Here is a 72,089-nt window from a genome sequence, read left to right as displayed (position 1 = left end):
TGTAGCTTGTGTCGTACTCAACTGCTGACAGATTACATTGAATACCGTTGTTGTCAAGAGGTTGGGCCTACTTTACATAAACTGGTATTTGATGGTAGCATTTAAAAAATTAGCTGTGTTACTCTTCACGAAGAGTACACGATTATGACACATGCTACAGTCTTGAAGAATGTTGGCTCACTCCTAAGAGACCAAGATGAAAGGTCATACAAGCGTCGTAGAATACATGAAAATGAGTTAGTACATTTTTGATTTCTAATTTTGTTTTGTAACAAATGATTATTATCTTGCCATGTATCTCTACTTTTTACCTTTATGTGGTTCATTATTATGCTGTGATGCTTCACAATTTTGTTGTGTGAAGTCATAATAAATAATCAAATAGAAATTACTATTTTGAATTTCTCATAGATACTTGAGAGCAGTTGCATACCGTTGGGTCATTCGATGGCTGTGTGGATGCCTTGGTTGGGAAAATTCTAGACCATTACCTGCATGTATCTACACAGACATCCGAAAACGATTTCCATTACAAAATCCCCTAGGCCAAGAACATGCTGGCTACAAGTCAGCACAGGAAAGAAACTGATACAAGTAGGAAACATTTTTTGTAGCATAGTATATTATTTTATAACTAACTTTAAAGTTGGCCTGCTAAGAATATTTGTCAAGTAATTCTTGTGGACAATGACTTTTTGGATGTCCTTTCATTGGCTGTCCACAATTTTTGCATAAGTGCGTTTTTTTGGATCTGAAGGACCTGTTGAAGCAGCTTGTTTTTCTTTGTCGAAATCTTTTGCTTGCAGTACATCTTGCTGTTGATCTATAAATAACAATTTAATGTGTTTACTTTTAGAATGCACTGGCCATACCTATTATACATGGTAGCATGAACAACTTACATGTGGCAAACAATGGTGTTGAAGAAAGTTGTTTCCTATCCAAATGCCGTTGGATTGCCTCAGTTTTGGAAATTCGATCCGAGAAAGTTTTGTTTAATGCTTCTAAGACTTTTCCTTATACTTCTTAAATATGTTGTCCATGGATTCCTCACAACTAAGAACCATGACATTTTTGATTTCATTAACATAGTCTGGAAAAATGACAAGTGGTTAGATGTGTAAGTCAAGAGTACCAATGCATACATGCTAAACTTACAATATGATGTTGCTGAAGGAACAGTTCTTACTACTTCATCCCCTGATTTAAATTTTGGGTATGTCACAGAATAATATGGTGTTCCATTTTTTGTTTTTTCTGGCTGTCTGTGAAGGTTTTCATTGAAATGAAGTACTGCCAGTACGTGCCTAAACAGAACAAACCATTTACTATGTAATTTTTTTTCTTGACAAGTAAAAAAGCCTTGGCAGCTAGAGAACAGTGATTACAAGTTACCTGCAATATGTACCAAGCCAAGAAAAGTGGGTCATCTTTGGATGCCAACCATTTAATGTTGAATGAAAACCTTCGAGACAACTAGTTTGTGCTTTTGAAGATAGTTTTTTTACATCTTTGAGAACAGATTTTTTCTACAGAATTGAGGAAAGTCGCTGATATGATTTAGTTTCTTAAAAAAAATACAATCCCATCTTAAAAGTGGTAAATAACATTTTAGACATTTTAACAATGTCAATTCTGTCTTGCTGCCTAAATGTGTGCATGCTCATACCAACTTGAAGGCATAGACGTTCATCTAGCTCTCCATGAGCACATTTAGGAAACAACTCATCTGGATGGTTTTCATGCTTGTTTGTAATGTGCCTAGCTATGGATTTCCATTTCGCCACAATCATATCTCCATATCCCATCTTAGTAGACATAGCCGACCAATATAAGTGGTTGCGGATACCTTTAATCCAAAACACCAGCAACTCACAGCCTTTTTCTTTACTAGCCTTTAACATTGTTTTGGAAAGTCCTTTGCAAACATGCCACAAATTATTGAAGTGCTGGGTTTCCTTGTCAGATGTTCGAATCCACTTTGCGATCCCTTTGTGACGATCGCTAATAAATATTGAAATTTGTAGTCCACTATCTTGAAGAAACTTGAAGCATCTTTGAGCTCCATCTAACTCCATGGCATTGCTACTACCACACTGATTTGACTATACGAAAGGTAATGAAGTTTATGTAAAAACTATAATATTATTTTTGAGGTCTTATTCAAGTAAAATGAACTGATTATCTTAAATGTACATGAAAAATTTTGTTTATTAGTTGAAAAAAATTTTATGACTACATGTCTGATGTCAAAATGAACTATTTTGGAAATACTGTTACAAAACATGGAGTAAGAACAGTACTTAGCACTGTGGCCCATCGAATCAAATCTGCCATCACCAGACCAAGTAGCATTTTCTATATTTTTCACATTTTCAATCAGGGCTTTTTGATACTTCTCCCAGTGCAATAACACTGAGGGGACCAGGAACTTGTTTTGATGTAAATAATATGCTCTGCTGGTGATTGAACAAAGGCCCAAATGCTTGAATAGTAAAAACACTTTACTTATGCTGACACCTGACATCAGAATGGCAAAACTTGTCATGAGATTTCCAGCCCCGTGCCTTCCCAATACATATGGCTGATTGTTCCATTGAAAATTTTTAGTTGGTCCACAAATAGAACAACATTGAGTTACAACAGCCATTGAACCTTTCTTTTTGAATTCCACCTGAGGATTTGGACTTTTGCAATTGAAGCAAAACAGGCTGAACAGTGATATAAGCATGCCATAAAAGACAATGAATTTGGGCTCGTCACATTACAGGGTACCAGGTTCCATGCTAAACAGAATTAAACACACATTCATACAAGTTGAACTTCGTTTTCTACGACATTTACGCTGTAACTCACCTAACAGTGTTTTTCGACTGGGAATCTTCAGCTTCATCTTGTGATGAAAACGGTTTGTCTTCATATTTCCAATCCATATCTGTAATGTCAGGATCACCAATAATATCCTGGACATCGCGTAAATTTCCAATGGTCGACGACAGACGTTGTATAAAATGTATTTACACCAACGGGTCAAGTTCTGACTATTTCGTAAAGAACCTGTTATTTCAAAAAAAAATAATTTTTTATACAAAGCACCTTATTCTCAATACATTTATTTACCACCTATTTCAAGAAGTAAATACGTACCATGATTAAACTGTCGCTCAGCCTTTTTTTAATTTTTTTAACCAACTGAGTTTCTTTTGTAGTTTTGTAACTTTTTTGGCAAGTATGTCGCATCCACTGCACATTTCAACTTGCTCTTGTTTAGGCAGCGGTTCTGGTGAATCCTCTCTAACTGGTTCACTATCAACGCTTTCTGTCGTGTTACACTCGTCAGATTTCCCTTCATCATCAGTATGTTTAACAGCGGGTTCAACATCTTTTACACTTCGTGTTACTTCACGCAACACCTGTTGAAGATAATAAGACACATTTACATGCATTTCCAGGTTGTGCATACAAACTTGTGTAATTTAACTTGTATAATTTTGTACTTACAACTCTGCGGTCGCGATTGCTCTTATCACCTTGGATTGAAATGCCTTTACAGAGTCTATGGTTGGAACAGCATCAGAGCGCAATTGTCGTCTCATGTTTAGCGATTTTGCAACTGTTGCGTTCACGGTGAATGCAGAATCTGCGAAATGCATTGAACATAGCACAGAGTACTGCTGAGGAACGAATTTTGGCCTATGTCTCCTAACAAATTTTGTCCATTTACTCAGCCTCTCCTTGTCATTCATGGGGAAACGATGTACTGAGACACCCTCTGTGTGTTGACTGTTTGTACAACTTTTTCCGTTGGGCCAACCAGCAACACAATATTGTCCTCCTCGACTATTTTTTGCAGAATTTTGCCTACTCGAAATATTTTAACTTACGGTGTATCGTTACGTTTGACTAACTTAATAAAAATTTATTCTCCTTATATTATGTGCGTTGTGATAATATTGCATGGGTTTTAAAACCACAGACTACGTCAAGGATGCGACACCCATATGATAAGAATGATAAGTCTAATCCAGAAGTTTATAAAATTAGTATACATTGGATGATTGGAAATAAGCGCGTTACAGTTAGTTTCTGATAACATTGCGTGTGTGTTAAAACCGCAGACTTCGTCAAGGATGCGGCACCTAGTTTATTGAGAAATATAAGTTAATTCAAGAAGTTTATAAAACTGTAATCGATTGTAAATGTTGCTTACCTATGCGTGTTGCTCATTTGTCACTAAATATACGCAATTTTTGCGAAGAGAAGTTATAAAATATGTAAAATTCCAGTTGGAAATATGCTTGTTTGTCTATTATTTTTATATACTAAGAGCTTTAAAATTGAACTTCCGTCCTTTAAATGACGTCACGCAATCAAAGTCAAATTCGCATCAAAACAAGCAAATATGCCATGTTTGAACGCAAAGTTCGATGCGTTCCCCTCGACTAAATTCAGTGGGCGATAGCTAAAAATGATCAGTAAAATACAGAGAAAACATTTGTATCGAAAAACTTAATATGAAAACTTCACTTCAGTAGCACTTAAAAAGAAACTTCTATGAAAAGAAATAATCAAATATTCTTTTATTCGGTTATTCTGTGTTAATAATGTGATGACACGAATTTAAGCCATCATTCACATCAATTTTCATAGCTGTTAGAAAAATCGCTCTGTTCATTTGTGATTTAAAATTTTAGCTGTCTACATCTATGAACTGTCTCTTGTAGTACTAAATTTTTAACTTAACTCATTACATAGAGGTTTGAATTATGGACTCTAGGAGGGTCTATGCCTGACATCTTTATAGAAATTTTTAAAGACAATATCTTTTTCCTAATAGCATTATTGTAAAATAAATTTTATGTTTCTCGACATGCCAATGAGCCATATATTTGTCATGTTAATGAGCCTAAATATTTGGCAAAACATTCAAGTATTTTTCACTTCAGTTTTTTTTTTGAAAAAAACGTAAGGAAAATGGTTGTATTTACGCAAAACGTTGCCCACAAAGTACATTTTGTATTGCTGTAAAACGCTGAAAATGGCATTTTTAAGGCTCTGACATTCAAAATTTCACAGGGAGATTGCTTCGGACCCCGAAGTGCGGAGCGCCTCTGAAAGTTTATGACTGATGTTTAGAAAATCCTAGATCCGCCCTTGGAAAGTCTTGTGGTGTTAGCCGTTGCAGTCATCCCACTAATTTAATTGTGCGATGTAAGTTTCAGACGTTAGCATTATTCCTTATCTAATTTTTCTTAATATAAAAATTAGAGCCAAACAGATTATTTTCAAAAATTCATCATTGGTTTAATTATAATATATTTAATTAATGTGACGCTTTGTTTTGACTCGACACATTTGCAGACTAGTTACAGATAACCAGTTACAAGAAAGAATATGCAAAACGATATTAGGATATTTACATAAAGGTATAAGATTACTGTGGATGTGCAAGTGCTAGAAATGGAGTTTATGTCGATCATATGGGTCGAATGACTGACACCAGAAGAGAGAAAAACAGCAAAGTCCAAAAATACATTTCTTGAAGCCAGTCACCTGATAGTGAGAGACTTGCCTGGCGGGAAACGGACTCGTGTTAAAAAAAAGAACTGTCCAACATTTAAGTCTAATTATAGCCAATTTGTAGGAAATTATTATTTATTAACAGTGACGATTTGTCTCTACGCTCAAGATATCATCAAATTATAACTAGAATTTTATCTTTGGCAATTGTTTTTGATACGAATCCGACGAGATCCCACTATCAACTACTATATTGGAAGTATGGTGGCTAGCATAAACAACAAATTAATTCACTCAACTCTCATTGTAAGAGTTTTATTTTCTAAGGGGAAAACAAAAACAGGTAGTTTTTCTTTAAAACAAGTAATTATGCACATATTAAACAATCAAAGCCAAGTCATATGTAATCAAAATACTGTAAACTGTATGTGTTCTTTGTATACTAAATGATATTCACGAGATACCAAAAACAAACGCACAAACCAACGATGATTGATTGTCGTTGTTTTTATGCATCGTAACAGGGGCTGATCTAGAATTTTTCAAACATCAGTCATAAAACGTCGGAGGCACTCCGCACCTGGGGAGGGGTCTGAGGCATTCTCCCCTGAGAAATTTTTAATTTCAGAGCCTTAAAAATGCCATTTTCAGCGTTTTAGAGCAATACAAAATGTATTTTGTGGGTATCGTTTTTGCGTAAAAACAACACATTTTGCTTAGGTGTTTTTCAAAAAAAAAATGAAGTGAACAATACTTGAATGTTTTGCCAAATATTTAGGCTCATTATCATGCCAAATATATGGGTCATTAGCATGTCTAGGAACATAAAATTTATTTTACAATAATGCTATTCAAAAACAGATATAGTCTATAAAAATTTCTACCAAGTTATCAGGCATAGATCCCCCTAGAGACCCCCATTCAAACCTCTATGTAATGAGTTAAGTTAGAAATTCGGTAATACAAGTGACAATTCATAGATATACAAAAGCTCAGACTTCAAATCATGTAAGTTTATTGTAACCTTTCACCCATCTCCACATCAGTGCCAGCAAATTCACCTTATGAGAAAAAACTCAAAATTTTTTCTGCCAAAGATTAAGCAAAAATTATCTTAGTGAAAATTAACAGTTAAGGACAGCTTAATGCCAAAAAAGTTTATTAGGCATTTCACTAGACTATTATCTTCTGCAAAGTGTGCTATATAGCAATCACTAGTAGCATTGTATTTGCAAATACAAACAGAATGTAACCAACAAGTCTTTAATTATACAATTACATGAATGTTAAAAATTGGTTCATGTGTTATGCTTACTGGTTATGATAAATATCTTTTCATATAATCAAAGCTTGTTTAAATGTAAATCTGAAATAATTTAATTTAGAAATTATAATGATAATCAGAAAAATTACCTAGTGATCATAAAAAATACTTTGCTGTTTTGCCAAATTTCAAGCTTTATCTGCATACATAGAAAGACATTTTTACTTTATAGAAAATGCTTTTCATACATCAATAGCCCTTTGGAATTTATGGCAAACAATCTGGTATGAGCTCTAGATTAACACACCTTTACATCTCTACATGTGGTGTTCAGTTAGAAAAGGGGACAATATGTGACATGGGGCAACATTTCATGTATGTGAAATACTCAGGTTTACTACCATTCCAGTCAAATTGTCAAAATAAAAAGCTTCATGGATCAGAAGACTCAAAATCACAGGTTATAGTAAACAGCTTCTCATGTAATCAATGTTAGTTTTCTCAAATTTTAAACAATATGTAGTATAACTGTCCAATGATTGAATGATCAATGATCATAAACTGAAAAGCCCCAAACATTTGTTTATGATAAAGTAAATAATAGTATGGTGCCTTATGGCTACAGATTTTTTGTCCATTGAAATATATTTGCAGGAATGTAAGATTTCGCTGCCATATAACGGCCACGATTCCCCAAGCACTAAAGAAATCATAGCTAAAAGTCATTCGGCAGCAACAATTTTAGAAACATGAATCTGCTTACCATACGCCATATTGACATAAATCACATCACACACTCGCATAAATTGACTTTGATATATTACATTCATGCATACACTTCACTTATCCTTTACTTACGACTTTGGATGTGAATTTCTGCTGATAAAACTCAAAACAATGTTGGCTTTCTTTTGAACATCAATGACTGAAATGTCGCTCGCGAGATCGTCTTTTCCAAGCTTTTACAATTTATCCATAAATTTTTCACCCTCTTGAAAAAATTCACGGTTTGGACAGCAGCATTCATGTCAACATATGAATTGGTAAAAGACTTCCATAAATTCCATCTAATTATAGTTTAGTTTCTATCATGCTTATAAAAATTACTATGAAACGATCCAACATTCAACTAAGACAGTGAGCTTGACTTTGTTAGTTCAGTTGGCTATCAGTCAAAATCCGTCAAACCAATCACAATAAAACAAAAATTCAAATAAACCAATTGTAAGATAACAATTGGACTCCCTTATACGTCCGGCCACCCCTATTATCAGTCGAGACCATTCCAGACTGTCCACTGATCTGGCCATTGACCAATAAAATAAGCGTTTTTGGCGTTCATAGACTCCTTTATCCGTCGAACCAGTCAAGCCAACCCACTTATCAGTCGGTTATTCCAGGGTCAATTAAAATTAAACTGATTGTGAACTCAATCATGTAATATTGCATGCATTATATCATCTACTTGGGATGTCGTATGTTGACTTATTTTACATAGCTCAAAAAATAACGGAGAAAAACTAAGGATAATAAAGTCAGCATGTATTCTCGCTGGCTAACAAATGACCTGATAAAAAGACGCTTTATATAATCACTGACCCCCTTAGTCGACTCTACAAATCTTCTAGACTTCTTAAACAAGGATAGAAAGTCAATAATTCAACGGTCAAAAAGTATCTCTTATAGCGAATTAAAAAAAGTTCATTTCCGGTCTTGGTACTTCCACTTTACCTAATTGGGTTTGTGACTTGTGTGTCTGACTTAACATTTTGTTTCTCAACTAAAAAAATTCAATGATGGTTGTAGGTGGCTATTGTTGATAAATTTATTTGAAATAAATTTAAAATACTTTTATAATATCATATACGTACACTGTTAAAATAAAATATTAAAACAACCAATTTTTCTCTCAGCTACCAATTTCATTAAGTTAATTTATCCTATATTTTATTGATCAAACGGAATTGGTCGAATCGACTCATTCTTCTTACGTTAGAACAACGTCATTTTTATTGGTAAACAGTTTGAACAAATTGTTGAATGGTTATACTGTTTGCCTTTGTCATTGCAATGTGTAATGACCAATTTGTAATTGGTGAAGTTATAATTCAAAATGGCGGATTTGAAAGAGTTATAGCCCTACTCAGTGTTTTGAGCATTTATTCATTTCATTGTTTGTTGCAAAACTGGCATGGAACATAAAAAGTATTTAATTATTGCATACAATGTTTTGTAGACAAAAATTTGCTTACGTTTTTACGTAAACAGTGCAATTAAAAAAAACAAACGTAGGTATTATTCTCGCGCAAAACATAAATCCAAAAACTTTTGTCAAAAATTTGTTTCAAACACCTATTAAACGATTCCGTTGAAACTCTAGATTTCTTAGTTACGCTTGCACGCTTGCTGTTTACAACCAGGATGGAATGGCCTGTTTTGACACACCTACAAATGTCACAGTAACATGACAACTGGCAGGCCAAGTCAGAAGGACTTAAATAGACAAATTAGCTCATATTCAATTTATGGGTTACATGTGATATGGCGCACTTGCTACTGTATCTTTAAGAAAGATGGCCAAAAACTGTACTTGCATACGTAGACATATATACTCATCATGAGACACAGTGAATATACCATACTTTGTGAGGTCGTTAATAATTATCAATGCTTGGGGAGCCAGAAATAACAAAGTAATTACATTGTCAATATCACATACATGATGAGAGAATGTTTATGCTTGATTTTGACCAAAATCCAAACACTGCTCTTTCTAATTTGTTTATACCATCCTCAATCAGCAAAATCTCCAGAGGCAAAAAAAAATAAAACTTGATAGGTCGCACCTGGGATTGTCTGTATGTAATTTAAAGAAAATTTTATTGATCCATGTACAATGCTGTTGCGGTTGTCAAAATATTTATATTTTTCTCTTCTTTTTCATTTTTTAAAGTAAGTTGGCGAAGAGTGGGTCTGTAAGGTGAATTGGTCTTTTCCTGTTTGCAAATTTGCTTTCTATGGGTTTTTATTACTCTAGTATTTAAACTTCTCTTTAATGTTGTCAATTTTTTATAGAAATGGCGTAAAGAAACAGAAACTCACAGAGAAGAGAGAACGAAAGGCAGAGAAGACTAAGAATAAGTTTGCAAAAACAAAAAAAAATACAAATGAGTTTGTCTTACCTTTATTTGTTGTTTAGGAAAAGCTCATAAATCTAATGCCCGTATTCTTAAAGCACATTCTCATGCTCGTTATGGGCGACTTAAAAATTGCGCTTTCTTTAATCAATGGCTAAATTTCCCTAATTGCAGGAAAGATTAGTACCTCTCTTGAAACTAACCCTACAACACCTGCACAGACACCAAAGGTTATCTGTAATGGGCTGTCCGCATCTATTGTGCTTCTTTCTTTAGTTAATCATAATTTGAACATGGGCAGCAGAGACTTGTTCAAAGTTGACCTTGATGATTATTACAAGGCAATCTGTAGTAACAAAAAACCTGTTGCTGCAGAACTGTTTGGTGATGATTTAAAGGAACGCCTGAAAACAGTAAAAGAAAGCAAAAAGGCTGCACAGCAACTGACAAGCCAAAAACGGAAACGCATCGATCATTGGGAGACCAGCTCATATAATTCCAGTGTGCCTTTTTTTTCAACGTCGGGACGGTCATTTGCAAAGCCGACCCCAACGACGCAACTATTATTAAACCAAGCCAAAAGGAAAGTCAAGACAGGGGAAAAACACTAAGAAAGCAGTGACTCCTACTCTTGACCGTGTAAGTTTTAGTAAACGTGAGTGTAGTACTTCTATCGTGTCTTTAGGATTTGTGTTAAATTCAATAGATATCACTATCTCTATAATCATAGAGAAACACAACAAATTATGCAAGGTTTCCAGTGGGGCTAAATTCTCTCCCAGCGTACGGGAAGTGGCCAAGTTAATTGGTATGATGATAGCTTGTTTTCCTTGCGTTGAATATGGGCCACTGTTTTATCGTGATCGTGATAGAGACAAAACAACAGCTCTTAAGTCTAACAAGGGTAACTTTGATGTGACATTGAAACTCTCCTCTTCGGCGCTGGAGGATTAATCTTGGTGGATAGATAATGCATATGAGTCCAAAAAACATCTGAATCACGGCAAAATTGACCACGTACAGTATACGGACGCCTTTGCCAAGAGATGGGGCGCAAATATTAACAAACAGCTAAGCGCCGAAAAACACTCGCACTATAATTGTCTTGAACTCAAAGCAATACTATTTGGGCTACGATCTCCCTGTAAAGATTTAGTCCACATCCATATTAAAGTAATGACTGACAATACCACGGCCCTTGCATATATTAACCACATGGGATCTGCCACTCACCATTGCGATAAAAGTGCAAGGAAAATATGGGCGTGGTGAAGAATCAGGGACATATGGCTAGCTGTCAGCTATATCCCTGAGAAACTTAATGTGTTGGCTGACAAAGTTTCCAGAACATTTGATGATTCCAAAGAATGGAAGCTTGATGATGAATTATTTCTTGAAATAACAGCATATTTTGGGACCACAAAATTTGACATGTTTGCTTCAAGACTAAACTATCAACGTAAACCTTATGTCTCGTGGCACCCAGATCCAAGGCGTGAATTGACTGGAGTAAATTTTTTCTATATGCTTTTCCACCTTTTAGTTTTATATCACTAATTTTACAAAAATTAGAAATGGCCCTGGCACGGACAATTCTCATTGGGCCGAATTAGCCAACTCAATCCTGGTATTCGATGCTGGCAAGATTAATGAATCATCGAGCCATTCTTCAACCAAAAGACAAAAGCAACCTGAGCTTACCAACCTGAGCTTACCTGAGCTTGTCTCTTATCCGGAGATCACTCTCAAGTAAGGGCATTTCATCACAAGCTAAAGGAACAATACTTAATTCCTGGCAGCTAGGAACATAAAACCAATATCAGGTGTACCTTAACAAATGGCAACTCTATGTTAATAAATGGAACGCAGATACCCTTCATCTAACTTTTCAGGTAATTCTACACTTTCTACAGCACCTATTTGATCAGGCGATGAGTTACATTTGCATAAACACTCCTCGAAGTATGTTCTTCATTCGTTATTACTGAAGAGAATTCGACGATTTGTACACATTATATGGTTCAGAGATTTATTAAGGGAGTGTTCCAATCCAAGCCAGCACTACCAAGATGACCTGGGACAACTCCATTGTTTTAAAGTACTTAAAGACATATCCCGCAGTAGAAGACTTAACCCTACAGCAGCTTATTCATAAGTTGGCATTGCTCTGTACATTAGTCACAGGGCAGCGTGCCCAATCACTCCACCTTATGAACCTCGCAACTGTAAAGAAGGAGAGGGACTCATACACCTTCTACATTGACCAACTTGTCAAACAGTCTGGACCAACACGAATTCAACCTACTTTAGTGATACCAAAGTTCCCTGCCGATCACCAACTATGTGTTGCCTCAGTCATGAAAGAATATATTAAACGCACTGCTCCCATTTGGGGTCTGGAAAGTCAAATATTTCTTAGCACAATTCGACACTTTTATAAAGTATCAAAGTCATCCATATCTCGCTGGATAAAGTTTGTCGTGTAAACTGCAGGAATTGATATAGAAACGTTCAAACCACATAGTACACAAGCCGCAACCACCAGTAAAGCGAAGCAATGTGATTTTTCGATAAACTCTATACTGAAAGCTGCAAGTTGGACGACTGATTGCGTTTTTCATCGGTTTTGCAATAAGAACGTTGTGTCTCCACGTAGCGATGCAGAGTTTGGGAATGCCATTCTTTTAACGTCCCAATAAGAAAGATATTGGATGAGAATTCTCTTTAGTTGAACTTGGCAGCGAGTTCAGAACGCATATACTTGCATGTATAGTGCAAGAGAAGAAAATACTTTAAATTCATATGTGTTACTATTTCTGGGTATGTTTGATACATCTCTAATTAAAATATGTTTATAACTTAACGTCGTATTTGCGTGTAGGCATGAATTGTGTACACATGACTTTGAAATCTCGTGGGATCTTTGCGGTAGATGTTAATAGAATTAGGAAATTGAACAAGACTTACCTGTAGTTGAAGTTCCATTGGGATTCTATTAGCATCTACAGAGCAAAGACTACACGCCCACCCATCATGTTACTGCCTTCCTGCATATCGCTCATATGAACATTTAGGCGGTTCATGTGGCCAATATCTTTGAAATATGACCAATGTGCGCATGCGTAGTATCTCGTGTAATCTCTGCTCTGTAGATGTTAATAGAATCCCAATCGAACTTCAACTACAGGTAAGTCTTGTTCAATTTTTTAATTTTTTATATACTTGGTCAATGAAAAGAGACGCTATTCCATAAAACAGTATTTGTCATTGTATTTTTAGTGTATCTTTCATGGAAACTTGAAGCTTGTATGCTAACAATAGCCAGCAAATATTTCTTGGGTAAAGTCAAACTTAAAATTCGATTATGTTGTACGTTTTAATATTCAAAATTCTCATTAAAATGAGTTATTGCATTTTAAATCTTGACTTAAATCAGTCAACTAGGTGCAAGTAATCAAATACTGTCTTGGTCAATTTTTGCGAGTAGATGTAGAGAGTAGTAAATATGCTCTCCCATGATCATAGTTATTTAAACTAATGTGAAATAACTCTACTGTATACTACAAATACAAAATAATTTTAAATTCTGGTAGTCATAAATTGTTTAGTCAGAGAAATTAACAACTCATAGATACTGAAACCAGAAAACAGACTCTGCACAAAGGTGGGAACAACTCATTGAAATTACTTTACAATAAAGGCATCCTAGTGACAATGGTCCAAATAATCTCAGCTTTTTAAACACAATGTTAACTACACAAGATGCTGTTGTCAAATGGTCATTGGGAGGCTCTCAGCCTAGACCTCCAAAACATTAATCTTGCAAAAAACCATTTGATAAAAATATTAAGTATTTGTATACACTAAAGCATCAAAATTTCAGACTGTTTATTACTGGATATTTAATAAGTGTTAATAATATGATAAATAGGAAATGCATGGCATCAACATGGAACAAGAGAATTAATCTGCTCATGTATAATCTCATGCCAACAAAAGGCAATTACATATCATACACTGTTTTCATCATTAATAAAAACTACAGCTCATTCAATGTTGAATGCCACATCAGGGCAGAGAGTTATCATCCTGTGAATAAAAGTGACAGGTCTTCCAAAAGTACGACAAAGTTAATTTGGTGGTAAAACTTGTCGAATAATGGTGTACTTCTATCTCAATGTCACAAAAATTATTCAATTGTGTATCCTAACTGTACCTATATTTTTTGTCTTCACCACATCAACACAACCAGGTTGAAATTTTTCTTCTGTCAGCAAGAGCCATACATTATTTAGCAAAAGTTTCTCAACCCAAAAGTGCACAAGATCTTCTTATTTGTCAAACTTCACTCACAAAGCAAACTGCCCTTAGCACATTAAAGCCAGGTTCGTTGGACTGTGATAATTTTCGGCAAGTTTTCATCAATAAAATTGCATGCAACATACACATTTTACCTCTAGCCTCGTCCATCTTGACATAGTTCAAAAACACAACAGTTAATTTGCTAACCGTTTTTGCGATTGCATTTAATGATTACAACAGACGATTCTCTTCTTTCCCGGCCCAGAGAATTACCAACTCCAGAGTGTAAATTTCACTTTTCGAGAACATCCTGCGTTACGGTTTAAATCTTGGCAATGATCGTTGGCATTCGCAAGTCGCCACTTTTCTTAAAATACGTTTGGATGAAAAAATCTCCGTTTCTTTGTCGTATTTCCTTATGATTTCGTGCATTTGACAAAAGAAAAGGTCCTTTTGCTCAGACTCTGTCGTTTGAATGGTTTAAAACCATGCTATGACGCAATAGATTTAGGAAAAACTTGGTCGATATAATAGTAAATTGTATTACTGCACCACTCTTCACTTTTCTATAATCTGCGCTCAAAACACTAAAAAATGGGCAACAGTTGGTCAGACGCTATCTTCAAGAGCTGCGGGGGCATGCGTTTTCCATATTTATAGTGCAATCGCTTATCTGCTGGTTGACACAGATTTTCACTAACAAATAACTATAGTTTTTTTGGGGAAAACTGCATTTTTTATAAGAAAACTATAGTGTTTAGGAGAAAACTATAGTTTTTTAAGAAAACTACAGTGTTTAGGAGAAAGCAATAGTTTATGAGAGGAATAAACTATTGTGCTTAGGAGAAAAGTATAGTTTATCAAGGGAAACTATAGTTTATCTGGGAAAACTATAGTGTTAGAAGACAACTATAGTTATTGTGAGAAAACTGCGGCGTTTTCAATTTTGAGACAACTATAGTTTATATATAGAACAACTACTGTGTATAGTAGAAAACTTTAGTTTATGTGGGAAAACTACAGTGTTTAAGAGACAACTATAGTTTTATAAGAAAACTGCAGCGTTTAGGAGACAACTACAGTTTTTATAAAAAACTATGGTGTTTAAGAGACAACTATTGTTTATATGTGTAGAGGAGAACGATATAGTTCATCTGAAACAAACGGTGAGAAAACTTTAGTGTATGTATGACAAAACTACACTGTCGTGTTTAAAAGAAAACTCTAGTTTTCAAACAGTATTAATATAGTTTGTTCACAAAATTAAAGTTTTTGAAAAATACAGTGGACATTTTTTGCATTTGCAAGAAAGTGATAGTTATTGTGAAAAAGCTATCGTGTATAGAAAAACGAGAGAATTCAACGATATTAATACAGTTTGTTTACAAAGACATATAGCTAATATAAAAAATTACGGTTACATCGTTTGCATTAAACTGTACTCAAATGTTCTTATTTTGTTAAAACTATGTTTTAAACACCATTGCCAAGGTTTGTTCACGCAAAACAACATGTTCCAAAAACACTATAGTATAATGATTCTCTAATATGTAACTTAAAGGCCCTATATTATGAAAATACATTATATTTGGATAGGTTTCGTTCCTCGAAGCACTCCATATTAACAAAACTAACCCTGACCTCAATGTTCAAGTTTTTAAATTCAATACAATATTTAGTTTATAATACGCTCGGACGCTCCTCATTATATTATCTTATTTCCTTTTTATTGTTCAAATTTATGTATCATATTACTTTTATATAAACCCTGTATCACCTATTATTTCATTCATACTGAAGATGGCATCATGAGATGTCGAAACATGTTTATTTTCAAAAAAGTTGTCGTGTATATTAAATGTGTATTTGGATAGGAATATTGCAAGAAATACGGTATTAACATGGCTTATCTAATACTTACAAAGTTTACGTGCTGTTTATGGCACCATAGACCTTGTGCACAATTAATAAACATAACCGACCGACAGGAATAAAACTACTCCTATTCAAGAATTTTAGGCATACTAAACAGATAAATCTATTTTTATGAGCAACTTTGATACATTTGGAAACGATTTCATTTAAGATCAATATAACTACCTCTGGTGACTCTATCATCTCTGATATAAAATCAGACGTAATGTTCAAAACAGTACACCTATACATTTGATTTCTTACAACGTTAAAAAGGGTGCATGCAGTTACGTTCAATTTAGGACAAACACATTCTTCGTGATGCTGTATGTGACAGATGCATCTTTTCAAAGAAACCAATTTAATTATTTTATAAAAAATGTTGTACCTTGACGTTTTACTTTAACGTAGCAGTTTTTCCGCTTTATAGATCTGTTGTATTAATCGCTTTCGTAAAGTTTTCCATTAACAATGATTCGTACACAACGCTGTTGACCACTACACCAGCAGCCACTGTCAATGGTACTCTTCCTTCTACGGTGACAGCACGAATTTTTGCTTTACTCAACGCTTTAAGATTTTGCGACAGTTCCTCTGCTTTTTTTGTCAAAGACTTTCCATGTACCAGTTTTTCAAAAAGTTCAGAGACCAGTTCGTTTCCTTGCACACATTGTTTCATGAACAACGGTAACGTTTTCATAAACAGCGTACTTTTGGCAAATCTGACCAGAAACACACTGTGTTCCTTGAATCATATTATTCAGAGTAGCATTGTTGCTCTCAAACAAAAATTTTGATACAGCCCATAGTGGTCCACACATCTCAGTACTCTTAGCCAGGTGAGACAGTTGGTGAACATTAAATAAACAAATCACATACAGCTGTTCCATCTTCACAATAAACAGATCAAGTGCAGCTTTAACTTTTGTCAAGTCATTTTTTGAAATAAAAGTACCAAGCCAGTGCTACCACTCTGTGTATGCACATTTCACCTACGGAAATTTTATTTCCCCCCTACCTCCCCCTACGATGATTTTCCTTGTTTTCCTCTACTTTTCTCCTACACAGCAGCTTATCCCATATTATATACCTACGTCGGGTCAAACCATTGAATTTTTTAGTCTGTTTTAAAACAATTCGTACAAAAAAAGTTTCATTGAAAACGAAGAACATCGAAGAACAAAGTTAGTAATTTGGCGTAGGAAGTAATGACATGCAGGTGGCGCAAATGACAAACTGAGTTGCTGATTTTTTATTGCCATATAAGGTCACAAATTGTGCCAAAAGAAAGATTCTGTTACAATCACTTGCTAAATGGTGAGAACATAAGAAGAAAAGAGTATTTTTGCCAAAAATGAGGCTCATTTTTGAACAATTTTCTTTTTTCCCTACAATCCCCCTACAATTTACAGTTTTCCCGTATGTTTCTCCTACCACCTACAAAGCACTAAATCCCCATACTGTAGGGGATTTCCACTACGAGTGGCAGCACTGTACCAAGCAGCTTGTGAAGACCCCACACTAACAGGAAAAATTGGTTGAGGTACGATGCTGGAAGAACTCCTTGCATGTTTATAAGTGAGTAAGACAAAACAAACGTTTGTATTTATTACTTTTCCAGTGTTCGCGTGTAGTTAAAGATCTTGGAAGCCGTCGTACTTCTTTTGGAACAACGATGTTCTTGATTAGACTGTCATAAATTGTTTGTTTGAAAGGCTGTCCAATGTACCATGGGCTTTCGTTGTTACTGCTGTCAAATCAAAGAGATAGAAGTTGATGCGCATCTCCAAGTGGAGCACAATGTAAAACGTCAGGAACAAAACTATAAACCATGGCAAAGTGACTAATCTTTAAAAGCATACTTGGCCCTTTCACACCAATTATTGCAGTTTTCTTTTACAAAGCTTCTAATGCCCACAATTCCATTTCATGATGGGTGCGTTGTTTTCGAGCCTCGTCAAATGGATAAACTCGCGTGCTCACTCTACCACGCACTACTTGTAATCCTAAAGCGCGAAACGTATCCAAATAATATGAATACAAAGCATAGCACAATCTTGCTTGCAAGTTGTTTATTATATCACAAGAAGTCATATAGCCTTAACTCTAGTTTTGAATCAACGACTGACGCAGAAATGTCAGACATTTGAGCCTGTGCACATTGCACAATTTTATTCATTCTCGCAATGGCAAAACGAGATGAAAAGGGCTTGATATGTATGAAAGTTCTAAAAGAAACAAGTTAAGCCGTATCTGCATTTGGCAAATTTCATAGAATAAATGTTACTTAAATAGTTTTCTTCGATAAATTTCCTTGCCGTCTCCAAATGACGAACATTTCTGGGTCTTTACAGGGAAGATTATGCGAGAAATGTCGTCGAGAGTAAACTTGCAGATTTGGTTACAATCAAATGTCACAGTTCTCTATTGGTCATAGATCTTTATAAGATGACCCATAAAATAAGCAATAAAATTTTTACACAAAAATAGCAAGTGGTCTTTATGAGATAATAAAATAGTTTATTATAGCTAGCACATTTTGAATTCATAAAACAGTTATTAGAAATTTCTCATCAAAGACAATTTAAACATATCTGAATGTAGCTAAGCAGGTCAAGTACTTAAATTTATTCATACACTATAAATGGTTTGTACATTTTACATAAATTGCAAATGCTCAAATCACTAGCTTCGAATATCACTACATTATGAAGTTTGGATTATTCTTTTCCTTCATACAACAGATGCATTATGTAATCAAATGCACAGCAGAAGAGCCATGCAAATTAAACAAAGACAGCTACCTACCGAAATACAGGAATACCATCAGCATTCCACAACAGAGAAATATCATTTGGTCCATAACCATGGACTTCCTTAAGTTTTTTGTACACATGTCTGTGATTGAATTTCTTGTAAAAGAGGTACTTGGTTTCAGGCACAACATTTGGTAAATGCAAGCTCATAATTTACAGAAAGTCACTTAATGCTTCATCTGTCAGTTTGTGTTTCATGACAAATTACATCAAAAGAACAAGGGGCTGATTGTGGGTCAAAACTGCATCTTTCTATATATGATGGTTTCTGCCAGTAACAAAACTATAACTTTGCTCTTCACCACACCTTGTACTACCAAGAGATTCATCCACGTCATCACTAAAATCATCTACAAGTTCAGTAGTTTCTTCAAAATGATCAGCACTTTCTTCCAAAACATCATCCGACATGTCAGTGTCAGAGGAATGCTCATTATTGAAAACATCAGCCAGGTCATTAGGCTCACAAGGGTCATCAAAACCATCCGACAATTTATTATCAGATTCAGTGGAAGATTGCTCAAAGCCCCCTCTCTTTGATTAAATGAAATTGTCTGTAGATAATGCATTGTTAGTGTAAGGTTCTCTTTCTACTTTATTTTCACAAGACTGTTCACTTCTCCATACGGTAGTTCTTGGAACTACAACTCTGTCATCCCACAAATATTCTTTATACCTTTTTCTTGACATTTTTTAGTCAATCAGCTACATATAAATAAACAGTGACAGAATAAAGACTTGATGTCTGAGATTATAAAAAATTAAATGCAAAGAACTAGAAAATGGGCTAATCAGTAATTATATTATAAAGTCCGGCATGTCTTGATAAAGCAGAACTTTTCATATATAAACATATTAAAAATGCAGTACATTCTTTTTCTAGCTTGGTTGCTGTTAGAGCATGTTTCTCAGTTTCTGATTTTTTAATGTCCTACTACAGCATATTCTGAACCTGTCAAAAGTCGCATGTCCATGTTTTAAAAGTTAGTGACAAAAATTCGATCACATTTACAATCACATGAATGTTAGCTAATTATAAACAGCATAGTTGATATGTGGCTCAATATAACGGTATAATTGTACAACAGTACTTACAAGTTAAATGAGGATATGATCTTCGCACTTTGCTGGACAATTTAAGCAATCGTGTCAGGACCTGAAAAAATCAGGTGACTCAACGGGATTCGAACCCATGACCTCTGCGGTGCCGGTGCAGTGCTCTGACCACTGAGCTATGAAGTCACACAGTGGTGAGCAGGTCAATATTGTTGGGCTCATGTTTTCTCGTGAAAGGAATGTCGAATGAATGTTTTATGAAGTGCGGTATTTGAAATTAAATGAGGATATGATCTTCGCACTTTGCTGGACAATTTAAGCAATCGTGTCAGGACCTGAAAAAATCAGGTGACTCAACGGGATTCGAACCCATGACCTCTGCGGTGCCGGTATGTTTTCTCGTGAAAGGAATGTCGAATGAATGTTTTATGAAGTGCGGTATTTGAAATTAAATGAGGATATGATCTTCGCACTTTGCTGGACAATTTAAGCAATCGTCTCAGGACCTAAAAAAATCAGGTGATTCAACGGGTTTCGAACCCATGACCTCTGCGGTGCCGGTGCAGTGCTCTGACCTACTGATCTATGTAGTCACACAGTGGTGAGCAGGTCAATATTGTTGGGCTCATGTTTTCTAGTGAAAGGAATGTCGAATGAATGTTTTAGACGCTTCGTTGCAACACAAAATAAACAACAATTAAACCCAATTTACGTATCTTTTTGAAACGAAAAGACTAAAGGAACGTATATATCCTGATACAGTTCACCGAATGCAGTGGTGTTTGTAACTTTAGAGTTGAGGTGGACATTACTCCTCTATCTTTTTCTAAAGGATGCAACGAGTGTGAAGTATTCAAATATGCCACGCCAAGTCATAGAAGAAAATGTTGTAAAAGCTATAAAGTTCAAACTTAATAACGAGAAACAAGCTTGGAAAAAACAATACGAATCCTGTAAAGTGTAACATTAGCTGTCTATAGTATATTTTTCTATTAATTCTATCCATACAACTTAACGATATTTTCTATAAAGGGAAAAAATTTGTGAATATTTTTATCTGGTTAAAATACAATGTATAATTGAAATATCGTGGATTCATAGTCTTATTGAAATCTGTATAAAATAGTGTGTACTACTAGAACCTGTACAGGGAATTTGCTAAATTCTGTGTTTGTAACCCTTAGTTGATGAACTACTTTATAACATAGATTCACTGGAAAACTGTAGTTCACGGAAAACTATAGTTTTGCAAACTGTAGTGTTTGGGAACAAAACTATCAATTGTAAAGCTATAGTTTGTATCTTTAATACAAACTTTAATGAAAAGAAATAATCAAGTAACCTTTTATTCAGTTATTCTGTGTTAATAACATGATGACACGAATTTAAGCCATCATTCACATCGATTTACATTGCTGTTAGAAAAATTGCTGTCTTAATTCGTGATTTAAAATTTTACCTTTATCTACTGTATCTGAACTTCATTGATATCTTCTGTTATAATGATAGCAGGGTTTAAAAATTTATACTGTGAAATTTGTAACAGAGATTTCAATTTAATATGGTTGGCATCTGTATTGTGGTATAAACATGCTTAAATGATATTTTCAAATTTCACAATATTTTGAGTTATACACATATAAAACAAACTTCTCCAAATGCTTTATTTTTGCAATCGTCGCTAAATAGCTTATACTTACTTGTAATAACAAGATCATCATGCCAGAACTGATCTTTTAGTCATGTGTCTCTAACAAATGGCCATGTCAATGTCCTGTTGTTCGATGAAACATAAATTTTTTAGATGTTTATAATACAATTGAGATGCATGGAAAAAAGTGGCTTTTCGTATCTTTAAGAATTTTCTTTATAGTCTACATTGGCAAGGTGTGTTCTGACTACATTCTAATGTGTCTTTGAGTTTAAACATAGATAGTATAGGCACAAAATATAGAATATACAGAAAAGTCACTCTTGTCGGAATATCTGATGTCCTTGCGCATGTTATGCCTCGCATATTAGCTGCTAAAATCCTGCAGGATATTTAGTGGTTTTCACTTGTGCCCAACCACTAAAATGACCCAACGTCATTTCTTATATTAAAATATCTTTGATTTCATTACGAAGATATGATGACACGTTATTGCAGCGGTTGGAAACAAGTGAAAAACTCAAAGTATCTTGCTGGAAAATTGGCGGCCGTGAAGAAGCGGTGCACACTTGAGTAACCCTTTGTGTATATAATTGTTCTTCTGTAGTTTAGGCGTAACATTGGACATTTGTAAAAGTAAATCAAAAGCTAATTCTTGGTCTAGTGATTTATATAATCGGCTTTAAGGGTGTATGGGAGGTCTTGTGCCTAATGTAGACAGAGAATTTGTTTGAAGAAAGGATCACTTAAATGACTACCTAGATATCGTTTATATGTGTGGCATATTGGCTCATCCTTAATAAACTTTCTTTGCCAATGGGTTCGATTTAATGTTGGTTGAGACCAATTGTTTTTCGCACTCAGTTTTTCTCTTTTAACACCACAATGATAATATTAACAGGTCGTTTTCTTTTACCAAGGATCTAATTATGTGTGCTAAGTTTAGTACACCAAGTTTCTCGCCTGCTAAGAAATGTTATTATTTCATATATCCGTTCAAAATTTACGAGTGATTGAACTGATATTCACGAAGTTATTCTCCTTATGGAATTCTGTATATATTTGATTGAACTCTTCTAATTGCATATAAAGAAATTAGCTTTGTGAAATGTCCATTTAATTCTAGACACATTATTGGTTTTATCTTTTGTTATTTGTACATTCTACAGCATGTAAAAAAAGTAACCAATTAAGAAAACATCCCTAACTTCATCAGCCTAGAAGAATTTTTAAATGTTTTTGGTGGAATAGATAGTTGGACTTTCAAAGGTTTCTCTGACTGGAAAAATTATTCGGAACAAAAAAACTTTTAGACTGAGCATTATGTAACCAACAAACAACTATACAACTGCTTGGGCATGCAAAACTGGCGGACAAATATGAAAAGCAACAAATTGGATGAAAATTTATCTCATGCTGTTCAAGCTAAGAAAGTTTCAGAAAATTTCACCAATGCTTGATGAATGCTTGACATCCAAATTGCAGATTTTTTGTGTTTTAATTTTTTAAATGTCATTTTTTAAAAACCATTATCAATTATTCATTTTACCATTAATTTACGCTCAAGTTTATGTATATGAGATTAAGCAGTTTAGTGTTACGTTATAAGATTAAGTTTTATTGTTCTATTTGATACACTGATGAACAACGAAATTTTCTTGCTTCAAAACTTCATTTAGGCAATCAGCACTAGAAAAATAGGAAAGTCTTTTGGTGTTAACCATGGCAATCATCCCACTAATTTATTCGTGTTATGTAAGTTTCAGACATTAGCATTATTCATTTTCTAATGTTCTTAATATAAAAATAAGAGCCAAACAGATCATTTTCGAAAATTCACCAGTGGCTTATATATAAAGTATTTATTTAAGTAAAAAAGTGACGTTTCGTCTTGACTCAAGACATTTGCAGACTAATTACAGATAACCAGTTACAAGAAAGAATATGCAAAACGATAGTAGGATATTTACATAAAGGTATGAGATTGCTGTGGATGTGCAAGTGCTAGAGATGAGGAGGTTTATGTCGATCATATGATCGAATGACTGACACCAGAGGAGATAAGAACAGCAAAGTCCAAAAATACATTTCTTAAAGCCAGTCACCTGATAGCGAGAGACTTGCCAGGCGGTCAATGGACTCGTGTTAAGAAAACAACTGCCCAACATAAAGTTCTAATTACATGTTTGTTAATGTAGATCGTCCAGGTTGGTATAGTCCTGAGAAGGACTGTTTTTGTTGTTGTTGACTGACGTTTTGACAACCTTAGCGGTAGTCAACAACAACATAAAATTCCTTCCCAGGACTATACCAACCTGGACGATCTACATTTACAAACATGTAACGATACGCCCGGGGTCGAACCATTCTACTTATAGCCAATTTGTAAGGAATTATGATTTATTAACAATAACGTTTCGTCTCTACATTCAAGATATCATCACACTATAGCTAGAATTTTATCTTAGGCAATTGTTTTTGATACGAATCCGACAAGATCCTACTATCAACTACTATATTAGAAGTATGGTGGCTAGCATAAACAACAAATTAATTCACTCAAGTCTCCTTGTAAGATTTTTAATTTGTTAGGGAAAAACAAAAACAGGTAGTTTTCCTTCAAAGCCAGTGATTATGCACATATTAAGCAATCAAAGCCAAGTCACATGTAATCAAAATACTGTAATACATATTATGAGGTAAAAAGGAGGTTTAGTCATGTGGCTTTCATTCCAGATCCTTGTTCCATTTCCGCTCCAGACCCTGTTTCCGGTTCCTATTGCCAATTCCTATTTGCATTTTCATATTCCAGATTTTTATAAATTCATATATTTAAGTTCTTATATTATTGCGCATGCTTATTAAAAATAGTTACGGGATTCTAATCTGTCAAATTGGGACGTATTTTTCGCGTTTTTCTCTAATGTGTCAAATTGGAACTTGTTTACAATTGTTTCAATCTACGAAATTGATTTTATTCAAATATCTTTAGGAAATAGTAAATAGCACTGTTTAAAACTATATGACTGTTGACAAAATTCTCTGACAGCGCTACGTTTTAATCGAGCTCTGTACAATCGTTTATCTTTAAATATTTTAACTTGGGCCTGCCAATCCCAATTGGAAAACTTTATTCTTAACAAGACATCGCGTTTAGCTAACTTCAATTTGTCTGGACCAAAATCCTTTCCGTCAAAGTAATCTGCGCCCGTCGGCTTACGAGGCTTACATTGAATATTACGATCGTGACTAAAACGCCACACGAGTACATACGAGTACATACGAGTACATACGAGTACATACGAGTAACATACGAGTACATACGAGTGACATACGAGTACATACGGCTGACATACGAGTACATACGAGTGACATACGACTATATACTGGTCAACAAATGAGAAACAACACAATTTCTTCAATAAATTGATATTTGCGTTTACTTTTCCTTGTATTTGTGTGGACTTTGGGGCAACCTTTTGATGGATTTAAATGCTGAAAAGGTGTTTTACTTTCATACATCATTCATTTGTATGTTTCAATTGAATTTGTCATAGATATTTTGTCGATGAAATTTGCCAGTATTTGAGCTCTTTTTGAAACATTTTCACCTAGGAAATACATATTTATGAAAGCGATTAAATATACAACGTATAAATAATGCCTTGAAAACGTGCTATATGAAGTCATCTTCAGAGTCAAAATGAATATATAATCGCTTTGATAAACATGTATTTCCTAGGTGAAAGTGTGTCAAAAAGCGCTTAAATACTGGCAAATCGCATCGACAAAATATCTATAACAAATACAACTGAAACATACCAATGAATGTAGTATGAAAGTAAAATACCTTTTCAGCATTTAAATCCATCAAAAAGTTGCCCCAAAGTTCACACAAATACAAGGAAAAGTAAACGCAAGTATCAATGTATTGAAGAAATTGTGTTGTTTCTCATTTGTTGACCAGTATTATAGAATAGAGAATATATAGTAGGGCAACTCGCGTCGGTAACCTTTGATGTAAGCGTGGCGCGCAGTTTGCTTTGCGAATACCGGAAATGTGACGGCCACCATTACTCTGGCCAGTAAAGTGTACAACATTTACTATGAAAATATATGAAGTGGAAGCCGTAAAGGGGGTTAAAATGCAGATTTTTTGAGCTGCTTGCTGTTTTTGGCATCTTTTTGAAAGAAATTGAAATAAAAAGGCAAGTATTTTGTATATATCATGTAACAAATGCATTTATTTAATATATTTATAGCGAAATTCAGTCGGAAAGCGTGAACAGGTTCTGAAGTTCACAAGTCCTGAGGACTTAAATGAACTTGGGTGTATTACATATTAAATATATTATTGTGATATAAATAGCTTTTGTTTTCAATTTACTTTTATAAAGGACAAAAATTATATGCACAAAGCCCTCAAAAGTGTGTAACTTTAATGTAATTTCTGTCTTTCTTTTTAGTTGTTGCGAATGTGGTTCGCAAATTTTATGGCGTAATAAATGCGCATTTTTTTAAAACTTGGCCATATTGTAGATATTCTTATTGTCTATAACATATCCAAAATCTGGAGGTGGCACAAAAAAATAAGTTGTAGAAAATTTTCGACACATTCGGATGACACGAATGCGCGTAATATGATCTTATATAATTAGGTTAAGAATTTCAAGTCATTGCTAAACAAAGGCCTGTAAATAAAAAACTACACGGTAGAATTTATTTAAACTTGGCCATATTGTAGATATTCTTAATTTCTATAGCATATCCAAAATCTGGAGAGTGCACAAAAATATAAATTGTAGAAAATCATCGACAAATTCGGATGACACGAATGCGCGTAATATGATCTTATATAATCATTACATATTATGGACCTCTGTAACCATACATCAACGATGATTTTCGATAATGTTATAGACAGATTTTGGATATGTTATAGACAATAAGAATATCTACAAAAATGGCCAAGTTTAAAACAATTCTACATTGTAGTTTTTTATTTAAGGAGCCTTTGTTTAGTAATGATTTGGAATATTCAATTTAATTATATTAGATAACATTAAGCGTGTTCGTGTCACCTAAATTTGATTTTCTACAAATTATTTTTTTTTGCCACCTCCAGATTTTGGATATGTTATAGATAATAAGAATATCTATAATATGGCCAAGTTTAAAAAAATTCTACCGCGTAGTTTTTTTATATATAGGCCTTTGTTTGAAAAATTACATGGATCTAGGAAGTTAATTATATAAGAATATATTACGCGTATTCGTGTCATCCGAATTTGTCGATGATTTTCTGCAACTTATATTTTTGTGCCATCTCCATATTGTGGAGATATTTTAGACAATATAATTATCTATATCCTGGCAGAGTTTAAGAAAATTCTACCATGTAGTTTTTAAATTATAGGCTAATTAAGAGAAATGGAATGTACACTGTAATATAAATCTTAGTGTTTTCTTCAATTTCTTGACTTTTATACATTTTTGTGATGGTTAAGGACAATAAAATATTAATAAACAGTTAAGAATTGTTTTTTACTGTTGTATTTGATGGAAAACGTGCTTTGAAGAAGATTTTTCGATTTATCATTTTGAATGATAAATTTTGGTTGAATGTGGTGATGACTGTTGTGATGAAAGCTGTGTTGAGTGTGGTGTCCAATGTGGTGCCAATTTCACGGTAGTTTTATCTTTGAGCTTCAAAACCAACAATATTAATGAGAAGCATGGCATCTTTCACTGATCGAGTCGAAGATGCTTTTACGAGGAAAGATGAGACTTTTATGGCTTAACTCTACGGAGAGATGTTGGATTGCCTGTAAGTTAACAGCATTGTTACAAAGGGGGTAGATAAAAAGCGGACCCGGACGACGGACGCAAAACGCGCAAATAAAATGCTTTTAGTCCGTTCGTAAAATACTCTTATTCTATGTCGAAAATAAACATTGGAAAAACTAAAATAAAAACGAAACTAAATGATGCTTTAAGAGACATAGGTATAGGCAAACAGTGGAAACAGTTTCGTGCAGCTCTGTTTTTAATGATTGTACGAACGCCTGTTTGTACGAGCTTTATCTTTCAGGATATACTTTTTGACCTCATTATTTAAAGCAATTAAAGATAAATATTTTAATTTTCAGTCATTCATATAGAGTGTAACGCAATGAAATCTTATTGTATTTTTTTCGTGTTTTGTCAATGGCATTTCACCCATGTTGGCCTTACGCGGGTGAGCCTGTTCATATTTACTGCACTGATAATGATTTCCGTCAATTTGTCATTCCGCAAAGCAGTACGTCTATTGCAGTTTTCAACTTGAACTTCCTTTTAAAAGCTGAGGTTAGAAGCAGTTGCAAGTTAGTTAGTGCGTCAAAGGGGCGGATCCAGCTTCTGAGCTGACCGTGGCCCTGTGACGTAGCGAGCGACTTCGGCTCGAGCCAAAGCTAGGGGGATCTGGGGGCATGCTCCCCCAGAAAATTTTGAAATCTAGACTCTCGGAAAAGCAAATTCCTGCATTTTTAATGTAGAATATAACAATATTTTAGTTATAATCTCATCTAAAAAAAATTCGAATATCGCCATATTTTTAATTCTGTTCGGATAAAAATTTTACTTATCTTGTGGTGTCTGATGTAAAATCAAAGCAGTTTCCGTACCTTTCTGTAATCACAGGATTGTTGCCACAGGAGTGAGAGAAAGATGAAGCATGTTATTTTTCAGTGAATAACCAAAAGACAGTTCACTACAAAAAAATAATTCCCCATCTTTGTTGCCCCATCAAATGGTCTTTTTCGAAAAGCAGCGAGGATGCCTTTTGTAACAGCCATAAAGATGGCAAGACTAATAAAAGCAATGCTCAAAGGTGGTCTTCTTCCAAAAACAGAAAAGATGTTTATCCAACAATCGTAAAGATTGCAAGATTAATAAAAGCAATGTTCAAAAGTGATCATCTTCCAACAACAGCAAAGATGTTTATCCAATAATCGTAAAGTTTGCAAGATTAATAACAACAACTTTCAAAGGTGATCTTCTTCCAACAGCAGCAAAGATGTTTATCCAACAATGGTAAAGATGGTAAGATTAAAAAAAGCAATGTTCAAAGGTGGTCCTCCAAAAACAAAGTAACAAAATGATTTTTGGTGGATGGGATTTTTTGATCTACCAAATAAGAAGGTGGCATCGCAGCACAACGAAAGATATGGACATAGTCAATTGCACTCCCATCAACAAAATCTCTTGGATATATTGTACAATTGAACATTTTAGCCAACGAATCCCAATTTCCTTTCACTTCAGCATCATTAGTAATTGGGTAGTATGACTGAATAGCACACTGGATTACTGTGGACAAAGCAAACATACTCATCAAGGATAAAAAGGTGTAATTATTTGCTGTTTCCACTGCTTCTTGTAAAACTGCTGCAATTTTATTCGCATTTTCTAAAGAGGTTAGAGCTGCATCGCATATACATATGGCAAAGGCATTTTCAAGTGAAGTGAACGCAGCATTTTTATGCTGGGACTCGATGACAGGATGGGTAGAATACTATTTTGCATTTTCAAACATTTCAACACTAGTTAGGAATCTCAAGTAAATAGAGAGAGTCTCATTCCCAACTAATGCAATAGAACATGCATTGAACAGACAATTCCCATTGGCTAAAGTACTAAAAGAAAAATTAGTATTTAAGTATCAATGGCTGCTTTGTTATTCCAAGCTATACCTGGAAAAAAATCTGCTAGACTGACTCTGACATTAGAATAAATAAGGGTAACCAATACTGTTAAAAATAGACTAATAATATTGAAATTGAGGAAGTTATTTTGTCTTTGTGTTAATTTGGTAACATCATTATAAAGTCAAAGTCACTGGCAGGTAGTCTAAAATTTGGAACTAGTCTACGCATGTCGAACAGGATTCAGACGACTTATTGATTCCATCTACTATAGCATCAATATTCTATATACCCCGTGAAAGAAAGTAACAGTTATTCAAAATGATATGTTAGTTTCTTTAACCATGGGATAACATAAAATGCCAGGAATACAAGGATAATACATTATTGATTTTGGTAAATTTTAAAAAGGACTAGCTTTGACTAATATTGAAGTAAAACATTTTTTTTTAACAGACAGTAACAATTAAAATTATTTAGGCCGTACATTAGACAGACTGAGTATGCAAAATAATGACAGCTTTAGACATATATTTTACATGATACACTAAATATGAATAGCTGAAAATTAACGGATTGATCATATATTTCAGGCCAAGATGTCAAACGTAAATTAAAATATATATTAATACCTCAATACATGTAAATTCTTACCTAACAGAGACATTGGGTCCTGATCTTTCAATTTGGCTTTCAGGGAACAGCAGTTTTGAAAATGAACAAGTTCGTAGCATAATGTCGCCAATAGAATTTATACGACGAAGCCTTTCCTCGTTGGTTATTTTAACACAGTGTTGTCTCAAGTTAGACAATTCACCAGAAATAATTTCGCAAGCGTTCTCTTACTTAAAGGTTTGGACGAGCTTTTCAAGAACATCGATCTTTTTAGAAGTTTCCTTTGATCTTAATCGCTGAGTAGAACTAGAAGTAGCGTTTTTCAAGTCGACGAGAATCGAGCTATTGCATATGACTTGTATTTATTGCGCAATCAAAATACATTCACCGTGGCTCACCGTGGCGCACATGACCAAAACGTTCCTGTGATTGGCTTGCAACGCTGCACCGTGGCTAAAGGTTACTATATTTAGCAACTATTGCAAAATTTTTTGAACGCTGACCGTGGCTCTTCATTCTGAGATTGCAGGCTCGAATTTACGAACATATTCCGAGCATATTCATGGCGTATTCGGCAAGATTCGAGACGCTTTCGGTGATTTTACAGTTCAGAGTTTAACTGGATGATAATACTACTTTAACAAGACGTTTAATTTGAAGTTTTTGTTCTGTTAACACAAATTTTTTAAAGAAAATTACAAAATTCATTCAATTTTCGCTTTTGATCAAATTTTGCTGTATTTGAGCAAAATTTTTAATCATAAAAAAGTCAACTCTGGAAAAACTTAAGTGGCAGAATTCTGACCGTGGCTCAAGCCACTTTCGCCATGGCCTAGATCCGCCCCTGCGTCAGTTACAGCTTGAAAGTATACTTTAATCACATCGATTTTACATCATGTCCAAATATTTGTACTTGGACATTGTAAAAATTGGTTATAAATCGACTGATTCCAGCGAAGATGAAATAGGATGTCGTGCACATGTACCAAAATTTAATATAGGAGCAACGATATTTAGTAAGAAAATACATTAAAAGGTTTTTATTTGTATTTTTTTTTCATTTTAAAGAACAAACCTTGTAAAAGCAATGTGTCAGACAAACAAAGTCCATCTATGATAAAAGATTTGAACATTTCCAGCCAAAGCGATGTATGTTCAGTGAGAGCATTTAATAGACTAATTCATTTACTTTTGAAAAAAATATTTCGAAATTTTATTAGGCAGAGTAATAAAAAGAATTAGTAATAATAACATATTATACTAGAACAGCAACAATGCTACCACAGATGAAGACAGAAAGCAGCTAAAGTCAAGCAATCTTTCTTGCAGCCCTAGAAAAAGTCTTCGCTACCTTAAAAAGGTCATTGAAGCGATTTCGTTTATTTTCATACGAGCGTTACTTCTGTAATAATGCATTGGCAATAGTGCTTTTACGAAATTCTGTCATAATGATGTGTTTTTCATGGTTACTGTAGCTACTTAACAATTTTTGATAAATATCAACCAAACGCATTCAAAATGCCTTTATGATTTTTTCCGTCGTAATTTCCGTATAACTTAGAGTCAAATTTAAAATTCTGTTTCACTACATTCTTTTAGTCATAGCAATAGAAATATTGTCGCTAGGTTAGTTTTCCGTTAATATTTTTTTAAGAGCTATATACAAGTACTTTGTTTATTTCATTGAATCTTACTTTTTGCAATATGTGAGAAACTATAACGCTAGTGATTCATCGTTAAAAGAAGGATTGACTCATGTTTTGCAGTATAACTACCGCTCGTATCAAAGGATGCAAGTAATTATTTCTAGCACATAGAATTACCTCAGTGAATGAAAGTTAAAACGAATTGTGTTAAAGAAATGTGGACCAGCAGAGAAGTGTGACCTCAACAAATATTCGTATCTTATCTTTAAAAAGGAAATTACATGTAGGACACTCTTTGCATAAGTGCATGCAAAGCTTTTACTTAATTATGGTTTCAATTAATACACATTCTCTTTATTGTATGATATGAGTAATATAAGATTGACTTTTTTTAAAATTGGAAAAGCACAATTTTTTAACTACCTACATGGTACCGTTTGAGAAGAAAAATTGTCCTTTCCTGACCCATGATCGTGTCTTTTCATATATTGTTGCCTTTTATGACTCGTAGCTGTACAAACTGAAATTTGATATTTTTTACATTTTAAACAGAACGTTTCCGAAGAGGCTGTCGTTTATGTCCATGACAGAGATTTCAGTGAAAGAAGTTCAATGAGCGAAAGTGATGAAGGGTGTGAATGAATCTTCTTAAACACTTACGTTTCTCAATGCTCTTACGCATTTTTTCTACTATTTGTATAGAGTTTTTGATGGATACTACAAGGAAAATTTATCACTTCCGCAATTTAAGAGTGGTAAAGAAGTCCTCTCGCCAGAAGAGAGAGTCAAAGTTTTACTTGTACCCCATCCTCCTGAGCGAGTAGGTAAGATTACACCCACCAATGTATCAAATAACTTTACATTCTTGATTGACGACTCTGAATTTAAAGAATGGGATGATTGGAAATGTGACGATTTGGGTGCTTGGAAAAACAATGGGGTGAAAAAGACTCGATTTTGTATTTCTGAGGGAAGGGTAAGCGAAGTAAGTCAATGTAAAATCAAGAAAAATGAAGATTTCTATACATTGGTGAGAATGTATTACAAAAGCAAGACATCTCCTGATTTTAAGAAGTACGTGGCATATCTAGAAGGTACAGGCATTTTTAAACATTTTGGACACAATCATTTTACTGGCATTGATTTTTGACCATGACCGATTTAATTCTTCATTGAAGACAGAACTTAGATTGTAATTTTTTTTTTATGTTGCTTGTAATTGCTCACTTCCTTTGTTGCAACCCACATCTAGAAATTAAAGCATTATTAATGGTTCAGTATATATTCGATGGAGAAGAACACGAAATTATGCCCAGTCCTCATGGTAACTCACCGCAGAAACAAGCAGGTGGTTATATTCGCACAAAACCAAGCATATTAAAAAGAGTAAAAGCAGTTGCTGAAACATCTGGACCTAGAGGAACCTTTCATTGTGTGAGCGAAGAAAGTGGTGGTTACTTAGGTGCCAGTGCAACAAGTGACCTTCCCAGAAACAGAACGCAAGCCTAAAATTGCCGAGCAGAAACAAAGCAAATCACGTGTATTAAAAAAGTTGACTCTCTTGCTGTTCTTCTCCAGGAGTGCAAGAGGCAGCAAATAAGCCAAGGGAAAGATCCCTTTATTCGTGACGTATCAGCTGCTCCTGAGGTCAGATGTGTCTGTGTTACGATTGGCAACTTAATGAGATCGAGCAATTCTGCACTAATCCTCAAAACTTTGTGATATTTTCTGCACATCCCACATTCAATCTAGGAAACTTCAATTTAACTGTTACGACGTATCGCAATTTGAAAGTTGTAACAAGAAGAGAAGGTCATCATCTTATAATAATAAGACCTCTTCTAATTAGCCAAACCAAAACAACCGAATCGTGTGATTACTTCTTTGGGAAATTGACTTCCCTTAATAAAAACATAAAAAACGTTCTTGCCATTGGGACAGATGGGGAAGAGGCTTTGATCAGCGCCATGAAGAACAATATGTGCTATGAAATTCACTTCCGATGCTTTGAGCACTTCCGCAAAAACTGTAAATTACAACTGAGAAAATCAAATGTGTCGGATACAGCACAAAGTACTTTTCTTGATGACGTATTTGGAAAAAAATTAGGGGAAATTTGTGAAAAGGTATGCTTGCAAAAATCTATTAGTGAACAACCATTTGTCATAACATTGCGCATTTAACGTTATCTTTTAGGCTTACCAGACTCCATCGATGAAAGGGAATTTCTCTCCAATCCCAATGCGCTGAAAGAGATATGGGATAAAAAAGAACCTTAATTCTTGGGTGCAAATCAAGAGCCATCTTTCTTCAAATTTATGTATGAAAAGGTAGCTGTATCCTAAAAATCATAATTTTGTACAATATATTCCATAAGTTTCCTTCTCAAGAAACCTTTGTGTCTACAGTGATTGAACTGTTTATTCTTGTTAAATTTACATTTCAACCAAAGGTGTCTAAATAAATTTTCTAATAGACGCATATGATCGCAGAAAGTATGCTGACAGAAGTTCAAAAGAATTGTGGAATGAGAGACCCACCCCCACCATTCTACACAAATGTACCCGAATCTGGCAATGCTATCATAAAGAGAGCAGTGAACTTTCAAGAAAATGAGATGTCAACATTTGCGATGAAAATCGGACAACTAATCAAGCAACAACGTGAAGATGTAAGAGGTGCTTTACTTAATAGCGGTCCCTACAGGCTAATCGAGAAGTATTCTCATCTTCAACTCACAAAACAACAATGGTTTGCTAAGAGCGCTGCCCAACGTAAAGCTCACGAAAGAAAACTAGACCAGACCTTTTGCGTAGAGGATGAGCAAAGTAAAGAAGACGAACCTCTTTCTTTCTCCTTATCACTAACATTTGAGGACGCTAACCTATCGAGTGTACCAGTCCAAACTGTGGAAAGAGTTTTCAGAAAAGCTCAGAAACTGTTAATGCAGGATGGAGCTATAGTTTCTGCCCCAGGAGGAAACAGTAAATCTTTTCTCGTTTTAAGCGAAACATCGCGAAGACCTCACTATGTATTCATTGAAAATAGTGGGAAAGTTACGTGTGAAAACTGCCCTGGATGGGACTCTGCACACTTTTGCAAACATGCCGTGGCAATAGCAGTAAAAACAAACACTCTAAAAGAATATGTTGCATGGCTGGAACGTACATTAAATCCCATTAACATTACAACTCTTGTCACCTTCGACTACAGTAAAGGTGTTGGAAAAAAGGGAAATAAGCCAGCTACCAAGCGAAGAAAGGGAGGTAGAAAAAAGAAAGACAATGATTCGATAATGATTGTGGATCGAATAAATCAGAGTAATTTGCAATCACAGCAAAATCAGGTTCTACTTCATAAGCCACAAACTATAGGGCAATATTATTTTTAACAGCAGCAAACACAAATCGAGCAGCGAAAACAGCAAGTACAACAAAAAATTCGCAGAACTTACAACATCTCCATCTCCATCATCAAAATTTGCAAGAACATGCACAACAAATATGCAATCCACAAGAATCCACACCATACAGGCATTACGATCGGCTCAACATAACAGGTCAATTAGTACGTGAAAACACACATCCTCTCATGTCGCAACCCTCCCAACTTATTAACCCTTTTCCATTATCTGAAGATATCTGCATTTCTCCTGGATATCCTAACCCAATATATGGGTCGTATCTACTGTATTTACTGCAGTATTGTCCACCTCAAGTCAAAACATGCTATGGATGCAGCCTGCAACTTAAACCAGGTGGTTTCATAAGAAATCCTCCTTATGATTTAGTAATTGTATCGAACACATTGAGAGGATATTATGATAACGAAGGTACGCTAAAACAACTTCCAGGAAACGTCTATTACCATGTTTACACAGGCTGCATAAGAAGTAAACAATCCCATTTTGCGGCAACACTTGTGCATGTGCCTTATCGTATTGAACCTAGATTGAAGAATGAGCATGAGATATTCCTTCGGGAATTCGGCATAATTTTCTAGACAAGAGAATCTATTTTGGTGTTGTCATATAGTTTAGGTATTAACAAAAATTAGTTATTAATCTGCTGATCTCTTTTAAGTTTGACTTAAAGGCAGTGCAAGCAAAAAGGTCACCTCAAAATTAAGTTTCAAGTAAATTATGTCGAAGAAGATGAACGTATAACATTAAATATACAATTTCAAACTCTTCACATATTTTGGGTTCATTTCCTATTCATTTCTGCATAATTAAGTCTTTCAAAATTTAGCTGTAAATATCATCGTACAATCATTAAAAACAGAGCTGCACTAAGCTGTTTCCACTGTTTGCCTATACCTATGTCTCTTAATAGCATCATTTAGTTTCGTATTTATTTTAGCTTTTTCAATGTTTATTTTTCGACGTAGAATAAGAGTATTTTACGAACGGACTAAAGCATTTTATTTGCGCGTTTTGCGTCCGCCGTCCGCGTCCGCTTTTTATCTACACCCTTGTTACCAACGATAGTTTGTTAGATCGTCTCCGGTGTTGATATTTAACGAAATATCAATGCCAAATTCTACTTACCGTAGAGTGCCAAGACAAAGAACACAAATTTGGTTGCCTTAAGGTTAGAAAACTTATGACATGTTATGCATGTTTGGTTACACAAAAATAATATAAGCAAATATAAATTGATTTGATGTGATGCCCGATGGATTTGTCATTTGTGGTTTATTTATGTAATTCAAAACCAAACAAATTTTCAAATTTCGATCATATTTAAAACGTTTCTATTGATTTATTCCTTAATGTGTTCAATAGTATACTTAAGATAAGATATGCAAAAATGAACTGAAGCATGATATATGAAATTTACATAACATTATTTTAGATCTGCTACAAATGGCAACTGCCTCTATAGTTCATGGTCAATTCTGCTTGTTGGTGACAACTCTGTGGTGACTATTTGAGGCTAATGACCTCTATAGAATTACTCTTATATGCTGATTAATATGCAAAACATCCATGTTTTTCATATCTTTTTGAAACTCAGCATAACAAACACTTTGATTCTATCTCAAGTATTTGTGGCCATGTCAGTCTATTTTGAAGCTATTGATAATGCTGGAAGTGGTTGTTCTGTTGCTGAACTGGTCAGGGCGTAAGCTGTGTTAAATGCAAAAGATATGGCATGGACTGGGTTTGTTTGTTTGTTGGCACTCTCTACAGTTACATCCTGTAGCATTTTTTCTTACTATCCTGACATACACTCTTGTGCTTATAAGGGGGAATTTATTATTTAACCAAAAAATTGAATCTTGAATTCTGTCTAGGGCTTGTGCTTCCACTAGTAATTATTTGCGAGTTTTGTTTTGCTTTGAAGGTTTAGCTCCTCAAGCAGCTGCATTCAAACACAATAATTATGTGCCTTTGATACTTAGTGGGAAGGGAACTAAAAGAAAGGGAAATAGTCACTTGTCACGGGCTAAAAAGCCCAGTATACAAACAAAGTTGAGGTTTACACCTTCTGGTCCTAATGAGACAAACATGACAACTAAGGCTTATCCAAATTCTATATCGCACAGTAGCACTTTGGGTCCTTGTGATGCTTCTTCTTTTATTTCATCTTCTACCTTGCAATTACTTCTTAAATGTTTGCCCCTGAAGATAACAATCATCAATATGTGCTAACAAAATGTGTCCACTTGAGTGCAAAACATGTAAATTGATAAATTTCTTTACGCCATGAAAAACGTAAAAATTTTTGAATCGATGCCTTTATCTGTATAGAGTAGTACGTATCTTTTAAGTCCAGTGATGCCATAAAGCAATTTTTTTAACTAGCTTAATGACATTGTGAATAAAGTCCATCTTAAAATTATGATAGACCACTGACTCGTTAAAAGCTTTCAAATTCAGAATTAGTCGGTGTGACCCATCTAATTTAGGTCGTAAAAGTATACTCGAGAGGATTTGTCCCACTTTCCATTGAGGTTTTTACCCTCTGTGCGGGTTCCTATGCTGGATTTACCATAAAAAAATTTTGTTGCTAGAAGAATGTCCCTGTTTGTAAGAAGGCATTGGTTTTTTGGCAGTAAAGTACGTTCTGTGATTTCCACTTATCATAGAGGAGCTGATGTGACTCGCCTCTTCAGCCTCTTTTAGATTTTTGGCCAATTCATTTGCGAACAGTAATTTGCTGTCTGCTTGGTCCTTGAGTGCACATATTGCTGAATATTCCTGTTTAATTGCAGGTTTCATCTGCTCTTTCTGCGCCAATGATATATTATTGTGTGCATGGGCCATCAACGCTATGGCATCAACTAAGTTGGAAAATACCTGAGAGTTTTCTCTGCTACAGCCTGTAACGACCAACGAGTGTGTTGCTTGTAAAATTGCCAACGTGGCTTTGAGTACTGTTTGTTGTATGTTGAACATTTGTATATCTGCCTTCTTTTTCTTTGAATTTAAAAATTGCCATATCTCTGGGTTAATCTTCTTACACCACATTCCTGGCAGTTTTCAGGACGTGTGTATTTCTCTAGGTTTAGCTTTAACTTTTCGGGGTTCATTTGTTTGCCCCATCGTTTTAGCACTATATCGGCTAACTTTTTTTTTAAATTAGGGCCTGTGCTTTCCTCGTCTGACAAACCTTTAGCGAGGTCGTCTAAGAAGTAATGCTCTTGGGCGTTGCGTTCATTTCCACTCGTTTTTGTTATTTCACCGTCGGTACTCTTGCCAGCAGTGCCCACAAGTTTTGCTAACTCGTCCTCGCTATCGCCAACAACAATGCTTATAGCATAAATAGACTTTTTGCGACGTTGTCGCTTGCCTCTACTCCTCCCAGAGGATGTTTCTGGCTCTTGCTCGCTATCAGAGTCATTGTCATGCTCTGTTAATTGTCGTTTTCCACTGCCCGTTGGGCTTTCACATTTTAAAGGCTTTTTAGCTAGTATATGTTCAAATAATTGGGCCATGTTGCCCATCGTAACTTCAATGTTGGCTATAGACTTATGAATGTATGTCGTAGCCTCTTTAGCTCCGCCTCTAGGCTGTCTCCATCTAAATGTATGTATTGGATTTAAAAGGATTTTCTTTTCCATTAACTCATCCGTTGTAACGTTTCAGCAAACTGCTTACACTGATCAGCAAATGCACATGCGCATCTCATGGGACTACTTCGTGACAGGGACTGATGACAACATAGAACTGGACTTATACAGCAACGATACCTTAAATCAATCATACAAAATACGTGTCGCACAAATTAGCTACAAAGAAACAAGACAAAACTAATCACATTGCTGAACATCGCCGAGTGATAAAGCACAACATTGAGTGGGACACAGCAAAATGCATTACTTACATCACTAACAATGGCTTAAATTAGATAGTTGGTACACCAACTTGGAACGAACCCCCCTGAAGAGATCACTGAATTTACCGGCACTTTACATACGACTTATTCGCAATAGAAATACACGAGCAACTAAAAACATCACACTTCACACTAATACACAAATGACACTCACATATTTCCTGTGCGCACAATACAATGACGTAAGAACGAGACAAAAAATACGGCTAACCTGACGTTTACTCCTCATTTGACTCTGAAGATGACTTCCGTTAAGGTTGTCGAAACGTCAGTCACTTATCATTTTTAAGTAAAGAATGGATCATGTACACTGTTATTTTTGAGGTGTTGAACTAGCACTTTCTCTAGTGCTAAACTGACACCCACCGGTGGTGTTAAATAAAAGGTGTTATTATAACACCAATATTGGTGTTGATTTAACAACATATGACCTTAAACATATTGTAGCGTGTCAAATTTACACCTCAACACTTTAACACCTAATTAATAGTGCTGAAATAGCACCTTGTTCTGCCACAAAGGTGCTAAAGTAACAATGTTTTTTGATGTTAAGTGGTTGGTGTTAAATTAACACCATTAGCAAGAGTTACAATAATTTATAAAGGGCGTTAATTCTGCACCACTCTCCTTGTAAAATCATGGGTGTCAAAATAACACTTATTTTAACTGTTTTTTTAACTTATTTTTATACTTATATCAAACTGCAGCTGTTTTCGTTCTGACACGGATAACAGAACAGTTGACTTAGGCGTTCATTTAAACAGTTTAAAAACTTCGTAAAAAATAGCGGCAATACATATGTTATATTAACCAAAGCTGGATTAAGCATGGATTTTATAGGGGGAACCTTGGCTTTGTGAGTTCTTTAAAACCTAAAAGTAATAAGAAATACCGTTTTGGCACACCTAAATGTAACCGTGTTGACCAGAACATAGATGGGTGAGCACCCCTGCACCTGCTCCCTATAAATCATTCACTGATAATAAGTACACAGGTTAAACAGTAAATAGAATAATTTATACCAAAGATAATCAGCTTTTTTGAAAGGCCATAATATATACATTACGATAATGCATGAATATGCTGTGTTCAGGAAAGTAAAATTTATTCTACATCTATTTCATATCTATGGCAAATGTATTTTGTGTTACACCCAAATGGCTTTATCAAGTTAAATGGCAAATTTGAGGTTAACTCTTTAAAATATTTAATTTTAATTTCCTTCTGTTTTGACTGAGCAACTTCATAAGCCTGATAATGTTCAGAAAACCTGACAGTCTGTTTTCTTGAAACAACAAACATGGCAGTTGCAACATTTTGGTTAATGATATAAATACCAATAACTTCCCAAAACTGGGGAAATTCAACATAATCATAACCAATGTGGACAGTAGCTCCTACTTTATATTTTGTTCCATTGATAGTAATCCATTTGGTACTAAAATTATAATAGGAAAAATATTAATATTATTTAGTTCAAAGCAATTAATTGTGTACATAAACTTTACTGAAAAGCAAGTAAATAAAGAGCAATTTCAAGCAATTTCATCATTCACAATGAAGATATTTCAGTCACTCGACTAATTACATCAATCTGACTTACCTATACAATGGTGTTTGTCTGTTCACTTCAGGAGATTCTGTTCGAATGAGCCCACTCTCTTCAACATCACCAACATATAATGTTTTACCTTCAAAAAGACGAACATAAGTTTCTCTAATTACTGTAGCTGTAGCTTACATAAAAAATAAAACCAACTCAGGATAATGGATGCACCATTGAGCTATAACTATATATTGTTCTGAATGAAAGAAATCATTAAGAAATGCACCTGGCCCAATTTCAGTGCCTTTGCAAATAAACGTGCTATTTCCACCTTCAGCAGACTGTAGGCGATAACAAACTCCTTCTTGGTGCCTCTTTGCCAACGAGTATGGTAGCTTTATAAAATTACCAATCACTATTGCCAACCTCTTAAAGTAATGGTGTTTTGCTTCGTAGCGCATGCACAAACTTCGCACAAGAGGCCCAAATCTGTTAATTGATACAGAATACAGGAAAGAATTGTAAATTATTTTTGAAAACTGCTGGTTTTTGAAGCCACATGGTTTGTAATTGTAAATCAGAATTCTAAACTTACTGAAGTATTGCTCTTGGCATATGAACCATGTAGTGCATCTTTGGAATGATACTGCATTCTGGAAACAATTCTTTAAAATTTTGTAATAACTTTTGAATGAGTATTTGAAGATATGAAACTTGCTCTCTGCTCACAATTGGAGTAAAACTTATACGAACAATTTGAAGTAAGGTACAGAGTAACCCCCAGTGCTGATCATCTACTTCTATAAGGTCACCAATAAGAAATGGCAAATGTAGGCCAAGACACCACATCTGATTTGCTAATAGGACGGAAAAGCGTCACAAATTATCTTCCTGAGGGAACGTGTGCTAATTACTTCATTTTTAGGGATCCCCTGACCTTAGAATACCTTATGGTATCAAATAGTTACATACTGTATATAGATCTATATAGAATTTAAGGATTTTTAAAATAGTGGAAAGGACATTACTGTACCGTGCTGCTTTAAACTATTGTCTGATGAAAAAAGTCTTTCGGTTTGAATTGGAGCAGGTTTATTGGTATCATTATGATAACCAAAATCAAATGCCTGCATCCTTTTATTAAGGTCGTCTAGTTTGAAGTATCTCTTTTCAAAGATGAATTCTTTTAATAATTCTTTAACAATGTATTGTAGCACACCTTCCAGTATATCATGCATAGCATCTGGGGGGAGTCCTCCAATGACATGATAGTACTTTGAGTTGTTAAGTAAAGAAAACTGATTCAGGCCATAAGTTTTTTTGAAATGCTCTCCTTGGTCCAGTTTTTGACACTGCTCATTGTAACCTTGCACTGTTCGCAAAACAAAGTCATCCTCATGAAACTAAACAAATAAGTTAAATTAAGTCACCCTAAACACAAACAGTATCTAGCACTGAAACCATTTAAATTAATTAAACCAACACATTGTCTGAAGTAAAGCACTTTTATATGAACTAAGTACTTTTTATTTTTCAAAGTTTACATACTATGGAGAAAGCATAAACCATGCAATAGGTGCAGTGGCAAGTGTCAAGCATTACTGTAGCTACATTATATATACCATTTCAGTTATTTCTGTAGCATTTCCCATACAGACTCTGCATTTTCTGTAAGACTGTGATCCTTGCTTAAACCCACCAAGATATTGTGAACCAAGATTATCTCCAGATATAAATGCAATTGTTCCTGCAAAGCATCTTCGCTGATTATTTATTATAAACTCATAGCCACCAACCTAAAAAGTTAATTTATTCCTTAATTTATTAGAGTTCTTAAAAGAACAAAACATGAAAAACATGCATCAACACTAGTCCAATACCTGTTCTAATTTTTGAAGGTCTCTAAGAAATGCTCTTAGCACAGGTTCCACATCATATATCTTGAGATGCTTACTAGACACTAGTCCAAGTAGTTGAATGGAATTGAGGTGAGACCGGTGTTCTGGGCGTATATTGCCCAATGTATAATAAAAAGCGGCGTGGAAAAATTCATGATGTGTGGCGTGGAAATTGATGATGTGTGGCGTGGAATTCATGGTAGATGTGTGGCGTGGAAAAATTCATGGACCGGTCAACCCCCCTGGCGGGGATTAATACTGGCCGGTATATAAATGTTGTTTGTGTTTGTGTGTTTTGTGTATAATAAAAAGCGGCTATATGAAATGCAAAAGGTAACTGGAAAATTTAATGAAATAGACATTTTTAAACCTACAGTATGGGAATTACGAGCACATTAAATTAAATTATGGTACTAACCTAATTTATGTTTGTTAGCTCTTGATCCTAATGGGTTACAAACTTCTACTTCATCAAAATAAATAAGAAGTTGCAATGCCAAGGGATCTTTACTGAATAGTGGGTGCTCTTTAAAGCCTTCACCATCACAATAATCAGACAAAAAATCACTGTTGCAAAAATGAGGATTTTCCACCTACACAAAATTGGATCGGATACTGTCATGTGCAGAACAAAGCTAAGGCAATGGTAATATTAAAATTTTCTATATTCAGCATTGTGTTCAATGGACAATTATATACATACATCACATGCACATGTAATCAACACAAACCTCGTTAAGAATTGACTCATCATTAAGAAGCTGTTGCAGACTTTCCAACAAGGGAATATAGTATGCATCATCTGTTTTTTCGACATCGCTCAATCTATTTCCTCTTCTTTTCTTTGTGTGGTATTTTCCAAGAACAATCTTTTGTGGTTCCTAAAAAGTGAAATATTGATTGTAAAATTTTGATTACTTTTTTTATAAATTTCTAAACCAATTTTACAACTTACCACAAGATTAAACTCCTTCTTGTAGTATTCATATTGGAGATACTCTTGGTCAATACCAGCAAAAGGATTTGAGATTGGGTTGTCTTCATCAAATAACTCATTCACCTCTGGTAGGTTGTTTAAGTCAATCCCAGCGTTTTTAAGGCAGCTAGTTATACCAGAATTTAAAAGGTTAATGCTTGTTTGAGTAACCTTCGTAGCATTCTCAACGAAGGAATCAACAATAGATAAGACTTAGTCTATTTCACGAAATGAGGATCTTGTAAAATATATATTGAGAGACAAAATACAAAGGTCATTCGTTTACGAATGACAAACAACAATAACGGTTGGGTCCAGGCCCCTTATTACTCAACGATTATCCCATTATGCTCTATCCCCCCCTAAGTCTTTACTAGTATAGGAAAGCGTAATATAAAGTTGTTCTATGATATTTGTTCATCCTCTCAATTTTCTAACAGCCCTTTCTTGTTGAAATCGAGTAATCTGCGTAGAGCTAGTGGTGCTTTCTTGCTTGGCTTTGTGGTCGCTGGTGTAGGTTCACTGGCATCTTCAGGTATTTTGGTTGCGTTTGGTGAAGTTCCATCTGCGGTATCTGTGCTCGGTAGTGGTGCTGGCTCCGGGGTGTCAGTCTGTGTCGCCGGTCTTAGACATGGTAATGACGGTGTTTGTTTTCTGCTGGCTGTCATTTTGTTGGGAGTAAGGTTCTCCGTTGAGACTTTTGGTATCAGCAGCAGGTCCGTATCAATAGTATTTTGGGTAACTGCTCTTGTACAGGTGTGAATTGCCGCAGAAATTTTCTGTTTCTTAGTGTAATTCTGTTGGACCCGTCGACTTTGACGCGGTATTGATCGTGTTGAAGGACTTCGATGACTGTTCCAGTCTTGTCCCATTTCGTAGGGTACGGTCCTGTTTGGTTCTGTATTCTTACGTGATGTCCAATGGACAGAGGTGGTAATCTTCTTGTGTGTTCTGACCAACGTTCCGCCGCTCTCATGTGCCGGTTTCGTAAAGCCTCCTCGCGAGCATTGAGTGTTTCCCTCCAGGTGACGTGTGGCCTATAACGGCCGGGGAAAATTGGTATGAAATCCTTAATGGGTCTACCGAAGACGCATTGGGCCGGTGATAATTTCGTGTCGGTATCAGGCGTGTTACGATATTGTAGAACAGCAATTTGTAAGGCGTTTGTGTTGAGGCTACCAGTGGGGCCGGTATTGTTCGTGATGAGGCGTTTCACAGTTTTAACGGCAACCTCCGCGCGGCAATTTGAGTGCGGGAATGCAACGGAGGCGAGGCGGTGGTGTACTCCCCATTGTTTGAGGAACTGCCGTGTTTTGACGGCGGTGAATTCTGGTCCGCCGTCAGTAGCGCATTCGTCTGGGATCCCAAAGGTGGTGAAGACGCGACGTAGGCAATTGATTAGTCCGTCGCAACCGTCTTTGGCTCGTTCGATAATAGGCCAGTTAGAGTAACGGTCTACGATTACGAGATAGTTGGATCCTTTGTAGTGGAAATAATCCGCACAGATGCACTGAAAGGGTAGGCTGGTGAGATGGTTGGTGTGGGTGGTGCGCTGGGTTGGGATGGTGCCATCCGGTTGCAGTGGTTGCATTGCGTACGCATTGCTGCAATATCTGAGGTGATTCCCGGCCAGAAGACTGAGTCCTCTGCGCGGGATGTCATAGATGATATGCCCTGGTGTGCCGAGTGTAGGACTTCCAGGATATTTTTGCGTAACAGTGGTGGGATAACCACACGATCTCTGTACATGATGACGCCGTCCACTGTGTAGAGGCTGTGGCGGAACTGGTAGTATTCTTGTAATGGTGTTGGCAGGTCATTACGTGAAGCTGGAAAGCCAGATTCAATGACATTCATGAGATCGTGCATAGTGGTGTCGCTTGCAGTTGCCATGCGCACCCTGTCCCAGGTTGTGGCGACGTTTGTAAGTGCTAGGGAAGCGAGTGAAGCGATGGTTTCGTCAAAGCCGGTGTGTATGGTAGTGTCCTTCAACTCTGCTATGTCGTCCTGGAGGTAAAGCATGGTGGGGTTCTCTGGACCTGTGGGGTGGCGGGAGATCGCATCGGCGGCTTTGTGACGGATACCAGGGATATGGATCATTTTGAATCTGTACCTCAGTGTCTTCTCCTTGAGATTACGTAGGCGGGGGTTTGGGATGTTTTCCAATGTCCGATCACCGAATAGTTTGAGCAGGGGTTTGTGGTCTACGGCGATTGTGAGGTTGGTGCAACCGAGCACGAAGAACCTGGCTTTGTCAAGGGCGTCTGCGACTGCCAGTGCCTCCCCTTCTATTGGTGCATATCGGGATTCAGCAGCATGTGTGAAGCGGCTGCCGACCAGGCTGATCTTCCACCCGGTGTGGCAGCATAGTGGTCCAGTCGACTGGCATTCACAGTGTTTTTGCAGTAGCCAGAAGCCGATGCCGTGTTTTGACCAATCAGTGGCAAGACAAGTGGGACGTGTCTTGTCAAAGATGCGAACGCCCTCGTGGATTTCATTTATGATAACGGATTTGGATTCCTCAAAGAGTGTGTTAAGTTCCTCGTCCCAATAAAACTTCGTGCCGGGTTTTAGCAGTTTTCTAAACGGTAGCATGCGTTCAGTGGCTCCAAATGCGTATGAGACTTGATTGATCAGGCCAAACCAAGAGCGGATGTCAGTGATACTGCGCGGCTTTGGGAAATGGCGAATAGCATCGATGAATTTCCTGCTTGGGCGAACAGAGTTTGATGTGATTTCAAACCCTGCAAACTCGACTGTATCTGAGCCGAAGACAAATTTGTCTGGGTTGAGGATAATGCCGTTTCGACCGCAGATATCTAACCATTCGACAGCCTGATGAAAACTTTGGGTGAGGTTATCTGCCCAAAGTAGGGTATCGTCTATGCATTTGGTTTTGTTTGGAATGTGTGATACAATCTCATCGAACCGGCGTGAGTAACCGTCCCCCGAGGCAATGTACCCTTGTGGCGCTGACTTATACCGATAGCGACCCCAGGGAGTGATAAAGGTGGTGAGGTGTCTGTCGTCTGGGTGAAGGGGAACGCTGTGATAACCGTTCCAGCAGTCGAACACTGACTTCTTTTTGCCACTGGGAACAGAGCGTGCCTGGTGAAAAGGGCTCTGGGTGTGGTGGGTCTCCCTAGTGGCGTTTGCATTTAGTGCCTGTAGGTCAACGGTTCGTCGTGGTTTACCGTTCTTTTTCGCACAGATGACCATCCTGTGGCACCAGGTGACAGGCTCGCCGATTGGGACGGGTTCAATCACGCCGAGGGCCACGTCTTGGTCAAGGCCAGCTTTCACCTCGTCCTGCCAGTGTAAAGGGACTGGGATTGGTGTATGGTGTGCTTTAGGTTTCGCATTTGGGTCAATCATGAGACGCATTGGTGGACCTTCCATGCGTGGCAGTTGTTGTTGCTCGCAAGTGTTAAACGTGCTGGACTTGTAGTGATGGAGCAGCCAGTCCTCTATTTTTTTCCGGTTATCTTCGATTGCAGGGAAGGGCAGTACTGTGGGTTTAGGTGGCGGCAGTTGGCGACGTTGGCAGTCACATGTGCGCTTTGATGGGTGTTCTGCTACAACGTGAATAGACTGGTTAGTATGTATGTCTACTGACATTGTGTCTCCCACGGTGGGGAAGCTGTTTGGGATGATTCCCAGGGCGGCGCATGTCTCACGACTGAGGAAGAGTTTATTTGAGTCACGAGTGACATATACAATTTGACGGCTCTCCAACACTCGTCCGTCTTTGGATTGACCAGAGAATCTCACGATGGCTGCACCGATGATATCGATGCCATTGTTGTTCGCAGCATGCATGCGCATAGTGACTGGAAGCAGGTCTTTCTGGCGTAGTCCTAGTCGTTTCATTATATGCATGCTAGCAAGGCAGCTCTGGCATCCAGTGTCCGCCATAGCATTCAATGTGACTGAGCGATGTCTTGTAGAATGCAGGGTGTACCCGAGGGCTGTGTAGTCCTCTGGGTGACACTTCGCATTTATATGGAGGAACGGTTGGGATTGTGACGGTTTTTTCACCCAACGGTCATTCATGTCATTGTAAGTATGGTGGTCTAGCAGGATTCCGTTGTTGCAATGCTGATGGCTTTTTGTCATGCATAGGTTGTCAAACACTGCGTCCTCTTGGTCTCGGTTTGCGTTGTGTTTTGCGTCCCGACGCTTAGTTTTGTTTTTGCTTCTGCACATGGAGGCGTTGTGGTTAGGGCGTCCGCAGCTATCGCATGTTTTGCCGTAGGCTGGGCATTCCTGTCGTCGGACATTGGGTGGGGCGTTTCTACCATGGCCATGTTTGCCACAGTAGGAACATGGCCCAGTTTTATTGGTTTGCACGCCCTGGGTCATATTGTCTTGTTTGCCGCGGCGATATTGGCTTCTGGTAGCATCGATGCTTTGGCTATTGAGTAGGTGGGTGGCCGAACGTCTGCCGGCTTCTTTGGCTTCTATGAACAGAAATGCCTCCTCCAGTGTCATATTTTGATTTTTATCGCTGAGCAAGTCTAGTTGGATGTCGCTGTCGGCGATTCCAACGGTTAATGCGTCGCGTAGGATATTGTCTGTGTAGTTGATTTCTGTTGCGCAGTTGGGACAGTTAATCGTAAACTTGCATACGCTGGCTTGTCCACGAAGACGTGCACCGAAGCTGCGGATAGTTTCGTCACGGTCCTGGCGCATGTTGTGTAGTTTGATGCGGGCCACCATCGTGTTTTCCTCTCGTACAGCGAGTTTGCGGATTGCAGCCATGACTTCGTCGATGGGTTTGTTTGTGAGGGTGCCGCCAGCGTTTCTGGTGAGGTCCTTACGAAGCGTTTCGTCACAGCATTCGAGTAATTGGATTACTTTGTCTTTGCCGGTTATTTTGTGGCTTCGACATAATCCTGCCAGCGCGTTTGGAAGTATGTCCATTCCTCACTGGACCCAGCAGCGGATATAGTTGGCCGTCTGACCTTTTCAATCTTCGCCGTGGCGTTGATGCCCGTGCGTGTGTTCGTTGCTTGGCTGTTATTGTGAACGCCGGTCGAGTGGATTTGCAACAATACCGCTGCGAGTTGGTCCTCAGCTTCCTCTGTCTCGTAATCGCAGTCTGGATAGGGGCATTTGTACTTCGGCATTTTTGTGCACACGTAAGGTTATGACCTGCCTCTGGTGGATGGGAAGTACTCGGAGTAATTCAACGCCGCCGGAAAAATGGCGCCAAATATCAGCGATCGATAAGATGGTGGTGTTTACTGCAATTTTTTCTTTATCTCGGGGTCAGAAGGGAGTGTTATTAACGCCTTTACCGGTGCTGCTCGTTACTTTGGTTGTATGGCTGCCTTCGGGTTAATAAATTTCGTAGATATTCTCCTGCCCCTTGGCCAAATAGGTTCCGTGTTGTTGCTGATGGCGTGTCGCGTTCCAAACTACTTATAGTGTTGGATTGTCCGATCTTTTCGTCTGTATTTCGCCCGTCTGCCGTTATAGGTCGTTTTAATTGTTGTTTGTCATAGATAAGACTTAGTCTATTTCACGAAATGAGGATCTTGTAAAATATATATTGAGAGACAAAATACAAAGGTCATTCGTTTACGAATGACAAACAACAATAACGGTTGGGTCCAGGCCCCTTATTACTCAACGATTATCCCATTATGCTCTAAACAACAGTTTGAGGTACACGTCCTCTGTCTTTGAAATTTAACAAACATAAAGCATTCGCTCTAGATAAATTGTCCTGGTCAGCCATAATGTCAAACTCCCTGTTCAGGGTCTGTATTATCAATCTCATGATTTTGATTAGCATCGTCGTTTCCCCTATCAGTATTCAACTCTGCGCTGTTCCTCGTATTGCGCACGATGTTATGTTTTCGAATAAGGTGATTTCTCAATGATAAAATTTCTTAAACGTCCTGGCACAACCATCGATGCCACAAACAACATAAAATTTGGTTCATCACGATGAATACGGCCAATATGTGTTATTAGTAATTGAAGAGAATCTGAAACGAATTCTAGGCAAATATTACATCGATATAGACGCTCCATGACATAATTCACTTCAAGAATACAATTCACTTCTGAAGAGAGTGCCGGCTCAACTCTGTTACCATATATGGTGTGAAATGTGATATTAGCGACTATATGCAAAAACGCGGTAAAATGCTTATAGCCAACTGTCACTGTCAAACTGTTTCATATTTCATTTCATGCTTTTCATCGTAATTTCACCTGTTTGTGCAGCGTTGTCAAATTATATTTTATTGTGAACTAAACGTAAAAGTCAATATTACCAAGCTAACAGAGCCATTGGATTTAAGTTATTTGCTTTCGACGTTCTCCCTTCTTTTAAAAAGGTAAATACAAAGCTTTTTTGAATGTATTTTCTTATGAAATTTCGTGTGACACATACTTCTCCTCGTGCTTATATTTCATGTAGAAATTTTTGTATTTGTGTTGTACAAATTTTTATACGTTTAAGGTCGGATGGATTCCACGTTGCTTGATAATCTTAAGAAGGCAGGGGTAAAGGACACTGTAATTTCTATTCTTGAAGATGAAGAGGTATGTGTATAAAATTAAATTTAGCATGAGTGCATGAATTTTTGCGTGTTGACGTTGTGACTAGACGACTTTTTGTTGCTTTTGTTAACACTGCTTGGTAAATATGGACTCCATACCGAAAAAACAATACTTGAATTTAGTGGGGAAAATTATTGAGGGAAATATAATGTAAAGATAAAAATGACTAAGTAATCTAAGACGTCAAGCATTATGAGTGAAAGTTCAACTGCTGTGGCTCCAAACTACATTAGACTATGAAGTAAAAATACCAAATCTTTATTGCAGCATGCTAAGTTGATGTTCGAATAAATTACTTCATTTTTTTTACTCCGGTCCGCGGAATCCTGGCAAATGTTAAAGCCAATAAATTAAGCTGTTTTAGTAATTTAAAAAAGTTATTTGGAAAACGTTTTTAACAATGGCTTTGAATGATAGTTCTCACTCGGAAAGCGAGTTTTACTATGCCGACGAGCTTGGAAATATCGTGGAAAATGTTAGCGAAAATATAGCAGAAAACGTAAACATGGATGAAAGGGACGAAAGTTTTACGCATGAAATTCAAGATTACATTATGGCACAACGGCCATAACCGCTTGACAAGAAATAAATACGTTATTTACCGTTTATATTTCGGTCCGAATAGAAAAATAGTTCCTCTCGACATAAAAAACGGCCTTTGGCCTCTGGCCGTTTGGGACCTCTGGAAAACATTTTTACATTTATTTCACGCGCGTTCTGATTGGTCAAAGCCCAATCCAAACATCAAATGGCTGTTCTTTTTTCGCTTGAAGCGAAAAAACAACTCGACCAGTATCCTCCTGTACGAACCTCTCGCTCAGTCATTAACATATATATATCTTTTTAATTTAATTTTGATTTTTTTGTACTTGAATAGTTTGATTCAGCTGGTATTTTAAACAATACATCTGAAGAGCTGTTGAAGGCATGTGGCATAAAAGTAGGGCAAGTTATACGAATCAAAATGCATTGGCAACGATTAACAGCTTGGACAAGTTTCTACCATTAAGAAATGTTCCATCCACCATTGAACCATCCACCCAGAAGATCGCTTTATCCACTAGTCATTCCTTCGCCATAAATGACAATGTCAGCAATTCTTCAGCTTCAATTGAAGAAGCTCATTCGTCAACAGGCACACCGTCACCTACAACATCCAGTACACCTTGACATACCATAGCATCTGAAAAGAGTGATCAACCTTCACCAAGCTTTGTACTTGTGGAAGAAAGGAAACCGAACAAGAACTGGATAAAAGATTTTAAACTTCCTATTTCTGTATGTTAAATAATATACCTCATAATAGGTCACATTCTGATGTTAAAATTTATCTTTTGTATTTTACAGTTTTCTTCAAGAGTGAATGAAGCACTGCAAGCAGGAAAACTTAATGGAAACCTTAGGGATGAGTTTACTAGGGACATTTGTTCTTCTATTAAAGCTCATACAATGTTTCCATCCAGAGAAGAAAAACAAAGAGTGGCGTCCATGATTGTAGAAAAATATACTTTTCTTGTCGATTCACTTGGAGCTGGTACAGTAAGTCATATTCATATTATTTAATGCATATGATAATCTTTAGAAGAAATCCTATAGCTTTGCTCGCTATCTCTTATAATGTACAGCATGAACTTTCTTCGTTACAGGGTCATGGTTGAAAGCAATCACTAATCGATTCAAAACATGCGTAGAAAGAAGACAAATTCAACAACAAGATCTGTTTGTGTGTCTCAAACTACACAAAAGCAGCCAGAAGCACAAATAAAAAGACGTAAGCTGTATGATGTTTATGATATGGATAATGGTGAGACTGCAGAAACGTGCGAAGAACATAAAAAAGCCATGGTAACCGAGATGACGAACACAAACAAAAGATATAGACTAATTAAAGAGCTCATGGAGTTGACCTACCCCTACCGGCGCCAACAATTTATAAATGAACCAAAAGTGTTGAATGAGCTACTGACTGAGTGTCCAGCTCTTCAGCTTGTTTCAGAGGTAAGAATAAATATTTTTTGAGCAGAACTATTGCATAGAACTATCCTCAAAATCATGGGGCAGCTAATTTTACCAGTTGTAGTTGACATCTTTGCAGTAAACTTGCTTTTTGTAACTTGTATTTTGCAACTGGAATAGGTAAAAGCAGAATTTGGTCGAATTTTGGCAGACCAAAATGCAGCCAGCAACATGGTTATCCATTACAATAATATGGTTCAAAATGTAATAAAATGGGCAGGCAATAGTGACAACAAACACATAAAATATTGATGTCAGACATGGAGGCCATGCTGTTGCAAAACCTAATAAGGAAGCTGGTATGTGTATTCAATTAAGTCTGTCCATTTACAGAGTTCCAGCGGTGGATTTATGGGAGGGTGCACAGGGTACTCACTTCTCTAAGCTCTCGTCAACAGCGTGGTGCATAGAGGGATAAAAAATGGCATTTTTCATGACTTTTAAGTTTTAATTAACGCTGAACATTTACTATTATTATAGATAAAATATTTAGCGAATTTATTTGTTTCTAACATTCGGATTTTAGTTGCTCACAAAACCAAGCCCCCCTAAAAACTCTATGCTCGATCCACCACTGTAGAGTTTCATCTTAAAGCATGAGCACTTAAATCTACAATGGCAAAATGCGTATACTGTAAATATTAATCAGTTGGTTGTATATTTTGCAGATATAAGGAGTGCAGTTACAGCATTGATTATTCAGGTTGTGTTGAATGAAAAATCCACGGCAAATTGCTTAGTTTTCAAGATCTGCTGCGTAAGTAATAGATATCGAAACTATATAAAAACTGCATGGATAAAATTTTATGTATGCTTTAATAAAAATACAATTATATTACTGTCATGGCATGACAATATTGTGTCTCACTTTCAATGACCTAATAATTCTAATTGTGTTTATGTTTATGCTGTTGTTTAGGAAGATGACTCTTTTGATGATGAAATAGCAAACACCACCTACCCACGACTAATTGGATCGGGAGAATTAGGGAGTCTGGACCCTCTTGTAATTGCTACTGAAGGGCAAATTTTTTTAGATCTGTCAAAAAAATATATAGAAATTTCATTGTCTATAGTACTACTTCTAGGTACATTTTATGTACTTAATATGGAGTATACACCAAAGGCCTGTAACATTTATGCCCTTTTGGAAGTAGTTTTGATAGGTAAGCCCGCAAATGCAAAGAAAAGGGTTTCAGTTCAAAAGTTTGTGAAAAGTTTGGGGCTTTAGAGATTATAATATAGTAGTATTTCTAAGATGTTTTATATATTTAGTTATATATATATATACATTTAACTTTACTTGTTTCATATATTGACTTGTTTATAGTATGTTTTATGTTTTGTATATATTTATATGTGTGAATACATGCATATAAATCATTTGATTTTTTTTTTAAATATATTTAATGCTTAGCATTTTTGTGTCGCGAGTTTAACTGGCCTTACATAAAACAATAAGAAAAGGGGTTACAAAATAACACCGAATTTAAGTGTCATTTTGACACCGGACGCTAAGGGCTAAATTAGCACTTTAACAAGTGCTATAATAACACCAAGAATAGGCGCTATTTTAGCACCAAACTCGGTGTTAATTTAACACCAGTAAGAAAATAACACCCGAAATGGTGTTATTCTGTACCTTTTAATTTAACACGACTTTTTAGTGTTAAATTAACACCTTAAAATTTACAGTGTATATATTACATTGTGAAATTGTGACAGTGCTGTTATTTCAAACCCTCTAATTATTGGTCGTGTGTGACAAACACGGTTGTTTTTTACTAATGTTTTCATAAATTGACTCCTGAGTATTCAGCTAATTCAAGTTCATACTATTCAGTTTGTTCCTTTCAAGAACCATACGAGCCAACGTTTTAAAGTGCTGTAGTTAAACGTTGTAGTTTTTTTGACTCTGAAGATGACTACCGCTAAGGTTCTCGAGATGTCAGTCAACAACAACAAAAACAGTCCTTCACAGAACTATACCAGCCTGGAAGATCTATATTTACAAACATTTAGTACAAGGTCAATAATAATGAAAAAGTGGAAGTCAATCTTTTGTAAATAAAATGCAATCAAAATATTTTCAAATTTCATTAGTATAGGTGCAACTTCGAGTGGCTTTCTTCAATATACCGACGACACAGGCGAGTTGTCTGGTACTGTAAACAATTGATATAATAGTATTGGCAAGCGGGAGCCACCCTCCAAAAACATCAGATGCAGTTAACCAAGTTGTTAATTTTTGTAAATGATGATCATCTACAAACATGTAACGATACTCCCGTGTTCAAACCATTTACTTTTTCAAGTTGTTAATGTAGTTGTCGAATTTGTTACTGTGTGTTTTCAGTTCAAATACTATCGCATACAGTAACATCTGTATTGTTAAACACTAAGATTCAACTAATAAATCTTAGGTCTGCCTTTTTTTTGAAAAACAGCGTTATTTGCACATACTTGTACAAACCAAGAGTACAACTACAATGATAGTAGAACTTGCCAAACTTCGAAACACCCGTCCCACTGATGTCTGATGATGTAACATGTGGTATAAAGTGAAAAATAGTCGTTTCCATGAGGTTCATAAAATATCATTACATCCAGATTTTTCGTTGATTTTGAGTGAATAATTATTCGCTTTATTCAAACGACCTTTACACAACACATATTGCACTCTCTTCAGTTTATTTTGTCAAGTCAAAGTTATAGAAAACGTATCCGAAATATTCTCCGACTCTTATTGCGAAACTGGCCATTAACAAACCAGTAAAAAACAATAAAATGAAAAACCATGGAAACTGTGATCCTTTCATTACATAAAGCTGGATTCTTGTTCCAAACTTTAAATCGTGCAGATATACTTCCGCTTTAATTTCAAAAATCTTTAATTTCTCTGATGATGGCTTTGGAATAAAGTCGAAACACGGTGCTATCCAGTAACTGCTATCGTGGCGAGAATCTCTCGTCCATACGTAGTTTTAATGAGGTTTGACTCGTCTCCAATCCCTGTGGGCTTGGTAGCTCAACAGGTAGAGCGGCGGACTAGTACCCAAAGGTGCGAGTTCAAATCTCGTCCAAGTCACATGTTTTTCATGTGCATATAAAACCGTGTTAGAATTTATATTATGTATAATTTCAAGAATCAGTGTAGCAAAAACTTCGTATCGCGTTAAATCACTTTGCATTTCGTTGAATAATTTCACAACAGACTAAATCGCTTCTCTTCAAAAAACGTGAAGGATGCAAAAGTGATCGCAGGAGAAGAATGTGTGACCCAGCACAAGCTGCTGGTCATGGACTGTAAAATTGAGGAAGGTGAAGAGGAGAAAGGTTGACGGTAAAGGCAGGCTTAAGCTATGGAAGTTACGATCAAATGAAGGGAAGCAGTGTTTCCGTGACGAAATTGTGACATTGAATGTTGAGGGTGAGACGGTGGAGGAGTGATGGACGTGCTTGGAGAAGGATGTTTTAACGGCGACGGAGAAGGTATGTTGTAGAAGTAAAGGCGGTGTAGTAGAAGAACAGGCATGGTGGTGGGATCAACGAGTCAGCGAAGTGATTGGCGCGAAGATGTTGGCATTTAAAAGGTGGAGAAAGTCGCGGACTGAAGCAGATAGGATCGATTACATCCGGTTCAAGAAAAAGGCGCGAAAGGAGGTGGCTAAAGCGATAGAAAGGCATCAGAAAGAGCTTCTCGTAAAAATGCAGGAGAATGGACGAAAAGCGTTGTTCAGAACGGCTAGAAGGAGCAAGAAGGAGAGGAACGATATTTTGGGTGCTCCCGGCGTGCAGAACCACGATGGGGAGCAGCGACGGTATGTGGGAATTACAGGACTATTAAGCTCATGGTGCATGCGTTGAAGATAGTAGAGAGAGTGTTTGAAAGAAGGTTGAGGGAAGTTGTTCGGATGGAGGTGGAGCAGTATGGATTCATACCGGGGAGAGGAACGACGGATGCGTGTTTTGTGTAGAGGCAGCTGCAGGAGAAATTTTTGGAGAAAGACAGAGAATTGTATATGGTGTTTGTAGATTTGGAGAAGGCGTTTGATAGAGTTCCGAGAAAGGTGATCGAGTACGTGCTGCGTAAGAAAGGTGTGACAGAGAATATGGTTCGGGCAGTTATGGAGACTTATGAAGGTGTAGAGGCGGTGGTTAGGAGGAAGGTGTTACATCTGGTGTTTTTGAGGTAAAAGTTGGTGTTCATCAAGGTTCAGTCTTGTCGCCGTTACTGTTTGCTTGTGTGAAGGATGTACTGACAGAGGAAGTGAGAAGAAAAGAAGGATGCTGATGTTTGTTGTATGCAGATGACATTGTCTTGGTGGCGGAGTCGAAGCAAAAATTCATGGAATGGTACCGAGAATGGAAAACGGCAAAAGAAGTCAAGGGACTGAAAGTGAATGAGGCAAAGACGAAGAGCATGAGATGCTCGAGGCAGGTGGAGGTGAAAGACAGTGATAAATGGCCATGTGGTGTGTGTGGGAAAAGAGTTGGAGTGAATTCGATAATGAGTGGGAAATTCAGTAAGTGGGTTCATGGAAGGTGTTCAGGTGTCGGTGGTGCATTGACGAGAGTAACTGTTTTTGAGTGCGGGACGTGTCGAAGTGGTGGACGAGTCGCGATTGAATGGTTTGAACTGGTTGACGTGAGTTTGGAATGTGTATCGGAGTTTAAATATCTGGGCGATGTGTTAAATGATGGTGGAGGGTGCGAGCAAGCGTTGAGGAACAGAGTTCAAGCAGCGTGGTGGAGTTTTAGAGAGTTGTCGGGAATGTTGTGCGGAAAATCGACTTCGTTGAAGCAGAAGGGAGTATTGTACAAGGCATGTATTAGAAGCGTTTTGGGATATGGAGCAGAGTGTTGGGCGCCGAAAGCAGAGGACCTGAGAAGATTGGCGTCGACGGAAAGGAGAATGTTTAGGATGATGTGTGGTGTAACGTTGATGGATAGGATTCGAAGTGAAGAGATTAGAGAAAGAGTTGGTGTTGAGTGTATCGAGAATTAAGTAAGGCGCCAGCGTTTGAGGTGGTTTGGGCATGTGGAAAGGAAGGAAGAAAGTGCTGAAATTCGTAGAACGTTGCATATGAATGTTGATGGAGTCCGCAAACGTGGTAGACCGAGAAGGAGATGGATGGATGCTGTGAACAGTGATATGAAGGCGATGGGTATAACGAGAGATATGGCGAGAGATAGAGACGTTTCGCGCAGAAAAGCTCACGGACCGGTCAACCCCCCTGGCGGGGATTAATACTGGCCGGTATACAAATGAATCAAACGTCACAATGATTCATTTCACATCTTACTGAATCGTTTCCCAACAGCTCATATTGAGACCACATAAATTACGTCATTCAAAAACATATTGAGTCAGTTCGCTATACAGCAACGGATCGTTTCAAATTGCGGCGAATCATTTCTAACAACTTTCAGTCGTTTGCAATTGCATTGATATCACATTGTTTAGTTAAATGAAAACAAATGTTGTTGAATCATTGCAATATTAATCGAATCATTTAATGACCAGATGAATCATTTCTTAACATGTCCATTGAACTCAGTAAACGACGTTAAATCACTTCTAAATACCATGAGTCGTTCGTGTTTTAGTTAAATCTTTTCACTTTACGTTGTTTCATTTCATATGCGCGGTATTTTTCGTGGTAACTGCCCTAGCAATGTATTTGTAAGAGTGGGACACGTATTTTTCTCTGCATTTTGCATTGTGATGAAGGTTATTTGGTAAATATGGTCACAAGGACATCCAGCCGCCATTTTGTTCCAAAGTGCAAATAATAACGATTTTTACATAGGAGATAAATTATGAAAAAATGTTTGCAATAATTTTATTTAACGTTATAATATTGCCTGTCAAAGCGATGAAGAATAGCAAGATAAGCGTGCTCTGGTGGAAAAAACAGTATTAACGGCGTATAAATTACATCCACTGCATTAAATAAATGCCTTACTATCATTATGACATCTATAAACAACTCAATTCTAAATGAAGAAAATGGTTTGAACCCGTGAGTAATTGGTTTGAACCCGGGAGTATCATTACATGTTTGTAAATGCAGATCGTCCAGGTTTGTATAGTCCTGAGAAAGACTGTTTTTGTTGTTGTTGATTGACGTTTCGACAACCTTTGCGGTAATCATCTTCGGAGTCAAATGAGGAGTAACTGTCAGGTTAGCCGTATTTGTCATTTGGTTCTTACGTCATTGTATTGTGTGTACAGGAAACGTGTACAATTATCAATTCTAAATGTAGGGATGGATGTGTATTCATGAATAAAGAAACTCAACAAGAAATTTATCTTTCTGCCATTTAATGCTTTATATTTGCTGGTTTTGGAAAAAAATGGAGGACGCTAAGACAGTTTCACTTTCGGTGGCAATTTTACTACAGGCCTCTAGTAACCGCCGCCCATAGTTTTTGATTTCGTTTCAATCACAGCTACGTCAAATAAATTGTTAAATTTACTTTTGCTTTACGTTACAGTTTTCAATCATCGCTGGCTTAAGATTTCTATTTTGGAATTGAAGGCCATGAAATGGATTACCTCAAGAAAACTGTCATCAAAAATCGAAATAACAGACGATCAGATTTCTCGGAGACATTAGCAGAAATTATGTCGAATTCTTTTGATGGTTATGGAAATATGCCGAGTTGTATATCACTTACATCAAAAGAAAGTTTGCCATTTCATCATGTTCACAATGTTTTATTATTATTAATTAAACGTTAACCATTGTTAGGAGCAATGTTACAAAATGAGATATCCGGTGATGCCAGTAATGTTCAAAAATAAGTAACAAGTTTGGAACTGAAGCTAAGCGTGCTCGAGTTAGTAAAGGAAAAGAATATGTTATTCTTTGTTTCCTTTCATTGTTTCACATTGTAGACATCGTCCACAAACGGAATTTCGTTTAGAAAAAATGATGTCTTTCGTTAAGAAGAAACCAAATCAATCCATACTAGCAAAAGCACCCACCTCTACAATGTGATTAAATACCTCCAAAAAAACGCAAAGAGATAAATTTAAGAACATTTACCCATCAAGATATTAAGTCATATATTACTCTTGGAAAGCCATAAGTTGTACAGTTGCTTGGGTAATAACAGCTGCAACCTTTCTAAAATTCTACGACAAATTAAACGACAAATATAAACAAAAAAAAGAAACGTTGATTCTTATTGGCAATCGTACTTTTTTTCACAGAAAAGCTCCAGTTGACTACCTTGACGTTTTTTTTTAATTTTTAAAGTCATTGTTTCAAGTATTCATATGCTAATCCATAAACGTTTGGAATGTGGCTAAATAAAGCACAGCTCAATCGAAAAAGATTTTGAGAAAAAAGCCTTTGTAGAAGATTTGTCGTTCAACAATGTTCCTGATCCAAACATCTTGCGGAAGATTTATTTCAACTTAGATTCTTTTTTTGACTGGCACAGGTACTGGCATCTCCAGTTATGGCGTATTGATGTAATCGTCCATGACATGAAGAGAATTCCTTAGATCCCAGAAATAATAGACAGGATGCTATCTTGACTTGTCATTTCATAAAACCGATCTTTCTCTGTGTATAAACTTTCTCTATAGCTTTGAACAGATGATTTAATTTACACTCTCGGCATTGACTTTTGCTTTGCGATGACATTTTGCTACAGCTAGATTTTCAAGCAAAGAAAAGTTTTCATGGCAAAAAAAACGATAATATTTACTTTATGAAAGAATGTTTTATGCAGTGCCGTGTTTGAAAATAAATGAAGATATGATCTTCGCAATTTGCTAGACAATTTAAGCAATTGTATCATGAACCTGAAAAATTCAGGTGACTCAATGGGATTCGAACCCTTGACTTCTGCGGTGCGAATGCATGACATTTAAAGATCATATCTTCATTTAAATTCATTTAATATTTTCTTTAGCAGCATATAAATAAAAATAAGCAATAGAATCATATAGAAATGTTTTGAAATGTTTACAACGTACACGAACTACAACAACGAATGTAGCACACAAAAAATTACACGCGGGATTAAGTGTAGGTCTCGCTTTGCCAAATCAGCACAACGACATGACGTAAAACGTCGCGTTTGAGCACGCTCAGATTCTTTCATCCAATCTAAAATATACTAGATGGCTATGATGATTTTTGAGAGCATGAACATGTCGAGCTATAAGCGTAGAATAAGTTCTAGTTGACAAACGTAGCTTAAAATATTGTTTACATTCTTTCCAAATAATTATATGTAAGTAAATCAATCTTTTAAAAAGCTACTTGTCATCAACTTTGAAAATGATATTGTTGAAGTTATTTTGCGGGAAATTTTATTGACGGCTAGCTACGCCACTGTATGTGATAACGATATACTCAGTCATTGATAGTCATTTAACTTTACTATGTAATATCATTACTATTAATTTTGCATTATGAACTTTTGGACGTTGACTTATAGAAATTTTTTTATAATTTAAGACTTAAAACATATCACAGAATAAATATTACACAATTGGAAATTTTTCCATCGATTTTTTGTCGTTTTGTAAACTTGTACTACAGTGCTCGTACGTTTCTTGAACATTTATTTTATATGATGGATTTGGACTTATTTTAAGAACTTACTGCAATACAATAGTAAACATGTCATCAAACCCACATGACAACCATGTCACATTTACAACGAAAACGTGACGATGATCATATGAATTTTTAACAGGTACAATGATTTTCATATGACCTTTTATTGATGACTTTCAAACAATTGTGTTCAGTTGAAACCTTTATTATTGATCATAATTTGCTACAATGAAATCGTTCCTTTTCATCGTGATAATAGTGGCCGTGAACATCTCTCTTGGAAATGCATATTTTCAACGGATAAAAGGAGTAACGACAGAAATATCATTGAATGGCAGCGACAAGGTTTGTTATGAAATAGAAACAACAACACTTAATTCTTTGGGAAGGTTTTTGTCGAAATGATTTCCATACAGGTTTATGTTTATGTTTATGGTTTTTGACAAATACCGAAATGTTCTTTTGTTATGGCTTGTCTGTCGTTTTTATGCATTGCGTTTTCATTGCCAAAGCTTCTTTATTGCATGATGTTAAAACTTATCGCTTTGGACTGTGAAATGAAAAGTGTTTTGCCATTTTCTTTTAGTTATTGTTGCATATTTTGCTACCGTGCTACACTGCCACAGTGCTACACTGCTTTACTATAGAAAGGCCGTGTTAAATCATTAATAATCATTTTGCATGTTTGCCAGCAATTATTGACTTGAATTTCAGCCATACTGACAAAAGCTTAATTATGCCTATTTCCCAATCTCATTACGCTCTGGTTATGCACTAAAATCTTCAAATTTAATCACAACATCTGAAACGAAATTTGTGACAGTAAGATTTTTTCTTATTAATAAATAATTTGAATTTTTAAGGGAGAGTGGCGTAGTTAGCGGTGTTACTCTTCCAGCACGGGAAGACTAAAAATTCCATAAAAATGAACATAATCAATTCTAATAATTTAAGGTACACACAAGAACACAAGTAATTTTAAAAGACAAAATTTCAAAAAATTTGTTTTCTCTTTAGTATCAAGTTACAAAGATTTTAAGGAGTTTCTTAGCAGCAAATCTGTTTTTAATGCAGTTTCTTTTTCACTTTCTCGCATGCAATTCGACTTCACTCCTGCCATTTATGAGCAGGAATGTCCATAATAAACACTAGAGAAAATACGTCCTTTCTATTGGATAATAATCCAGTGTCTCCTTGTTATTGCCTTTCTATTCAGCTTTATAATCCTGCCATTTGAAATGAGGAGGAAAAACAGTTGTAAATAAATTATAATAACTACAAAAACCCTGCAATTCTATTGGTTAATATGCTAGTGGTGCTTATTACTAGCATTTTCAAATAAGCTTTATTCTTGCATTTAAAATAGCAGACTATCCACTATTATGGAGAAATTAATACATTTTTTGGAACAATGAATTAGGCAAAGTAGTATTGTTGTTTATCAAAACCTATCTATATTATAATACATGCGAATTGCGGTTATCGTAAAGGCATCATGTATGATATACCACGCATGAGTGATTCGTTGTTGTAGTATTTTCGTCAAGCAGCAAACGACAGACTTGCAATTATCGCAATTATAAAGCAACATGATCTAACTTGTTTTATAGTCAAATTCAGATGTGAATTCAAATTGGAATATTTACAACCGCTCTAAAACACAGCTACGACGATGCCCATATGCCTTCGAGTAATAAACGTTTGTTTGCATGTATTATATATTAAAAATTAGAGTTACAAAATTTAATAAATTTGTCTTGAGGGCTGCTAAATACCTAAATCGTCTGTACTCTTCGATGTTATAGAGCATGCCCAACTTTTTTAGCTAGATACGTCACTGTTACGGGATATCAATGGGGTTAGGGTTTGTGTGGAGTTCATTATGTATTTAAAAAGCAACAATCTTAAAAATATTGAGAATTAACAAGCATTTAATGACGCTATTGAGTTACCATGTTAGGATCGGCTGATAAACCGACACGATTCCGTCTTTAACAAAAAGCATTTTCGCAATGTTCTTAAAGCATTAAATTTTAACACTCTAGTAATACCTCTCGAGATAAAATACTCAAAACTTTCGATAAAGTGTAAAACGTCGCGTTTGAGCACGCTCAGATTCTTTCATCCAATCTGAAATATACTAGATGGCTATGATGATTTTTGAGAGCATGAACATGTCGAGCTATAAGCGTAGAATAAGTTCTAGTTGACAAACGTAGCTTAATATATTGTTTACATTCTTTTTAAATAATTATATGTAAGTAAATCAATCTTTTAAAAAGCTACTTGTCATCAACTTTAACAATAATAATGTTGAAGTTATTTTGCGGGAAATTTTATTGACGGCTAGCTACGCCACTGTATGTGATAATGATATACCCAGTCATTGATAGTCATTTAACTTTACTATGTAATATCATTACTATTAATTTTGCACTATGAACTTTTGGACTTTGACTTATAGAAATTTTTTTATAATTTAAGACTTAAAACATACTCACAGAATAAATATTACACAATTGGAAATTTTTCCATCGATTTTTTGTCGTTTTGTAAACTTGTACTACAGCGCTCGTACGTTTCTTGAACATTTATTTTATATGATGGATTTGGACTTATTTTAAGAACTTACTGCAATACAATAGTAAACATGTCATCAAACCCACATGACAACCATGTCACATTTACAACGAAAACGTGACGATGATCATATGAATTTTTAACAGGTACAATGATTTTCATAGGACCTTTTATTGATGACTTTCAAACAATTGTGTTCAGTTGAAACCTTTATTATTGATCATAATTTGCTACAATGAAATCGTTCCTTTTCATCGCGATAATAGTGGCCGTGAACATCTCTCTTGGAAATGCATATTTTCAACATATAAAAGGAGTAACGACAAAAATATCATTGAATGGCAACGACAAGGTTTGTTATAAATTATAAACAACAACACTTAATTCTTAGGGAAAGTTTTTGTCGAAATGACTTCCATGCAAGTTTATGTTTATGTTATTTGACAAATACCGAAATTTTCATTTGTTATGGCTTGTCTGTCATTTTTATGCATTGCGTTTTCATTGTCAAAGCTTCTTTATTGCATGATGCTAAAACTTATCGCTTTCGACTGTGAAATGAAAAGTGTTTTGCCATTTTCTTTTAGTTATTGTTGCATATTTTGCTACTGGGCTACGCTGCCACCGTGCTACACTGCTTTATTATAGAAAGGCCGTGTTAAATCATTAATAATCATTTTGCATGTTTGCCAGCAATTATTGACTTGAATTTCAGCCATGTTGGTGTTGTGATACAAAAGAATAATTTATCTGTGCTATTTTTGGCACCAGCAGGCATGGGCGAGTAACATTGTTTGGTAAATCTCAAGAGAATGATTGCAAGTAAAGATCAGCTATTTGTTCTTCCTTGCTATAGATTTAATCATACAAGTGTGCATGTTCGTTGCATTTATGAAAAATATGAGTACGTTTTTTAATGTCTGGCTTTGCTTTTACAAAGCTTTTGCGTAAGACATTTAAGTTAAAAATGAGGATATGACATTATTTTTAAGTTTGGAATTGTTTTTCTTTAATTAATATTATGTGACACAATAGTAAATCCCAAAGGAGCTGAATTAATGAGATCTTTTAAAAATTTTAATTGCTAGTTAATTCATTGGGGATAATGACTGTACCAAATGCATAATTTTTATATCGTTTCCTGTTGCTTTTTTACACAGAGAAAAATAATTTGATAGAGTGTTTTTGGTAACGAGCTGCCATTCTGGCATAAAAAAATCCATATAAATGCATTACTACTTGGTAAATGTTGAAACTTTGAAATAACCAAAAATATATAAAATTTTGATGTATATTCGGATACTTTCAATCGATGTCACCGGAAAACAATATATCCATGTATAAGCCAGTAGCTAATACTTGACAAAAGCATTACTTATGCCTATTTCCCAATCTCATTACGCTCTGGTTATGCACTAAAGTCTTCTAATTTAATCACCACACCCGAAACGAAATTTGTGACAGTAAGATTTTTTCTTATTAATAAATAATTTGAATTTTTAAGGGACAGTGGCGTAGTTAGCGGTCTAGCTCTTCCAGCACGGCAAGACTAAATATAACAAAAAAATGAACATAATCAATTCTAATAATTTAAGGTACACACAAGAACACAAGTAATTTTAAGACAAAATAATTAAAAATTTGTTTTCTCTTTAGTATCAAGTTAGAAAGATTTTAAGGGGTTTCTTAGCAGCAAATCTGTTTTTAATGCAGTTTATTTTTCACTTTCTCGCATGCAATTCGACTTCACTCCTGCCATTTATGAGCAGGAATGTCCATAATAAACACTAGAGAAAATTCGACCTTTCTATTGGATAATATTCCAGTGTCTCCTTGTTATTGCCTTTTTATTCAGCTTTATAATCCTGCCATTTGAAATGAGGAGGAAAAACAGTTGTAAATAAATTATAATAACTACAAAAACCCTGCAATTCTATTGGTTAATATGCTAGTGGTTCTTATTACTAGCATTTTCAAATAAGCTTTATTCTTTCATTTAAAATAGCAGACTATCCACTATTATGGAGAAATTAATACATTATTTGGAACAATGAATTAGGCAAAGTAGTATTGTTGTTTATCAAAAACCTATCTATATTATAATACATGTGCGAATTGCGGTTATCGTAAAGGCATCATGTATGATATACCACGCATGAGTGATTCGTTGTTGTAGTATTTTCGTCAAGCAGCAAACGACAGACTTGCAATTATCGCAATTATAAAGCAACATGATCTAACTTGTTTTATAGTCAAATTCAGATGTGAATTCAAATTGGAATATTTACAACCGCTCTAAAACACAGCTACGACGATGCCCATATGCCTTCGAGTAATAAACGTTTGTTTGCATGTATTATATATTAAAATTAGAGTTACAAAATTTAATAAATTTGTCTTGAGGGCTGCTAAATACCTAAATCGTCTGTACTCTTCGATGTTATAGAGCATGCCCAACTTTTTAGCTAGATACGTCACTGTTACGGGATATCCATGGGGTTAGGGTTTGTGTGGAGTTCATTATGTATTTAAAAAGCAACAATCTTAAAAATATTGAGAATTAACAAGCATTTAATGACTTTATTGAGTTACCATGTTTGGATCGGCTGATCACCGACACGATTCCGTCTTTAACAAAAGCATTTTCGCAATGTTCTTAAAGCATTAAATTTTAACACTCTAGTAATACCTCTCGAGATAAAATACTCAAGACTTTCGATAAAGTGTCTCATATAACCTGACTCAAAATGAGAATTTTTGCGAAAATGAGAAGTGCCAGTAATTTAGAATATTTCGCAGCAGCACGATTGAAATGAGGTATTTAAAGTGATATACGACAACTTTCTTTAAATTTTGTAATGTACACATGTTTCGGCAAAATTATGCCATCGTCATGCCGAATAACCTGTAAATGATTTACATAGAGTTCATTTATAAAGAAATATGATACATAACATGTGTATAGACAAAAGAGATAGATGTGAAAAAAATTTATTATATTGTTGTGGTTAAAGGGCTTCTTTAAGATTTATCTACGCGCATTCCTTCTATTTAAAACACAAAGAAGCAATGTGCATCAAAAAACTTAAAACTAATCTCAACAAACAAATTCAGAATATCAATACTAGGCCCTTAATAAAAGAGCTCGAGGTCTTTACGGAGAATTATAGGAGTGGCGTCTTTTTGTACAGACCGAGCCCGTAAGGCGAGATGTCTGATTTTTTTTAGTAAAGACTGAGAAGCGAGGTTAGTAAAAGGCTTATTATATGGCATTATTTAACCTTAAACGAAATTTGCTTTTATTTTCATCTTTGCCGTTTTGAACGGGTTGACTTTCACTTTTCTAGTTTTTTTCTGTAAAAAAGAAATCGTTTCAAATTGTATCGTCAAATTGGATAGTTAAACTGTTTTCCGAGTATTTTTCCTTCGAATGACATTTGCAAATGATTTTTTGTTTGGTTTATAGGTTCCGTTATTCTTTTTAAATGTAGATCGTCCAGGTTGGTATAGTCTTGAGAAGGACTGTTGTTGTTGTTGTTGACTGACGTTTCAAAACTACAACGTCATTTGACTCTGAAAGTCAACCGCTAAGGTTGTCTAAAGGTCAGTCAACAACAACAAAAACAGTCCTTCTCAAGACCATACCAACCTTAACGATCTACATTTACAAACATGTAACGATATTCCCGGGTTTAAACCATTTACTTTATAACGTTATTCAATTACTAAAAACTTACAAATTTTTAGGCATTGTTCTGGCCATTAAGAGGACATTAAATTTTGACTTGTATCCGGGGGCGAAACTAGAACGCTAATTGAGGTGTGTGAACATTCATATATGCAGCTCTGCTCAACTACTTTCTTTCGTTGGGGTGTTAGTTTTAAACGAAACCAGCCTGGCAGAGATAAATATAGGAATATTTACCACCCCCTCCAATTAGAGTTCTAATTTCACCCTTGTGTTTATGTTTTCTACACTCATTGTGACAAATAAGATGTTGTGGCCACAAATTAGAACATCTAGTACGCTCCTCAAAAACTATATTGTTTAATTGAAAGTAAATAGACCTTCCTCACAAGGTTTCATTTTAGTCTGTCGACTTCCTTTCTTCCATAAAGTTAACTTCATTCAGCTACCAAAACTAAACAAAGAGACTAAAATTTAACTGCTTTTCGTCGCTGTTTTCCATCTTATTTATATAATTTTACATGTCATCATTAAACTAAACATGATTTTTAACCTTGTGTTTGTAAAAATAATTTGATTCTCTATCAACTATGGTAGCTTCTTTACTCAAACTTTTGAGTTATGTAAACGAGCTATTGTTACTTTATTTTACAGAATTTAAAGATGATTCGATGTTCAAGACGTGAATATTGTGAAGACTATCAAACGTGTTGCCGTTATCGACAAGGTGCACATGGTTATATGTGTTGTCCAGTTAGATATGCACAATGCTGCGATGGAGGATATTGCTGTCCACGTCCATATACTTGTTCACCTGTTATTGGTGAATGCCAGATTCCTGTACCTCATGCAATGAATTATTGATGGAGTGCAGTGTTGATGAAAAGCAAAATATCGCTGTTAAAATTTATGTTTGAAAGATTATTACTTTAATTATACTTATAATTAAAGAATTATTACCTAATTAACTAATTGAAACTTATTTTGGCAAGCATGTGGGTGTTACAATCTCATTTTCTTTATCTATGAAGAATTTATTACCAAGGGAAATTATATTTTGTCCTACAATTCAACATCTGGAATATTTTTTGGTTTGATAATATTATAGAATTTTCTGACATAGTGGAAAAATGAAGCAAATTATTGATTTCTTTCAATGATCCATTAAAATTACAATTGGTTAAGTCAAAATAGTTTGAAGGATTTCTCACAAAACCAGCATAATTAGGGCAAGTTATATAGCTAAGAATGAAATTGCATAAAGTATTTTCGTCATATAAAACGTCATACGATTCGCTAAATTAAAATAAATAAATAGCACAAGTAGGTCGTTGCCTGCAAGTTTTGACAAAGTTAGAGGCATGGGTAAGCTTAAATTCAGCCTACGATTGGTGAAAATCATGTTTTACGTGATTTTGCATGTTTTTGAGCATTCGTTTTTACAAAACTTCAGCGCTGATTCGTGTAGATATCCTTCAGATCAAAATATCCTTATGCGTTTGTAAGTTTAATTACTTTTAAAATCATTATTAATACGGGATATTATTGCTATTACTATATGATAATAATACATAATAATAATGATGATTATTATTAACATAATAAATATTAATACGGGAACGGTATTGTTTCGACATTGTGTTAGCAGGTAATCAAGCAAAGTTGAAAGTACTTTTGTTTCTATTTACGACGAACTAGTAACGTACTATCTTACGAAAACTATTCCCTGCAGCATTTGACACTTTATGATAGTACAGAGTGAACGGATGAGGATGACTTATTGCAAATTCAACGATTAAAATTTCACTTCCAAATTCGTAAAAGACAGCATTTCTCGTAAATTACCATAAGGATTGTAAATGCCATATCTATAGATAACGGATTATCAATGTCGTGACTTAAAATAATGTGGTTTATCAACTAGAAAATATATCTTTAATTGTTGGTTTGTGGTTTATCAACTAGAAAATATATCTATAATTGAAATTATATCTTTAATGTAAAATCGTTTCCCATCAAGAGATGACGTAAAGCTGCACATGTAGTGCGGCTCTTATATACTTCTGTGTTAATTCAAATCGCAGTAATAAACTTTATCATCTATTGAGAAATGATCTCTCGACAGACCAAATTGGGAGGTCTTATGCAATTCATTACGTTCTACTTTTCATCATTTCTATCTAATATTTTATCTTGTCAAGGTATGCCTTTAAATGGGTGACAATGCACAATCTTGGATCAATAGGCTATGCTGAAAACTCCAAAGGGTTCTGGTGTGTACAAATTAACTGGAATGTGTTTTAATTTTTCCTTTATTAACAATGATTTACTAATTTCTCCCTTTCTTGTACTGAGTTGGATAGGGTCTCCTCCCACAGTTCAATAAAAAAACTTTAGGGATAATATTGTGTTAGGAATAATATTGTGTATATTCTCTGATGATGTCTACAGAATAAAGTCGAAACACGTAGCCATCCTGAAAACTGCTATCGTGGTAAGAATTTCTCGTCTATAAGCAGTTTAGAAAAGATTTGACATGTATTCATTCCGAGTGGACTTGGTAGCTCAACAGGTAGAGCGGCGTAATAGTTCCCGAAGGTGCGAGTTCAAGTCTTATCCATGTCACATGTTTTCATGTGCATTTAAAAGCCTGTTTCAAATAACATTGTGTATATTCTCTGATGATGGCTTTGTTGTGGCTAGGTATAGTTTCCTCTCTGTGATTGTGGTTAAGATAATTTATGTCCGCTACCTTATCTGAGATGGGTGCAACAAAACCATCAGCAGGTCTAAAGGAGTAGTCTATAACACTAAGAAACCTGTCAATTTCCTTCTCTAAATCATTCCTTCCGAAGAGGCTAATAGCATCAGCCTCACAAGGGCGCACTGAAACAACGAATTCCCTGTTAGATGAATGTTGAACTTCCTCTAAAGCTAGTGTAAGTGCTTCCTCTAAAGCTGTATGTGTTGCCCCCTCTATAACTTCCTCATCGATTCCGCAATGCAGTAACGCTGTCAGGAGCGGATCCAGGATGATGCCACTGATGCTAATGCATCAGTCAGATTTTTAGATGTTGCAAAATTTTCGTTTTTCAAAAACTTTCAAAAGTGAAATAAATCAGCAAAAATGTATACAGTTAGCCCTATGCATTACTAGTGAATTAATTTAAAACGTTTTCTTTAAGTAAACCGATGTTTATACATGATTAAAAAATTTACACCAAGTATTATAGAAATGAAAACAAATTCCGTAAAATATCCATTTAACCGACAATATTTACCAAAATATAGCGATCGCTTAAGCAATTTTGACAAAAATGTAATTATATTTTAAAATTAATACAGTCGTGACTAAGTCCGAAGAATTCAGTATCTTTACGTCACGTTGGGGCGATAGTGCATAACTATCGTCACGTTGGGTAAAAAGTGCATCAGAAGTGCAACAGTCCCGAGTATATTTGGCCGAGTTTACCCAACAAGACGTCATGAATACTAATGTTTTGTTGCCTACTTTGCGTTGGGAAACGGCTGCTAAGTAGTGCACTAAGCCCACGTCAATTGGAGTGCATCAGTGACTGATGCACATAGCCTGCGGTACAATAACACTTGGATTACCAATATATCTTTATTTGTAGTTTTTGATTTATAATGGCAGAATTTGTGCGAAGCAACTTCGATCTTTGGTCTCTGTTTCACAAGGAAAAGACTACCGAAATTGCCATTATTAGAGGAGTGTTTCAAACAAGATTGTATAAAGCAATTTCCCGTATGAAACGTAAGGGTCCATTTCGAAGTGGAAAGCAAGTCAGAGATTTGTATTCTGAGCTTCTTATTCCCAAGCATATAACTAGCACATGGAACTTGCAAGGAGAGTTACAAGCTATAAAGTAATTTTCAAATTTGATTATGTTTTGACATAGTAATGCATTGCCATTGTCTGATCGCATTTGCGTGATGTTGTGGTTTTAAAGGAATTTCTCAGTCCCATCTAGCAAATGTGTAACATTATGATACATAATGGCTTGATTTCATAATGGCATGAAATTTATAACCTAACTGATAATCAATGTTAGGTTAAAATTTACACATGATATAACGATAAAGGAACTTGATATAGTGCTTGCATGTGTTAACAGGCCGAACAGCACGGCTTCTGATGAAAGTATGAACTATGAAAATATTGTAATTTAAGGAAAGTGTGATTTCTCATAATACTGATAAATTTTATTAGTGATATAATTTTTAATTTTAATAAAAAAATTTTTAAAACAATTTTATGAAACAATTTCATTATAAATTTATACAGATTTTAATAACGAAAACAACAATCTGTTGGAGTCACAGACACACAGAAGTTTAAAAATTGAATGATTTATTGTAAGTGATCCGCAAACGAGTTATAATTTATATTTACTCAATTTGCAAAATATCATAATTATTATCACAAAAGATAATAAATACAAATTGCACATATTGCACATTTAAATACCGAGTATCTAATAATTTTGATTTCTTCCATGTTTATACCTCAATAGGTGCTAAGTAATTCTATGATTCTGGGTAATGCGTGACTTCAAAGGATTGTATCTTTCATTCATCCTGTATTTAGTTATTTTAATGATAGGGAGTAAATTAATAGATTATTATAATAATAGTAATTTTTCTAGATCTCGTTTAAGTTGAGATCACCCTCAATGAACTCCTCTGATAACAGTCTAGGCGTTCGCTTTATTAAACACTTCACTAAAGAAATTTTTTCTCTGTGTGAAGGAAAAGAGTCAAAGCGTGTGTAAAAACCCGTAAAAGTTGCCTTGCAATGAATGCAAATCTTATGGACAAGAACATCCAAAAACGCTAACGGACAATTTGATTCATGTTCACCCATCCCAAAAGAATCTCTACCGGTACAACTTTTAAGCAATGTAATTTATGAATATAAATGGGAGTGTGATGCTCAATATGTAGGTACAACGTCTCAAAGGTTGGGTGATAAGTCGCATTGACTTCCGCACCGGAGAAGCAGGCAACTGCTTCTATACTTGCGCTTGTCATGTTAATATTAATTATTGTTCATCAGTAAATTGTGAAACACTATTTAATTAATACAGCACCATCTGCCCCACTTCAATATATAACCATGAGAACTATAACTTCAAGATCAATTGAAATAAAATGGAAAGCACCAGATATCAAGGATCAAAATGGCTTCCTTTTGCTTTATGAGGTCACTGTTTATGAAGAAATGGAACATTCCAAAGTCAGAAAGGTTAAAAGC

At 35.7% G+C, this 72,089-nt stretch overlaps 4 protein-coding genes and 4 long non-coding RNA genes across 9 annotated transcripts in view; 4 read left to right on the top strand and 4 right to left on the bottom strand.

Moving 5' to 3' along the window:
- LOC124437003 overlaps nt 1-1,140 on the top strand; it is a 1,253-nt gene extending 113 nt beyond the window's left edge. Inside the window, exons 1-2 of the long non-coding RNA XR_006945562.1 lie at nt 1-236; nt 412-1,140. The exon at nt 1-236 is cut by the window's left edge and continues 113 nt beyond it. This is a non-coding gene — a long non-coding RNA (uncharacterized LOC124437003). The remainder of the gene's footprint in view (nt 237-411) is intronic.
- A 38,913-nt stretch (nt 1,141-40,053) lies between these two features.
- LOC124435993 lies at nt 40,054-42,591 on the bottom strand. Its single transcript, XM_046985921.1, has 7 exons — nt 42,376-42,591; nt 42,118-42,291; nt 41,715-41,898; nt 41,091-41,295; nt 40,782-40,984; nt 40,553-40,640; nt 40,054-40,387 (listed from the first exon to the last, which is right to left on the bottom strand). The coding sequence occupies exons 1-7, from the start codon at nt 42,589-42,591 to the stop codon at nt 40,054-40,056; spliced, it is 1,404 nt and encodes a 467-aa protein (XP_046841877.1).
- Nucleotides 42,592-42,693: 102 nt separating this feature from the next.
- Nucleotides 42,694-43,205, bottom strand: LOC124436996. The gene is made up of 3 exons (XR_006945561.1): nt 43,125-43,205; nt 42,812-42,986; nt 42,694-42,708 (listed from the first exon to the last, which is right to left on the bottom strand). It is a non-coding gene; the product is annotated as an uncharacterized LOC124436996 (long non-coding RNA).
- Nucleotides 43,206-43,231: 26 nt separating this feature from the next.
- LOC124436995 lies at nt 43,232-43,565 on the bottom strand. The gene is made up of 2 exons (XR_006945560.1): nt 43,349-43,565; nt 43,232-43,274 (listed from the first exon to the last, which is right to left on the bottom strand). It is a non-coding gene; the product is annotated as an uncharacterized LOC124436995 (long non-coding RNA).
- A 510-nt stretch (nt 43,566-44,075) lies between these two features.
- LOC124435992 lies at nt 44,076-48,292 on the bottom strand. The gene is made up of 2 exons (XM_046985920.1): nt 44,968-48,292; nt 44,076-44,824 (listed from the first exon to the last, which is right to left on the bottom strand). Exons 1-2 carry the CDS (start codon nt 48,290-48,292, stop codon nt 44,076-44,078), a joined length of 4,074 nt encoding a protein of 1,357 aa, XP_046841876.1.
- Nucleotides 48,293-52,241: 3,949 nt separating this feature from the next.
- On the top strand, nt 52,242-52,961 carry LOC124437444. The gene is made up of 3 exons (XR_006945688.1): nt 52,242-52,260; nt 52,630-52,718; nt 52,881-52,961. It is a non-coding gene; the product is annotated as an uncharacterized LOC124437444 (long non-coding RNA).
- A 2,449-nt stretch (nt 52,962-55,410) lies between these two features.
- On the top strand, nt 55,411-58,968 carry LOC124435990. The gene is made up of 4 exons (XM_046985919.1): nt 55,411-55,453; nt 55,997-56,104; nt 56,272-56,890; nt 58,866-58,968. The coding sequence occupies exons 1-4, from the start codon at nt 55,411-55,413 to the stop codon at nt 58,966-58,968; spliced, it is 873 nt and encodes a 290-aa protein (XP_046841875.1).
- A 1,721-nt stretch (nt 58,969-60,689) lies between these two features.
- LOC124437315 (granulin-2-like) lies at nt 60,690-67,887 on the top strand. 2 transcript variants are annotated; one of them, XM_046987298.1, is made up of 2 exons: nt 60,690-60,891; nt 67,469-67,887. In XM_046987298.1, the coding sequence occupies exons 1-2, from the start codon at nt 60,775-60,777 to the stop codon at nt 67,676-67,678; spliced, it is 327 nt and encodes a 108-aa protein (XP_046843254.1). In that variant the 5' UTR covers nt 60,690-60,774; the 3' UTR covers nt 67,679-67,887. The 2 variants fall into 2 exon arrangements, with proteins under 2 accessions (XP_046843254.1, XP_046843255.1); XM_046987299.1 differs by lacking the exon at nt 60,690-60,891 and adding an exon at nt 63,270-63,478.
- The last annotated feature ends 4,202 nt before the right edge of the window (nt 67,888-72,089 follow it).

This window comes from Xenia sp. Carnegie-2017, unplaced genomic scaffold, assembly GCF_021976095.1.
Source record: "Xenia sp. Carnegie-2017 unplaced genomic scaffold, XeniaSp_v1 HiC_scaffold_16, whole genome shotgun sequence".
NCBI classification, from domain to species: domain Eukaryota; kingdom Metazoa; phylum Cnidaria; class Anthozoa; order Malacalcyonacea; family Xeniidae; genus Xenia; species Xenia sp. Carnegie-2017.
This window is presented reverse-complemented; position numbering and strand designations above follow the sequence as displayed.

Coding starts and splice junctions, on each gene's coding strand:
- LOC124435990 (XM_046985919.1), top strand. CDS start 55,411: ATGGACGTGCTTGGAGAAGGATGTTTTAACGGCGACGGAGAAG. Junction 56,105..56,271: donor AGTTATGGAGACTTATGAAG/GTGTAGAGGCGG, acceptor TGTTGTATGCAG/ATGACATTGTCTTGGTGGCG. Junction 56,891..58,865: donor AGGAGAATGTTTAGGATGAT/GTGTGGTGTAAC, acceptor TTCACATTGTAG/ACATCGTCCACAAACGGAAT.
- LOC124437315 (XM_046987298.1), top strand. CDS start 60,775: ATGAAATCGTTCCTTTTCATCGTGATAATAGTGGCCGTGAACATCTCT. Junction 60,892..67,468: donor CATTGAATGGCAGCGACAAG/GTTTGTTATGAA, acceptor TTTATTTTACAG/AATTTAAAGATGATTCGATG.
- LOC124435992 (XM_046985920.1), bottom strand. CDS start 48,292: ATGGACATACTTCCAAACGCGCTGGCAGGATTATGTCGAAGCCACAAA. Junction 44,825..44,967: donor CTCAGATATTGCAGCAATGC/GTACGCAATGCA, acceptor TCGTAATCGTAG/ACCGTTACTCTAACTGGCCT.
- LOC124435993 (XM_046985921.1), bottom strand. CDS start 42,591: ATGAATTCCACGCCACACATCATCAATTTCCACGCCACACATCATGAA. Junction 40,985..41,090: donor ATGCCAAGAGCAATACTTCA/GTAAGTTTAGAA, acceptor ATCAATTAACAG/ATTTGGGCCTCTTGTGCGAA. Junction 40,388..40,552: donor AGACAAACACCATTGTATAG/GTAAGTCAGATT, acceptor TTATAATTTTAG/TACCAAATGGATTACTATCA.